General features: G+C 31.9%; 3 protein-coding genes across 4 annotated transcripts; 2 read left to right on the plus strand and 1 right to left on the minus strand.

The window, feature by feature from the left end:
• Positions 1–6,497: 6,497 nt before the first annotated feature.
• LOC121125284 (ATP synthase subunit g, mitochondrial) lies at positions 6,498–9,305 on the minus strand. Its single transcript, XM_040720448.2, has 3 exons — positions 9,148–9,305; positions 8,941–9,089; positions 6,498–6,831 (listed from the first exon to the last, which is right to left on the minus strand). Exons 1-3 carry the CDS (start codon positions 9,179–9,181, stop codon positions 6,733–6,735), a joined length of 282 nt encoding a protein of 93 aa, XP_040576382.1. The 5' UTR covers positions 9,182–9,305; the 3' UTR covers positions 6,498–6,732.
• Positions 9,306–14,563: 5,258 nt separating this feature from the next.
• LOC121125346 (torsin-1A) lies at positions 14,564–16,312 on the plus strand. 2 transcript variants are annotated; one of them, XM_040720496.2, is made up of 2 exons: positions 14,769–15,895; positions 15,954–16,312. In XM_040720496.2, exons 1-2 carry the CDS (start codon positions 15,181–15,183, stop codon positions 16,022–16,024), a joined length of 786 nt encoding a protein of 261 aa, XP_040576430.1. In that variant the 5' UTR covers positions 14,769–15,180; the 3' UTR covers positions 16,025–16,312. The 2 variants fall into 2 exon arrangements, with proteins under 2 accessions (XP_071747602.1, XP_040576430.1); XM_071891501.1 differs by having other exon boundaries at positions 14,564–16,312.
• A 2,092-nt stretch (positions 16,313–18,404) lies between these two features.
• Positions 18,405–34,897, plus strand: LOC121125720 (tyrosine-protein kinase Fer-like). Its single transcript, XM_071891360.1, is given in 10 exon segments — positions 18,405–18,835; positions 19,045–19,475; positions 19,550–19,752; positions 19,754–19,944; positions 20,008–20,619; positions 20,681–21,101; positions 21,165–21,337; positions 21,397–21,520; positions 22,086–22,257; positions 32,684–34,897. Coding segments are annotated over 10 exon segments (2,784 nt in total). The 5' UTR covers positions 18,405–18,511; the 3' UTR covers positions 32,817–34,897.
• Positions 34,898–72,089: the final 37,192 nt, after the last annotated feature.

Consider the following 72,089-nt stretch of genomic DNA (forward strand, 5'->3'; position numbering starts at 1 on the left):
CATTACATGACACACAGTTGGTCGATGATAATAATTAACTCCTTTAAAATGTGTATCCTTTTTTTTACTATTCTATAAATTTTGCACTCTTAAATATAAATTAAAATGCTGAAAACACTTGTATGAATATAAGACATCCAGAAAAAATAAATCCTTACATTAAAATAATTTTTAAAACATTAACTTTTGATTTCAACAAGACATAATATGTTATTTTTAATATAAAAAAAAATATATTTTTCATAAAAATGTCTATGAAATATTAATTACTTTATGCAAATTTGGGGATCAAATTAGTATCCATCAGTTCTCACATTGAGAAAATGAAGGATTCAAGAAATCAAAAAGAAAACCATAGAACGCAAAACAGTTATTTATATTCACTAAACCTCAATTTAATCCGGAACAAGACATTATTAAGATACATATAATAAGATTTAATGTTTGAGGGGCAATTTAAACAAGAAAAAAAGATCGTTTTTGAGACAAAGTTGACAAGTATTAATTATTAAGACATTTTGTACTGTTTCATATTTAAAACTATGGGTCAAATACTAATGTTCAATCACCCCCTTTGATTGACAATAAACAATTATGGTGCATATTTCCATTCAAATTTGATAAGCCTGAGATGTTTTTCATATTATGCACGTTGCTTCAAATGAGGCTAAAGATGAAATTTGATTTGTTATTTTTCTTTATCTAATATTTTTACAAAAATTATTTTACTTGAGTGAATAAAAAAGTGAGACAGATGCTTTAAGCAAGTATGACACATCTTAAAATGCACTGCTAATATTTTCAAAAGATATATTTAATAGTAATACAAATAGATATGATGATACATCCGAAGTACTGTTTAGCATGCGTGTTTTTTGTTGTTTGTGAGATGAATAGTATTTTTTCTCTATCTTTTAATGCTATTATATTATTTCTTTCATTCTTGAAGAGAGTAAATTTAAGTATAAAGTAATCACTTGTTTATGTTTTTAATTCTCATAAATAGAGATGGTTTTTTGTAAGAGTTGGAGGAAAAGATGGGAGTAAGACATTTGGCACACCTGAATTAGGATTTTTGTAAATATTTACTGCCCATTTTATGATTTTGGAGAGAGGAAAGGAATTACTACTAGAAAGAGGAGAACCTTCTAAATTTGAAATACCATTGTACTTGGAATAGAATTGAGGATCGTCATCTGAGTAATTCCAGTATACATGTTCTTGCCATAGATGAAAATAATATCATAATGGAAAAGGGACCGACTTTTTATTTTATTTTCAAAAGCTGTTCTCATTATTATTTAATATTCAGGAGATAACATATAATACTTCTAAATAGTAAAGTGTAACCATGAATTTGTTTGCTCATGAGTAATTAGACTCAAAGTATAATTGAGGATCGATATCTGAGTCATTCCTGCCTCGATCATGGGTAAACATGGAGTAGGGTATAGGTTTATTTTAGAGCTTTATCGATTGTAAAATTTCAGCCGATTCCGATACCATCTTTATGAACAATTCCGATACCGATTCCTTATGAATATTATGTATCTTGAATTACATATACGAGCAACAAAAGGATTTACTTTTTTAATGTTTAACTTTTTATTAGTATAGACTTGACGAAAAAAACATACAAACTAAATTCAATGTTTGACACAACAAATTCAAATACGCGAAGCACTGATAGGGCTTGTGTTCTTTTTATGAAAAAACTAGGAAAAAACATTTTATTTATCGCATGTAGAGAACCTATTCAGGCATTAATCATGAGCACAGAATTCGAGTCTTCTTTTGGATCTATATCTTCTCCTGATGTTCAAAAAATTTCATGGAAAATGGCCATCTGTTAATAGAGCCATGTAGGATACTGGACTTGAGTATCGTGAAATAGCTCTCACTTGATTATACGAAGAAATGTATGGAAACAAATCTTTCTCGACATGACTATAAAAAATTCCTTAACATTATATTCCTTGGTGGTGTGCAACCACGAGATATAAAATTTATGTCACCTGGTGCTCTACACCACACCCAATGGCTATTAAAAATTTGGATGTTTTGATCCCAATTCAAATAGATAGAGACATAGAGGGGAGAGGATTGTACAATATTTGTGTGTTTAAAGTGAAAGTGTATCTTCGAGACTGGACATCTGCTCCTCAAGCCTTAAGTGCACCTAATAATTACCTGTATTTAATAAATTCCGGGCTTAAATATTGCTTTATTAATTCAGAAATATGGAATCTCAACATCAAAAAAATTATTCAAGCTCTTATAGTACTTGTCCGAGAAGCTCCTTGGATTAGCTCTATTTGACAGTGCATTTAGTTTAGAATTAAAAATACGTATTGTAAAGGCCTTTCAAAATTTGGGTAATGAAACTCAAGAAAAGCCGTTATTTACTCTCAATGAAAATGTTATTTACTCTGAATGAGCTCAACATTTCTCAAATTTAAAATATAAGCCCCCCCCCCTGGGCATGTTTAAAAAACGAAAAGCGACATGGTAACCATTGCCATTTGAAGAATGTTTAAAGAATCATGCTCAAATTATATCAGCTACAATCAGCTGTACCATATGAACAAGGACATTTGCTAGTATTACTCTGATATAGATCCCCAATTCTACTTTGAGTCCAAAAATAACTTACAATTCTAACTCCCCAACAAATCCAAAAGGGTTATGCTCCGTCCTTTATGATCACACACGAATGTACAAATAGGTTTTGAATATAATTGAATCTATATAAGAATGGATGTTCACTACTTGGGAATTAAGTCATAATGACAACTGCTAAGGAAAAGAAAATTGATTCTTTATACGAGCAACTACAAATTAAGACAAGCTAAAAAAACAGATTTAGATCATTAATGGTATTAAAATTTAGTTTTTTTGTAAACAGCTATGAATTTTTGAAAGTTTTAAGAATGCCATAAGGTTTGAAATTTTTTTTAGAAAAAATTTAATTTTTTGTTAACAGTTGTGCGTTTTTGAAATATTAAATTGTATATTTGATTTTTTAATTTTTTTTTTTATTAACTATTTTAATTTTAATTTTTCAAATTTTTTTCAAAAATGTATGTAAATATAAAAGAAACTGAAAAATTAAATCAGCTGCAAACAACCGTGAGAGGAAGGAAAAAAGCACAAATCCCACTCCGTATATAGCAAGGTTAATATAAATACAAGGTTACCCCATAACGCGTGTACGACTGATGTTCGACTTACACGACGCTTTTTAATAGAGAATTCATAGAATATGATGGTTGTCTGTATTGTCAAAATATGTTTGTCTTGCCCAACAGTCGTTATGGTACATCAAATTGAAAATTCTAGTAAGCCCAGAGACACGATTGGCTAACTCTGGTTTTACCATCCACTGTAGTGATACTAGAAATTTGAAAAAAATTATTTTTACTCGAATTTTTCAAATTTGGATTATAATTCGAGTTCAACCAGTAATCGAATTTTCAAAAAAATATTTCTCGTGAGCTCACGTCATTCGCTTAAAATTGTGGGCCATAGTAAAGTCCAGCTTTTTGGTTCGAGTAATACTCAAATCCAATCTAACCTTACACATATAGAAAAAAAAATTGTTTTATCAAACAAAAGAAAGATACAATGTAAATAAAGGCACGGAAACAGTGGATAAAAAAATATTAAATCATGACAATGATGGTCACGATAGATGAAAAATATATGCATTTTTTTCAGTTACAATTCCAAAAAAAATCCCGAGGCCGATTCCGATTCTATTCTAGTAAAAATTGCCGATTTTAAATGATAGTAAGAAATACAAATTTGCTAATAAAATAAATTGCCTTCCCTTTTTTAATGTAAACAATCTGTTTTTGAAATAAATTTAGCCTCAAAAACAATTTTTGGGGATTTTTAAAATGCTAGCGTTTTTATCATTTTGTTTTTGTAAGCGGCACGTATATCACCTACGCACACATAAATTATTTTAATACTATGTAGGATAAGTATAGGTAATTTATTAAAAAGTTGTAGGGATATAATATGACAATGATAGTCTGGGACTGAGTCCTATAAGAAGAGTTACGTCACGAGATTTCAGCGCCCCTTGTGGCAGATATCAAATGGACCAAAAAGAACTTAATACAATAAATGAATACTAAAAAAATTATTTTATTGGGCTGAATTATTATGAAAAAATGGAATAATTACTTTAATAATAATTTTTTTAACTTACTTAATTTAGTAAACACATTTTGCGTCTTCCAAAAGTAGAAGAAACTATTCTATTTTCTTTGATAATATCAGTTTGCATTTGTTAATGCATGTGCATTCTTATACTAACATACTTAGACACAATAAAAAATAATGACATTTATAGACAACTTAATGAATGGAACCGCTACTTCAGTTATCGAGTTTACAATTTTTTTCATTTTTTTGAATTGATTTACACAAGATTTGAATAAAGCTTCTATTTTTGCAAATGATTCAAACAGTTCTTGCCGCAATAGATTAATTGGACAAGATATCAACATACTCAACGAATCGTACCTAAAGTGAATTCTAAATGGTTTTATTAGACCTAAGGAACAGACCAATAGACCAGGTATTTTTAAGGACTTTCTATATTATAATCTTTAAACCTCAACAATTCTGGTTATCAAAATTAAGAGGTTTTGTGATTTAACATGACCTTGTTTGGAGAAGAGAAAATGGCACACAAAAGAAAAAAAATTGGAAGTACTTAAATTACTCATATACTTCCAAAATTTATTTTTTGTGACATTTTTCTCCTCCATACATGGTGCATTGGTGGTAACCCGCCTTAAGATTTAAATTAACATTTAGTTAATTTTTATTGTTTGGGTAGTTGTATAATTTACTTATTTGGCTAACTACCACATAATTTTGAACCTTTCTCTGTTTCTTTTTGGATTAAAGTTTGCATTAACAAACAAAGTAACGACGAGTGATGTCATCATAGGGGTCTGGAAAATTGATTTGCTGGTGTTGTTTTTTTTTGACAACTAACTTTGTTTATAGAGACAAAAAAAATTTTTTTTAATTTATTTTAATATAGGGTACAATTGGCATAAAAAATACACACAAGTGTGTTTGGAGGGGGGGATTGCTTATTTCCTTCATCTCACAGTTGCTTTCAGCTAATCTAATAAAAAGTAATGGCAGCTAAAATGCCTTTCTCCAATACATTTTTCAAATTGTACCATGTTGATATCGGATTTGTTTTTAACTGGCGACAGATCATATTTTCTACAACTCTAATAGTAGCCTTATTTTGTTTATAAATTATCTAATATATTTTAGCATATTATTATAAAATTAAAAATGTAAGGAAACATGTGATTAAAAAATATCAAATTATGACGATGATTGGAAGTAATGAAAATCAAGTGCAATTTTTAGTCACTTGTTTTTCTTGGAGTAGACAGGTTGAAGAGTAAATTTTCTTTTCCTGAGCTGTTTTCATTATTACTTAATTTCTTAGGAATGAAGTTCCTTTTCTAGATCATAAAATTATAATCATAACTGAACCAAACATTTATATGTGATCATAAGAAACGTAGAGTAACCCTGAGGATTTGTTGTGGAGTTATAATTGTAAGTAGAGTTGCAAAGGAGTGGAAAGTTTCCGAAAATGTTCATGGAAAATTTCAAATGAGTAGGTTGTAACTTTGAAAGGTTCCGTATACAATTAAAGGACAATACTTCAGATTTTTTTTATTTCAAATTCAGGGTACACTAAAGATTCCTTCCCCTTCGACTCTCCCTAATTTTGTATAAATGTTGGACTTATTTCTTTAAAATATATATTTTATAGCTCATTTGATTTCTGAATTTAAATGAATGATTTTACAAAGTATATTTAATTTCGATTCAAATAATTTTCAAACAAATCAACCGGACACGTATTCAATGATATAAACTTTTGGTCCCATTTTTAATATTTTGTCGATTAATTTGTTTGTTTTATGTACTGGTCTATTGAAAAATATATTTTCGCCTTAAATATTGAAAAATTTCAGTTTAACACTCTTTTTAGTCGCCCATTCCCATTAATTCCCCAAAATTTCAATGGAAAGTTCCATGTTTGAAGATTCTCGGAATTTTGAAACCCTAATTATAGTTCTTTGTTGGACTCAGAGTAGAATTTAGGATCGACATTGGAGTAATTCTAGCCTATGTCCTTGTTTATTGCATTCTCGATCTACCGCTTCATCACAGATGCTTGTAACTGATCTAATGAAACGTCATGATAGCTAAGCTAAAACATTCTTCAAATTAAACCATTTTGATTGCCGCTTTCTTTTTTTAACATGCCCAAAATGCTCCCAGTTGATATAAATGGATGATGGCAGGGTAGGTGACAATATGAACTTTTTGTTTTGTTTTCTAAAAATTTACAAATTTAATCGTAAATCAAGATGAAGTACACCTCCATTAAAAAAACCATTATGACTTATGACGTACCTGACCTGAGAATAAGTCATACTCGGTTGTTTAGGTCAGAAAATTATTTCTTATTTATATTTCTTCCTTCTATGACTGAACTTATAATAATAAAATGCTCGTTTGGGAATCGAGACAGGCAATCAAATCCTGTAAATGATAATAGTATAAATAACAATTCCTTTAGCCATCTTTTTGATAAAGAACAAATACATTAACACTAAAAAAAACTGAAGAACTACATGGTTTGTTTGCTTTTATTTGTTGTTAAGATGTCCTTCTTTACACTTTATAACCAATAAGGGCTCTCTTTCCGATAACTTCTCCAACAAAGAACCAGCAGATCACTTCAACTGCAACAATCGTGTTTAAAAGGGCTTCCTGAAAAGAAAAAGAAAAAATGTGTTAAGACCTATTTAGTACATAGCGGGAATGAATCATTATGCAGTTTTTAATATGATGTGAAATTTTGATTTAATAGTTGAAAAGCATATGGGCGTGAAGTGAAGCCAGGTGCTTGTTGTAAACGTTTACTAAACTTTAATGTCCTCAAGGAACAAACAATAACTCACTGGAACGGACAAAGCTTGAGTCAGACTATATTAAAGGTCTGTTTGTCCCTTCCAGGCTGGTCAACCGTGTTATTGAGGCCAAAGGGCGTATTCATGTTGAATACAACGTGAGTTGTTTTGTTCTTTGTAGTACAATATGTGGGTCGTCTACATAAAAACAATTTTGAACAAAAATCCACTTCATTTTTTTACTTCAAATATATATATTGTTTACAAGTTGTAACTTGTATAAAAAAATTGTACAAGCTATAACCAAAAAAAAAAAAAAAAAAATGAGATGACTAATTTTAAATGATGGATTTACAGTACATGGAATTAGGATAATTCAACAATTGATATTCCATAGATAATATTAAATGGTCTAATTTTGACTATTTACATAAAAAACACCAAAATTTAAGTATATTGTGACACATAATAAATTTCAAATGCCCACAGTACATTATTCAAAATACATCATGACTATGCAACTTTACTGAGTGATCTATTAAAATCTGAATACTATGAATTTTAAACATAAACAAGGTTTAATTTATTTACTAACAATGGTATTTTAACAAAATTAATACTATAAATATATGCGTCTCTGAGCTCTCTTAATCATTAATGTAACCTCCCTTAGCGGCAATAATGGCTTCCAGGCGATTGCAGAACGCATGGTACCTGCTATGGATGTATTCCTCTGTCATAGCGTCTCAGTGCATTGAGGGACTTGGTGTTTGGATGACCGACACTGTAGCCTTCCCATCGACATGCACCCAAAAGGTATAGTTGGTATCAGAGCTGTAGCAAAAGTGTCAAAAAACAACTCAAAAGAGTTGCAACGAAGGAAATGGGTTAGTTTTATTGCTTATGTCAAAAGTGACCTCTTCACCCTCAGTAGGCTCTTTTCATCCACTTTTTTTGATAGCTCTCTGAACAGTCTGGAGTAAAACCCAGATATATCTTGCAAGGGCCCTCATGGACTTGAGGGATTGGCTTGGGTGGTTTTCTTTAACTCCTCCAGATCTAGCTGGGCCTTTCGACAGAGCCCTTCTTCCTCTTCAACATTTGGACTTGCTGACAGCGGTATGGAGACGCCTAACTCCTTGTAGTGCTCAAATGGAAATTCATCGATCACATTCAAGTGTCATTTGCTCGACTTATACGTGAGCAAGAGAGCTCAGGTTTTTTTGTAACTAATTGCTTATGCTTTAATAGATCGAAATATGAATTAATCACTCAAAGTTAATTAATTATTAAATTAGTAAGTGTTTAGATTTCAATGGATCACCCACTAATATATCAAAACGAAATGATAGTATCAATTAATATTTGCAAAAATACTTGTGAACTTTGGATCAGCATATATTTGTGAGGAGACTTTTCCAATACCCAAAATGAACAAATCAAAAAACAGGTCAATACTAATTCCAGACTCAAACGCTCTGTTTTAGGAATCATGTACAACTAACTTTGATTAATGATTGTGACCAAATGCACAAATCCCACTAATACTCGTACTTCAGAACCAGGATTTTTTCCACCTATAAATACTTGAAATACCTCTTTTATTCAATATTATTTTATGTAAAATATAAATATTGCGGCCCTCAGAGAGAATCTACTTCTGAATGTCTCCCTAAAGCTAAAAAGTTTCATCACCCCTGTGTTACTAGATTCCCACGAATGTATACCCATGGCGTTATCAGTGAGCCGAACATATGGGGAATTTTGTATGGTCATACACAAGAATCCTTCCCCCATTTTGGTACAGTATATGTAAATTGAGAAATATAATAAATTGATTAAATGATGAATAATAGGTGAACGAAAAGCATCATTTATGCGTCAATGTCATTGGAAATCCAACTGACACAACGACGGCGCTCTAAGGATCGAGGACAAAACAATACTACTACAATTAAACAAACATTACCTTGGTAGTAAGATTCATGAATTTAAATGTGGCAGCAGAGCCGACGACTCTAGTTGCTGCAGCAATGGCTTGAGGAATCTCAGCTGGGGATGGTGGAAGGAGTTCACTTTTGTAGTGACCAATGGTGGACATTCGCGTTTTTGCGAAAGCTGAAAAAGAAGTTTGTATAAAAAATCGGTAAATAATGCGACCAAAAATAATTATAACCTCCAATAACGGCTCCAGCCCTTGCAATAGACATCTTTCAAATCGGTGTGAGTGATAGCAACTTAGGAAGAAGTGAAGAATTAAAAAGAAATAGTAAAGATGGCGACTCTGGAGCTGGAAACTCTCTGCATTGCTGATGATTAAAAAGAAAAACAGCTGATATGGGGAAAAAAACATATATGGAAGGGTTTCAGGTGACGTCACAATATTGAAACAAACAAGTTGTATCGCATGAAATGAAACCCAATTTTGATTTTCATGAATACTAAGGAATTAGATGTCAAAATGGACCAACAAATAAAAAAACGTAAACCTTACTCTCTATTAAAACTTTTATGTTGTTAAATCGTTATACAATGTTATTTCCGTTAAGTAAATAAAAATTAACTATCAAAATGGAAAGAACTACATATTTTTCTCTAATTACCCCACTTTTTTCGGCTCTAATCTATCAAAGAAAATATTTATTTATACAAATTCAAATATTGTAATGGATTTTCAGTACATACACTTTGATTTATTTCAAATATCAATCTTTACCATGGGCATCTAGTAGTCTTCAATACAGTTGTTAAGTCTATTTTTATTCATAAAACCATTAGATGGAGTTTATAAAGTCTTATTATAATTTTTTCCATTTTATGTAGTAAAAATATTAACTTTGAGCCCCGAAAATACCATATCCTTCAAAAATGATGCAATTTATGACGTTAGTAAAAACACTCTATATCCACTAATTAATTTTAAACAAAAGGTGTGATTACCCATGGGTTACTTGTTACAAATTGCATGAACACGTCAATTAAACTCATATTTTATTAATATATTTAAATGATAATTAATAACTTATTTATAAAAATACGGAACTTTATTTGTTCTTTGAAACCTCTCCAAATTTATGCATTTTAAATAGTATTAAAATTTAACCAAATTGACCACTTACGTAATAAATATTGTTTTAAAACATTGAAGAGGAGAAACTCAAGCTAAAATTCACAGAACCTTTGGACGCGTTTAGAGAAAGACTTTGAATATGATTATATTAATCTGGGAATCCCATAATTACTTAGCAAATGAGAGAACTACATTAGTCTATTAGAGGAGTTGGAACTGCATGAAGATATATTTAATTCATATCTTACCGTAGTATCTGGCTATATGGATCTGCATCTGTCCAGCCTTCCCGTTCCTAGGAATTCTTATTTTTTCATTTGGATTTCCATTCTACAAGCCTTCTGATGCCCTCCCTAATGGCATTGTCTCTTCAAGTTATATCACTCTGTGGATCTCAACTCCTTTAATCGAAGGATCGTTCATTGTGCGGGGTTTCTTTCATATTAAGGTCTGTGATAGTGACTTCTGATCTCGTTAGTTATTGTCATTATATATAAGTTCCTCCAGATCTTCTTTGGAATAATCGTATATTTCTACATATAAGAACTAAGGAGTTCTATAAAACGACAGAAAGACCCATTGAGGAACAAAAAAAGTTATCCCTCCATCTACAGCTCCTAATTTGAAAATCTTGAAAGTCAACTCTGCTTCGTCTCCTATTTGAGGAGAAGGAAACAAAGTCTGGATTCAGCTCCTAATCTAGATAGGTGGGCAAAAACTAACAAAACTTTCAAACTCATAGGGAGAAGGGTTCCCAATTTCATTTATTTATAGTGGGTCGGGTTAAAACATTGGAAAAAAGCTTTGTACAATCACATCCTAATATTCTAATAGGACCTAACATAATTCTGTTTATATCCCCCCCCCCCATGTTTATTTTCGTTAAACAAGTAGAATCATATAATGACTAAATATATCATATTATAATTCACTTATAAATAGTGATAAAAATAATACCAGCACAAACACATCTATTGTAATAATATACACTAGCAAGAAAATAATTAGGTAAAATAAAAAAATTAGTTAAATAGAAAAAACATGAAGGCATTGATGAAATGTAATTTCATGTTGTTTAGAGTTCTATATCAATGTGTCATCACAATGCAATTAATTGTTTTCCTTCCAAGGTAAACCCCTATTGTTCATTTGCTTATGTAAATACGTCTCAATTGTCATAGAAGGTCACTATTCGCATTTTCATATAGCAACCTTATTGTACTCCGTATTAAGTTTAAAACTCTTAAATTTCAATGAGATACGTTGATTATTTAGTTGTCCACCTGAAAATGTTTAAATTACACAGATCAAAACTCTAGATCCGTATATTAAGTGTAAGATGATGCTCGCATGATGCGAATGTCCAACTCTTTATTACTTGTGAGTCTCACTTCAGAATAATTACCAATTACTCTGGCCAAGATCAAGGATTTCAGCATAAATAAATAAATTATGTGTTCTCTGTTATTTTATTTTTTTATCTGATTGATTCATTTGGATTTATTTTGAACATGTAAATACTATTTCTTCATTGTGATTACTAATTGTTGTCAAGCGAGTAGATTTCAAAATCCTTCCGATTATTAGTTGTAAAACTATTATTGGTATGTATTACAAACTATTCCAAGCAATATGAAAGTGAAGATGCTTTAAAAAGTTGATTTCCCCAGTGTTATTAAAATATACATATATACAAATATATCTCTCAAGAAAGAATAGTCAAAATCACAAGAAAAATAGACCTGTATTCAGGGCATCATATCAGTTTGCAGAATAATTATCATATTCAAGATAAATAAAAAATTAAGATTTTATTGTTTGTTAATGTCTCTCACATGGGCATTTCCTGTTTCGTACATAATATCCACTTATTCCTAATTTTTTTGTTATACTGATGGTTTTTTTTACTATTAAAACATATATAATATTAAGATAATAGTGCATATCCCCTATCTAAAGAAGATTGAAAAATACTCATGAATGACTTAAACGTTGTCGTACAAAATTACGGGGCAATTAATAGCATTCTACCCTATTAATAAACGTAGATAAATGTTCTTTTTTTTTTTATGTCATTTTCATACCTACAAGGTAAAAAAATATAAGATTGAAGTCTCAGACTCTATCCAAGGACAACTATAGAGTCCTTCCTATACATAACCGGTGTGTTTTGCCAAAAAAAAATTTGCTTTGATATAGGTTTATAATTTTGCAACAGCCAAATAGACAACTTACTTCTATGAATTTTACTTATTATAAGCCTCAAATGAGAAACTTTCGTATAGTGATCCTTCGACAAAAATTTGAAGTCTTTGAAGTCTAATTTCATCAGAGCAGTAGCCTGTGAGTGATGTTATCAGTCTTCTTTAAAAACCCTTTAACATATTATGTACTTTGATTTTCAGTTGTATATATTCAGTGAGTCCGTCAGTTTTTACTCAATAACAATTTTTGTGAATTTCAAATATTACAGTAAAATGGAATATTTGATTAAAATACCACGTGAAAGCAGTATAAAACTATGACAAATATGAAATATTATAGTTAAATATCAATACTAGGATCTAATAAAGAGTAATGAAGCATGCCTCACACTCTAAAATTGCTATTGGGAAAGAAGAAATTATCTTACTCATTATTTTTTACTTTTTTGAATATCCCTCCAAAGAGAAGAGGAGTTTTCAATTATACATTTATGATTTATTAATTGTTTATTATAGTAATAGATATATAATTTAAGATACAATTGTTAATTATTGCCAGAGGTTGGAACTAGGACTCGAGGCTTGCGACTCGAGTTGGACTTAGGTCCATATTTTGAAAAGTATCTCACAATCAAAGACTCGAGACTTCAGAATTGACTTAGACTCCATAGCTAAGTCTTGCGACTCAACTTGGACTCCAAAGCTAATATATTGCGGACTCAGGAAAAGCCTTAACACTATGGACTCTTGATTATAGTTATGGATTTTAAATGAGCTTGAATGACATCTGAGGACTCGGATGAAAATATTCAAGGACTTGGACATGACTTGAGATTCGACTTGGACGTTTTCTCTACTCAGATTAATGCTGTGTCGTAAGCTGCAGGAGTGGAATATACATTCCGAAATATTTGAAAGTTATGGATTTAAGATATCTATAGAAAGAATTATACATCTACTAGAATTTAATTGAAGACTAATTAAATTTTTGAATAAGGACTTTGAAGACGACCTACGGGCTAATAAATATTGCCGTTTTACATATCATGTCCCATTTAGAGGCAAACTAAACAAGATATAGTTCAATCAATCTTTGTACCCAAAACACGATCCTTAATCTTGTAAAAGGTAAAATACAAATTGGGCATCTTCTGAAGCAAGACGCAGTAAATAATTGGAATTATTAAATGAATAAATAGAAGGCGTTCGACTCCTCCAATCAACTCAACACTTTGTCAAACAATCAATTAATGTTGCTTTTAGAGCAAGAGCTTGGTTTTTATACTTATCAAAATCATAAGAAGCTTCCAGTGTCAGATTTTGTGTATATTGTGACTTCAAATAATGTTAAGATTGTTGATGCGATTCATAACGTCATAGTTTATTACAAAAGTTATTCTTTAGTAGGAAGACTATAATGTGGAACTAAGAGAGATGATTACGATAATTGCCAAATTGATTTCTTCTAATGTCTTTCATACTAAGTAATTAAAATTTGCAAATTTTGCTCTCTCTTCAACATCAATAATGATAAAAGAAGACTAATATATACAATGGGCCTTGTTTATAAGTGCTATATGCGAAATAAAATTATATGATAATTTTTAAATTGATTGAATTAATAGCTTAAAAAAATCTAATTTCATAGTTAAAAGCTATGGTCCCTCTGTTAATGTGCAAGAAAATAGGAAATGCAAGAAACATAGTGATTCCGGAGTAAATAATAGAGCGAATAAATTGTCAAATGTATCTTGAGTTCATTGTAGGTATCTAAACCCAAAAATTATTGTATTTAATATTATAATTGTATCTATGGTATTGTAGAAAGTAAATATGCATTTCATTTCTCTTTTTAGGGTATAATATTATTTATATTGCACTAATTTTTTTTATGTGAGGGCATTTCAAAAAATCGTATGAATATTTTTATATAAACTGGAGTCTTGAATATATTATTATTAGTTTATATAATTTTAATATATTATTTTTTTTTAAATTATAGTTGTTGTTTGATTGAAGTCCTATACTTGTTCTAAGAACATAATCTCTATGTATATCAAGAAACAACACTTTTTCCTTGGCGTGTCTTCAAATCATGAAGGTTTCCCCACAGCAAAAACGAGATTGTGTGATTTCAAATATTAGTGCTTCATTCCTTTTCATTATTTCTCAGTTCAGTGCAACAGTGTACCAACAGTAAAAAATATATTTTTTATTACAGCAGGTTGTATGATTAAGGCGTGTGCTCCTCTAGATAATATTGAACTCATTGATAATACGTCATAACGTCATCTATTTAAAAAAAACTTTATATGTATATATTTACAATCAGTTCGATAGTATTAGAATCAAAGAATATATAAAAAGAACTTATATATAATATATAATAAGAACTCATTGGTACGGTATATATTAATTTATATTATGAATATACCTCACTAATTTAATGAAAGGTTGTGTTGGAATACTACATAAATTGTATAATAGTAAAGTGACGTCATTTTTTGAGGAGGTTTCACTCTCAGGTGTGTAATAAAATGTCAAGTTTTGTCATAGAAATAGTACGCTAACTCAGTGGTAATCTAATAAAAAAAGTCATTTGAGTATCAAAAAAAATCAACTAGACTCATTCTACATAACAAGGACCTATTTAAATCCCTTAATTGCGTTATTTTTGATATTAGTAAGGATGCCTTTAGAACTTTTTAAAGATTTTGTGTTGGAAAAAGTGCGATAATTAGGGACTTACAAACAAAAATAAGTGATTTCATTGGATATCAACGAAATTCGACACTTAGTAATAAACATCGCAAGTGTTTATTTACAGCACTGGAATCAGTCTAAAAAGTGCATACTAATTCTGAACTGAGTTCAGCTACATTTGGGTTCAACTCCGTGAAATATGAAATAAGCAAATTCATAGGCATACTTCAAAATGAATTTCCTCATCTTTTGGACTTGGATGTCCTTGTTTTGTCAGATTTGTAATGCATGGTCATGGTGGTTTAGGCGTGATGCATACTGTGACACCTATGATTCTGATAGAGCTCGTAAAACGGCTGTTAATCTAACAAGTACTCTTAATAAATTTGTATTTGGGCAGCATGTGGTAAACGCAATTGTTCCAAATATTCTGAAAAAACATCTTCTTAAGGAAAACCCTAAGAAAGCCCTTGTTCTCAGCTTTCATGGTTATAGTGGGACGGGGAAGAATTATGTAAATAAATTTATTGCTAAGGCCATATTTCCCGACGCCGGATTGAAAAATCCCCACTTTCATATGATTATTTCTAGTATTCATTTCCCGATCCCTAGTCAAAACTACGAATATAAAGCTAAGCTGCAACAGTGGATTAAAGGAAACATAACCATTTGCTCGAGATCTGTGTTTGTATTCGATGAAATTGATAAAATGCCTCCACATGTAATTGATGGCATTAAGCCATTTCTGGATTTTCATGAGGATGTTGATAGTATTGATTGCCGAAAGGCTATATTTATATTCATAAGCAACACAGGTGGGAAAAAAATTAACGAAGAAGTGTATAAGTATCTTTCCGAAGGAAAAAAGCGAGAAGACATAACTTATGGAGACCTTGAGAGCTTGGTGTCTCGGGGTGCCTTCAATGAAGAAGGTGGATTAAAGAAAAGTAATATTATAGAATATCAATTAGTCGATTACTATATTCCATTTCTACCCTTGGAAAGGAAGCACGTACGCATGTGTATTGAAAAAGAACTCCGTGATAGAAATGAACATTTACCTGAAAGTAAAATAATAGAAATCTTAAATTCGTTAATCTACTGGCCAGATGAAACAAATGGCACTTTGTGTGTAAGTGGCTGTAAAACGTTTAATAAGCATATTGACATGCACGTGATCGATGAACTTTGAATAAATCTTCCTTATGGTTATTATATTGTTTGATATCACTCTCTTCGTTCTTATCTTTGAAGATATAAATCCAAAATTTTTTATAAATATTTGGAGTGACACTAGCTGTAACTGTGTATACTCATTGGTGGCTTAAATATTTTAATAAAAGAATTAAGTGCTTGATAATAAATCAATTTGTACAATTTTTTTTGTTAATACATCATTGTTCTTTTCTATTATATATAAATGATAAGTAGCGTGCCATTATGTGTATTTTCTTTTCAACAAATCATCAAAATTTTAATACCGAAATAAGAACTTTTTTCAATTAGAATAGATACTTAATTACCACATTTATTGTGCGTGTAGACGTCTAAGTGTATATATAGGTATAAATATATATACATAGGACATTTTTGTGAGAGCAACAAATGATAATTAATATGTTCAGGATAATGCAATAATTGATTATTTAGCATACGGTCCATATGTTAATGAATAATGTATTACTTTTTGATTGAATAGTTATTAATTGATAAGACGTGTTCCGTGGCACATTATATAGTTAAAATGCCCATAGTTATATTAGTCGTAAATACAAAATTTAAAAAAATCAAAATGTAGGGATAACATCAATAAATGGTTGGTAATTAAAATGTCACATATTGTAATTAAATAAAGCTACGGCTCCTCTAGTATGTTTTTCTTTTGTGCAGCCGTTATCCGTAAGTGACCTTGCCCTTCATGCATGAGGTTGAGGCACTACTACATGCCCCCTAAAACATTAATACGTGCGTAAATCTATATATAGTGATGAAAATCGTGGGTATTTTGTACATAAAAAAACGAATACCAACTTGGTAACCTTTATAATTTGAAGAATATTTTGGAAGGGAGGAGCTTAGCTGTTTCGACCTTTCATTAGATCAGCTACAAGCAGCTGTTACAAGAAAGGAGGGAGAGAAGGAAATAAACAAGGACTTTATCAATAATTATTCCGATGTCAACCCTTAATTTTACTCTGAGTCCAACAAGGGAACTCTACAACAAATCCTTGAGATTACTATCCGTCTTATTTGAGCACACACAAATGTTAAATCAGGTTTTAAATTTAATTAAATCTATTTACGAAAGGATGTTCACTACTCAGGAATTAAATAATAATGACAACACGTAAGGAATAGAAAATTTATGTTTTAGATTACCAATTCCCAAAAACAAACAAAACGGGTCAGCTAAAAAACTATCTATATATCCAGAAAATATTGAAGCAATATTTGAGAATAAACTGCTTATATTTTAATCATATTTTAGTATTTTATTTACTCAGTTTGGTTACCAGGAAGTTGTTCGATTTTTTTTAGGCAAAGAAAATACTAATAAGATAAAGAACAATAACGAATTCAAGGAGTTTTTTGTTTCCTGCAATATTGTCACAGATGCTTGTCATTAGGTTGGCATCTTTGGGATCTGGATTGATGGCAACATGGTGGCAATTGTGTGCTCTTACTAACTCAAACAACTTATCGTAACTTTCATCACTGATTTATTATCTTTTTGTTGCTCATTTTCACTTAAACTCGATTGAACAACTGAGTTATGCTTAAAAACGTGTTAAGCGATATTTAGAGGAACCAAGAAAGATGCGGTAAAAAACAATGCGAAAGCCCGCATTTTTACGCCATTCTAGGAATGTGGTATCTGTATAGCATCCGTAAGCGTGGCTGAATCTCTCTTGGACGATTGCTTGCGTTTTTGACTCCACAGATACGCACTAGAGAACATTCACATAGGGCTGTGGTACTAGGTACTAAATGAATTGTAACTTGTACAAAAATCGCAACGAATATATATATCACATAACATTCATTTAACAATTGCTTGACAAATTACTTAAACAATTTCAAAGTACCCCTTGATAATATAGATTTTACATACTTATACTATTTAAAAAATACAAAATTATATTATTAATAGCCTCATAGGCGTGAACGTCTAGTTTTACGTTGTAACAAAAAGGTAAAACGTCACGCATTTAAATCAAAAAAGTTCTCGTCAATGTATATACTTATATTTTTGTTTACTATTTTTTTCCTTCTTCTTTTTCCTTCTGTTGAGTCATTTATTTTATACCTATAATGTCACCTAGCGAAGATATTTATTGTATCTCAAAACCTATTTTTCTATAAGAAAAGAGAAAGAAAAAAGGGACGTCGTTGCTGCTCATAGCTACCTAGAGAAAGACAAACATCTGACAGAGTAGCTGCACCCTGTGTAAGTTTTCGTGTTACTAATAATCATATCGATAGTCCTTACTTTCTACATCATTTACTTTAACATTATTTTCCGTTTTCTTTTAGGCTAGTGTTTAGCTTAAAGGTTATGATCCATGGGGTTTTCGTCTTCACTTCAGGGAGCTAATGATGTTATCCTTAGCCGCCAGGATGCGGAAATCCGTCTTGTGGAAAATATTCGGCGTTGTATGGCAATACGAATTAAGGCTGATCGTGAATACGCCATTCATTTAAATGCTTTCCTTGTTCAAGCCACTCCTTTCATTAAGGGTTCGGATCAAGGCGCCTTCCTAGGGTCCCTCACATATAATGCCTGGAGTGCATTCGTGTCTGAAACGGAAAAACTTGTACGGCACATCAAGGAAAATGCGGACTACCTTGCTACTTCCACCATTGATAAAGTCAATGTTCTTGTCAATGTACGCTCCATTCTTCTAATAATCCTATCCTCACTTTGATCTTCGGACTAACCTTAAAACCCTCGTCTAATCTATTAATTATATTTATATTCCTAAATCAATCCATATTATTCGTTTCAATTATACCTTGGATGTCCATGATTTTCCATCACAAATCCCACATTAATTATAGTTGCAATGACTAATATCCTTTTTTATAAATATTATAGGAGAAAAAGACAAATCGCAAATATCACGCCGACGAACATGGTAGAATCCTTTCTGAATTACAGAGGCTTCAAGAATCCGTGGAAAAAACACGCTCTGAATATGAAAAGGGTCTTGAGAGCTATCAGATCATCAAAAATAAATATAATGATTTACTAGTCGTTAAAGGGAAGTCCTCGAGTAAACGCCTGGATGAAATCAAGGATAAATTTTTAAAGACTACAAAAAAACTTCAATCCACTCATAATGAGTATGTTTTATTGTTATCAGAGGCATCTGAATTCGAACGAGACATGCGAACAATTCTCCTGCCGGGTCTATTAGATCATCAACAATCCATACAAGAAGGATTTGTGGAAAAAATGAAAATTATTTTAACGGACTTGCAGCGGTTCACAAATAATACGAATAAAAAAATGCTCGGAAATGCAATATAGGTATTTAAATTTAATAAGCTCATTTTGTGATGTATTTAATGGTTCATTTTTTAATATTACTATTACCTAGAATTGAGAAAGCAATAGGTTCCATCAAGTCTAGTGATGAATACGTTAAATTTATAGAAAGCAATAAAACAACCCCACTTCCAGCGACTCATTTCAAGTTTGATGAAAATATTCTTGGTCAAATAGAAGACATACCAGACTTAAAGAGTAATGGTGTATGCCTTAACGAATATACAATAGACTATTTAAAAACTAGGCTAAGGGGAAAATGAAATCAAACTTGTGGATTTACGCACTAATTTAAAAGACAGGCAGACTCAGATCATTCAACTTGAGGCTGAAATCAATGTATTACAGTCCAAGACCGACTATATGAGTAGAAACAAAGTGTTTTCATTGAAGAAGAAATGCGATATTCTCAAGAAGGAAATTCAAGAAATACTATGTATTGAACAAGTTAGTTTTCAGAATCCGTTTTACTTCAATATATGTTATGAATTTTGTTTCCCTTACTTTTAGAAATTATCAAGACAAAATGAAATAATAAGTTCTCCTCTTTTGGAAATGGAGTCGGTTCATTCTTCATTTGATAGTTGCAGCAAGAGTAACGTATCCGTCAACAATATAACGCAGCCCAACTGTACTTCATTTCTTGAGAGTAGTAATGATTCTAAAAAAATGATCAATATGTTTATGAAATCATTTGCTCCTAAAAAATCTACTTTTGTTACTAATGAGAATAACTCTGCTTCAAAAGAGGACATCCTTAGTACTTCATCTCAAAATACACATTTTTCATTTGTCAATCCAACCTTCCCAGAAGTTTCGCAGCTAGCTAGTACTTCAACACCTATCCTCATAAACGAGCCGCCGGTTATTTCATTGACGTCAAGTATTATGACCAATGTAATTGGCCGACCTTTAGAAGAGGAGCTCTGGTTTCATGGAGTCTTGCCTAGAGGTGAAGTTGTGAGATTACTTCAATGTGATGGTGACTTTTTAGTTCGAGAAACTGTTCGTAATGATGAGAAACAAATTGTACTTAGCGTTATGTGGAGCTCTCCCAAACATTTCATTGTGCAAACTTCCCCAGAGGGTTTATTTCGTTTTGAGGGACCACCATATGAAACTGTACATACGTATATAATGTGTTTGATAACATTCAATTAAATTTAAATGTATTTGAAATTAGGTCCAAGAGCTTATAATTCATCAATTTCATTCAGGAACTTCAGTCACATCTCGTAGTGGTGCCATTCTTAAGACACCGGTTCTCCGGGAGGACTGGGAATTAAATAACGATGATGTTGAACTGTTGGAAAAAATAGGTAGAGGGAATTTTGGAGATGTTTATAGAGCTCAGCTTTCTCGTGGGAAAAACATGAGTGTTGCTGTTAAAACATGTAAGATAACTTTGCCAGAAGAGCAGAAAAAGAAATTTTTACAGGAAGGTAGAATACTCAAACAATATGATCACCCTAACATCGTTAAGTTCATTGGTATTTGTGTACAAAAACAGCCCATTATGATTGTAATGGAATTAGTACCTGGTGGCTCACTTCTGAACTTTCTTAGAGAAAAAGGAAGTAATTTGGCTACAAAAAGTCTTATAGGTTACATACATCAATCTAATTTAATAGTAGTTCTGGAAGTGTAAAGATAATTGTTTTTACTAGGAATGTGTTTGGATGCTGCAGCTGGAATGAAATATTTAGAATCAAAAAATTGTATTCATCGCGATTTGGCTGCTCGAAATTGCCTTGTTGGCGAAAACAATAGTGTTAAAATATCGGACTTTGGAATGTCCAGGGAAGAGGAAGAGTATACTGTTTCGGATGGATTAAAACAAGTGCATAATTCCACTACCTTTTATTATAAAATTTTTCTTTTAATTGATTTTGCATCTAGATCCCTATTAAATGGACGGCTCCTGAAGCTTTAAACTATGGCAAGTATACTTCCTTGTGCGATGTTTGGAGTTTTGGTGTTTTGTGCTGGGAGGTCTTTTCAAAAGGAGGAACACCTTATCAAGGTAAATTTCAATGTGCATGCCATATAGTGTATATTCATAAACAAGGCTCCGGGATCTGGTATGAGTAGCCTAATTTGAGTGCATTTAATATAGTTGGAAAGAACATATACCTCTAATTTAAAAAAAAATCAAAATGGTTATTTAAAATTATGGTTCAACTTATTTTCATGAAGTGATTATTGCCTTTCTGATAATTCTCTCTTATCTGTGGTCGGTGGTGCAGATAGATACTAAATTCAGGAGACACTCCAACGCCTAAGCACTCAAGGACAAGATTAACATCCTCTGGGGATTCATCTTGGAAGCTTTTAAGATTCTTGAGAAGTCAGCAGAAAATTCAATGATGGATTAAACATGATTCTCGCCACAGAAGGCAATCACTTCGATGTAAAAAGTTGTCAAATTATCAAATTATAAAGGAAACAAAAACATTTTCGTTAATGGTGGAATCTGTTCTTTTCAATGTTGCTAAAATTGGACTACTCATTTCCTTAATTACTGATCCATATTTTTGCCAGATCCTGTACAATATTCAATTTTATTTCAATTACAATGTTGTTTGAAGGTATGACAAATACCCGTGCCAGAGAAAAACTTGATTCAGGTTACCGCTTACCGAATCCGGAGAATTCACCGGAAGAAATTTATCAATTAATGCTTAGTTGTTGGAAATACAATCCTGAAGAACGTCCACATTTTCCAGAAATACACGCTGGGATAGATTTACTTTATTCGCGGTAAGTTTATAAATGTTTATTAGTACAGAAGTATATAATATTATTTTCGAGTCGGCGTAAAAGCTTATCTTTAAATTTAACCGTGTTATCGTCAAATGTTTGCTTTTTATTGGAAATGACTAGATTTGCAGTAGCCTACTAATTCTTTGTTTTTTTAGTATTTTTTTCTCCCTCATAATTGAACTAAGTGTAATAAGTTAAGTTATTCACAGAGACACATCATTTTACATCAAAATGAATACAGATTTCATGATTTCTGTGCAAATCTAATTTGCAGTAAAAAATATTCTGGATGATTTACATGTCGTGAATCTGGAGCAAAAGTTAATTTTTATTTAGCTGATATATTATGTACTAGGTTTACTCGTTTCTTAGCAAATTGTCCTTCAACGAGATCCAGTGTTTATTTTGTCCGCTTTGACTATACGAAATTTATTGGTCAACGATTTTTTTAAATTTTTTTATGACGAGACGAAGAATAAATGTCAATTAATATTTTTTAATGCTTCCTTTGACTCAAACAAATCTTTTCCAATCTTAAAAAGAAATAAAGACAATACTTTGGATGAAAAAAAAATCCGAAATGATGTATTCGGTATTACTAGAGTTGATGTGTTTGTTATTAAAAAAACTACGTTTACAAATTAGAAAATGAATAATGGTTGATTCATGAGCTCTTTTTTTCTGTTTTTTTTTTCATTATTTAATGGGCTAATTTATCTGTATGAGTTAAGCATTATCCAATCTCTCTTTGATGTAAATTGTTTTAAAATGCATAATATAATAGAATACATATATAGGAATTTCAATATAGAAACAATATTTTCCATGCAATAATGCTAATTAAAATGTAGAAGGTTCTCCTCTTTGTAGTAGTTATTTATTTTCTTCGCCAAAATCATATTATAGGCAGCTAATATTAACAATGGTCTTAATTTAGTAGACCATATACCTCGCTTTCGCCTTTTTGCGCTCTTTCTTTTCTTACAAACGTATCAACTCTATGTATCACTTACTGCATCTGTAATATTTTTATGATTAAAAAAAAATGAAATGTACATCTGTATTAATAACACAAAGTTTGTGTGTGCGCGTATTATCTTGAATTGAGTGACTATTTTGTCTTAGAAATAACAATGTAGCAACGAGCGCGTGTAGCTAAGGCGCAGCGTGTCATATTAAAAAGTAAAATAAAAGGGAGTACAAATATTTAGCGTTGTAAGTCCTAACCATTTTTTAGCGGGTGAGTTTTGTTGTTGGCAACTGGAACAATCTTTTTTATTTTCTAAAACTCATTATAATCATTATTCTTTCCTTCTTGAGAAGAGAACATCCTAGTATGAAGTACGTAACATAACGTGAGTGTGCTCATGAACAACGGAGAGTAATACCAAGGAATTGAAGGGCAAGTTGTAAGTGTAAGTTTTTGTTGGACTCAGAGAATAATTGAGGATAAATATCGAAGTCATTTCTAAATAAGGACCAATATCCCTTATCCTATGCTAGGGCTCGACGGTCGTTAAAATTAAACAATAGCTAACAGGGTTAGGCCATTATTTTTTTACTAGTCCTCTGAAAATATACCAGCCCAGAATACCAAAGAATATAAACTACTTACGTAGATATTTGATTGACTTAGATTCGAAGACAAACCCCTATACAATACAATTTTGCCTAATCAGAAACAAGGACACCGAGCGCTTTACAGTATATGATTAATAGATATTTTGGTTCTGGAATTGAAATATTGCAAAATTTGTCTTTTAAAAATATATTTTACTTAAAAATCACCCTGAACATTTGTTTTCAATGTCTATTCGACGTATGAGACGTTGATACATGGTATTACTTATGATTTGAACACAAAAATGACTGTGTATATGCGTACGGTTTTACGTTGTCAAACGGAATAGATACAGTCCACCCTACACTAGCTCGACTGGTTCTTTACTAATGAAGGGCTCGCGTGTCCATCGAGCCCTGCATATATACTATTTTGGAGAGGTGTAGGAGAGTTAACTTCTAAATCGGACTAGTATTTTTATGACGTAATGGTGTTGTTAATACCGGTTTCAATAGGCGCCAACTTAATCTTGTACTGTTTTAAATGTATCAGTATCCCTGTATCAATATAAAATCGACTATACATGGAACGTGCACTCTTTTTTCTACTTTCTTTTTTTGACCAACTAAAGGCTATTTTTTGAGTAGAATAGTATTATGAATGTCTTAAAGCATGGGTTAGGTAACTTTTTTTGTGTTACCCCAAAAGAACTTGTTGTAAAATTAATTTACCTCAAGGTATTGGCACAATGTTTATTAGTTTATTTCATTTAACACCGCCATGGAAACTTCTATTACACTAAATTTTTTCAAAATTAATCCTGTTTCCCGACCACTGTCTTAAGGAATTAAAGAACTTTTTTATTAGTTATTATTTTTATGACATAAAATAAATACAGGGGCTAATAATAAAACATTAATTGCTACACTTCTAATAAAACATACTAATCCTACTAAAGTCCGTCTTGAACGAGTTCTAAGGATGGTGCATTGTTCAGCAAGCCACTGATATCAGAATTCATTAAAAAACTGGAGAGGTTGGAGACGGCATGTCCTTGAAAAGGTTGAATATTGTCTAAAAGCTGTGCCCTCTCAATCATAAATTAAGGGCATTCATAAACAAGATGAAGTGGTTCTTTATCTCTTAAACCATACCCACGACATAGTGGGGTAACTTCATGGTGCATGAGATGATAGTGTCGGTGTAAGAAACAATGCCCAGTGATGAACTGAACCAAGAAGTTCAGTTTTTCTTTCGAAAAATCCAAGAGATGCTTCCATCTAACTCTTGGGAGCATCGCAATGCTTTACAGCAATAATCAAAGTTCGACCAAAGTGTCTGCCATTTTTCAATGTTATGAGCAGAAACCGTCTCCCTAAGATATGGCTGTGGGATTCCAACAATTCGGGTAGGAGGTTGATCCAGAACTCCATCTTTGGCTAGCATATCAGCAACCTAATTTCCAGTGACATTACTGTGACCTCTTACACAGCTGAGGGAGTGAAGGATCTACCCAACCCACCATGACATGGGCTGGAAATTTCATCTATATGACCTTTAGAGGCCTCAAATTCCCTTCAAACCTTGCGAACGAACGTCTCACTGAGTTCCAGAGTTCGAGCAAATGTTAGTTGTCGTTCTTGTTGCGGATTCTTATGAGAGTTCCGTGGACCAAAGTAGTTGCATAGGTAACTTGCAAACTCTTTAGATCAACAAAAACAAAAAAATAATAAAAATAATTCCTTGAGACATGCCTTAAACGATTGATTTAATCCAATTCCATTCTTTTTTCATAACCTTTCTTCTCTGAAAAATGACCCTTAGTTGCCCTAAAAAAGAAAGGGAAAGAAGAGAGTATATGAGTTTAGGTATCCTTATTTTCTTTAAATGATTATTTTTTGTGAGCCACGGAGTTATGTTAGATATTTGAACAAAGATTGTGTAAATATTTTTTTTCTTTTCCAAAAATCTTCTGCAGAACCTCTTAACTATTAATATCAAATTTTCAATAATTTGTAGCAGAGGTTGCGTAATTTTAGTTTTCTAATACTTAATTCAGACTTTTGGCATTCAAAAATTAATGAGATATTATCTACATAACTGGTTGTTTAATCCTCGCGTGGTCTTTACATTTTATGCAACCGCGTTGTTTTAAGGCTAAACATAACCCACTTTCAAAAATATATCATAAAAATAGTTGTATATTCCAAGTTTGAGATAAATTATATGATACATAATTAATTAACAAACTAAAAACTAATTTTATATTTCTATTTTAATAATTATAAAAAGTGGAATGGGCACTCGATAGAGCGCAAAGCCTCTGTCAAAAATCAAATTGAGTTATATATTTCAATCTGTTCCAAAGTTATGGTTAGTTATGCATTTTTTACATTTTGTGCTACTTTGACCTCTCAAAATGTAACGGCCTTTGACTGTCACCATATACATAATCTTCGTATTAAGTTTGATATAAATTGATCTGGACGCCTGCCGTAATCCTGGTGACTTACTAACAAACAAACAGAGGCAAAATATACCCTCCATTCAACTTTGTTGCTGGCACACGTAGCTACTAACTCAATACCTAGAAATTCTCTCCTCAAGAATAAAAAATAAAAATAACAGATTGAGAAAAGTAATAATAATATGATTTAATGAGCCAGGAAGTACTTTAGTTTGTTGCTACACCTCATTTAAGGTCACATTTATTAACAAAATACATATATAGAGTACTTTCCTTTTTTAATTACTGTATAGAACTGTGAACCAGGGATAACAACTATCTAAATACAATGCACCTGGTGACGTGTTTTCAAAACATTTCTACATTTTTTATTAGTCGCTAGATGGCTCTTAGGTCTAATCAAGATTATTTTTTAAGTACTAAATTCAGTCAGATTGTATCAATTCACTGAATACACAAATTGAATCTCAAGGTAAAATGAAATAACCTAATTTCCTTAATGGAACATCCTTTTAGATTGAAGGAAGCTAGAGTTGATGTTATTATAAGTACTCAGGAGTGTAATTTTTGTTTTATTAATAGAGATTATTGTTGCAAATCGTTCCCAGCTGAACAAAAGTCCATTCAAGTTTATAAATTCTGCCCTCTTATGACCATGAAGAAGAAAATAGTTAGAAACGGATTTTGACAAAACATACATTATTTGAAAGGACTGCATTCATAAATAAAATTTGGCAGTCCTTATCGGTCTTTTATGGTAGCTGCAACATCCGAAATGACGTTGTTACTAACTACGTCATTTCAGCTGTCCAACACAACCCCTTTCAAAGAAGTTTGAAGGAGGAGGTGCGAGACTAGAACGTATAATACTTCGTTTTTGTATTCTTCAATCCTAAGTAGAAGTAAAGAAAATAAAAAGATAGCTATAGGACCATAGAAGATCAAACCGACAAAAAAAGGACTTAAAGGGGGGGGGGCTGATTAAGAAAGCATTCGTAGGACCGATCCAACACTAATTGCCAGCATTAAAATTTACTCTCAAATTGATCTAGTTTACATTGTTATTTGGAATATTTTAGGGGCTAAATTTATGTTTAGTCTAGATTTTTTTTTTCTTAAAATGTTTAATATTTTACAACACATCTTTCAATATTCAAAATACATTTATTCTTTATACTTAAATATGAAAAAGTGTTGTCAAATTTTAGTTCAGTTTTGACAAAAAAACATTTGAAGGGAAACACATCCAAAAAAATTACAAGTCATTATTATTCCATGTGTCTATAATTCCATGATTTTTTAGTGTTCCTTCTACTAATTCTAAATAACATTTTCTATCGTTAATTGTAAAAAATATCACTGTGTATCCAAATTAATATGTTCATGATTTAACCTTTACTTTCAGCTTTTCCGTTGGGCCTGAAACCCGGGTTTAATGGGCACTCATCACCTTTACATACTACCTTATTTCTTTCATATAGCTAACTACTATAGTATGTTTTTTCTTTTTCTTTTTTAGATCTGTTGAAATATAATATGTGTTTATTTTTTTGTTTTTGTAACCAAGTGAATCAAGTGTAAGTTACAAGACACACTACAATGCACTGTTTGTGCACAAATTATGAAGTGATACATTAATTAATTTAATATCATTAGTATAATCAGTATTTCTTTGTTGACAATTCACACACTCACACACAAATTTAGTTTATTCATTTATCAATGATTGTTAAATAATATAATGGCAAGACATGAAAGCAAATATATTATTTGAATTATTATTTATAAAAACAAAATGTATATCTAATATTATAGGGGTTATTATTACACTATTTTACAAGTCAACCCAATTTCATTTTTTATGTTTATGCCCTTGGATTAAAGTGATGTACACCTCATTGTTTGCACCTTGAGAGACATGAAAATGACCTTTATAACAAATCATTTTTGCTTTTGTGACATACAGAGGACTACTGCTATAAAAAATATATTGCCCTTTATTAATAATAAAATTGATGATATTTATCAAATAACTTATTTTTATAAAGAAAATACTGTTTTTTGAATGACTTTTTAAAAAAAAGGTCAAGCCCTCATTTACTTTCATCAAATGAATTATTTTTTTTAGAAAATAATTTTGTTTTTTTTCGGATGACCTTTTCTTAGAAAATGTCAAGCCTAATTGGTCTTTTTAATAAATTTTTTGATAATATTTATTATATAACTTATTTTTTTATAAAATAATGTGTTGTTTTTTTTTAGAACTTTTTTTAATTAAAGGTAAAGCCTTTTTAAATACATTTTTTCATAATATGTATTAAATGAATTATTTTTTGTTGCAAATAATGCTGTATTTTTTGGATGATTATTTATAGAAAAGGTCTACTTTCGGTCTTTGTCATACATATTTCCTTTGTTGATTTTTTTTAGAAAGCAGCAATATTTACTACTTTTCTATAATGACCTTTTCTAGAAAAAAGGTCAACTTTTGTCCTGTCATTACTGAAATAATAATCCAAATTTTCCTACCAATATACCATTTATCCCGACTCTTAATAATTCATAAGGGCAACGGCCCTGGCCCTACAGAGTGTTTTTGGACTTTTTTTTTTTACATCATCTACAGGAGGGGTCGAAAGCCCATGGCTTGTGAGCTAGATGTAGCTCTTTTGATGACTTCATCCGGCTTGTAGAGAAATCTTTAATAAAAAAAATGACAAATGTTAAAAATATAGTAGCAATCCTGCTCATAGTTGGTATTTTCAGCGTGGCACAGATTTATGAAGAAATTTCACGCGAAAATGGGGGGGAAAAATTTCTTTTACCGAAATATGTGTAGTATACATGTTATGCACTTAATTAAAAAGAATTCAGAGACTTATTCTACTTTAACGTTTTACATTAGATACAAATTTACTTGCATTTAGTGTTAAATATATTGTATGGTTCTCACGTAATAACATTTTAAATAAAGGGCCTTAATGGCTCCTTCAGTAAAAAAGTTCACGACCCCTGATCTACAGTGTTATTTTCTTATTGAATAATCTAAATAATTTGTAGATAAATATTTTCCTAATTCAAAAAATATATTTCTGTACCTTGTTCTGAACCAGAGAAAAATGTCTCAAGTAATACAAAAAATAAAAGTTTAATAATTTCAACCTTTCGGATCACAATTATGAAATTGTTAAGTTTAGGTTATATAATTGAACGGTTCGTGGAAAATTATCATGACAAAATCGGTCAATTGAGAAAATTGCCTGTCATTCATTAAATGTTAGATAATACTTCAATAATATTGATTAATTAGAAGGAGCACTCGGTAGAGCGCAATCCTCCCCCTAAAATATTTCCCCCTTAAATTTAACATTATTTGAGTGATGTATCTCAATTTGTTCAAAAGTTATGGTCTATTATGTGTTATTAACGTTTTGTGTTACTTTGACTCCTCAAGATTTCATTTATGTTTTGTATCTACGTTCAAAAGTTATGGTTGATTATTTGTTTTTAACATTTTGGGTGACCTTGACCTTTAAAAACTGACTGGCCTCTTAATGTTAACATATATGTATAACTAGACTTATGATTTTTGAGCTATTTTTTTGTCCAAAATTAGTATAAAAAGAATGCGAAATTTTTTGGAAAATTAGCGCCGAAAATATCAAAATTGAGCAATTTGTAATGAAAGAAAAATAGTAATTAGTTCTGTTTTATATTTATAGTAACTTATTAATATATTTGGCTATATATTATATCAACAAATTAAGATTTTAGAAAGATTTTCTTCCTTTAATTTGTGCATTCGATCTATATTGGTAGTTTTAAACATACCTGAAGACAGTTCAACTCCACATTAGTAGTTGAAGCAAATTTGAAGTTTGCGTGGTCTTCAAGAGTCTTGTTGGATGGAGGCATCTAATCATCACCACCACTGATTATACGTCCAAAATTTTACATCAACAGAAGATCAGGGTTTTGCAATTATATGCATAAGTATTTCTCCTTTGTTGGAGGATTAAAGGAGGATTATTCGACAGTCAATTCTATTGGTTGTTGTCAGAATCTGGTTCCCTCACAAATCCGATCATGTAATCATAGCCCAGATTGCATCATATACATAATTTTGCTTAATGAAGGAAGATTTTTGCAAATGGATTTTCCCTCGGGGAAAAATACAATTAAAGAATCAAAAGCTGTTGCGTAATCTAACTCGAATCCTAATTTTCAATACTTATTTCATACCAGTTTAGAAAAATGAGCAATTTTTTGAGCGATCGCTCATAAATGCTGAGTCAATATAAAACCTTCCTAAAAGTTTTCACTAAAGTCGATCTGTAACTGTTTTTGTCATGATGCTGATAAACAGACGAGCAAACTAACAAACAAACCGAGGTGAAATACAAACTCCGTTCTACTTTGTTGACGGAGATAGTTAAATTAATTAAATTCAATAATATCAAATTATATTCAAATTGGACACAAAATTTGCAATTTAAGGATATTTCCTTTGAGTATTAAGTACTTTACAAAGAAAAAAACATATTGTTGCTTACTCAAATACACCAAAAAAGCATTTGTGATTTTGGATTCTTTTGAAGTGAATTAATAAAAGTATATACTTGAATATATTTGAAGTATGATGGGCAATTTTCCATATCGACAATTTTTCTCACAGTTAATTTTTCCAGGTCAATTTTCTGTGCACGGTCATTTTAATATTTCTCTAGGCATGACAGATGCAAGTATGTTTCTCGGGTGATGATGGTCTTTGTAGAATTTTTACTTTTTCAATTTTTCAACTGATACCCAATTTTTTTAAACTCTCGTCTCATTTTTTCCAACTCTAATATGAGATGACTTTATTCTTGGAAAATAAATTATGGACCCACGTATTTTGATCCTAAATGAATAAAATACCTATCTTAATAAATAAGTTGGTTCAATTCTGTTAATCAAAAACCTTTTTTTAGAAAAAAATAGTTTTTTCGGCCCCCGTTTTGCTAAACTATTTCAATATTTGTTGAATGGTTTAATTAATAAAACTCGAGTAATACTAATAGAGCATTTTGTTTTTTTTGTAATTAGTAATCTCAAGAATGAATGTTCTATTCTTCAGCTGTTGTCATTATTATAGAATTCTTGAGTTGTGAACTTCCTTTCCAAAATATATTAACAACCTTATTGAGCATTTGTTTGTGCTCATTAAAGACGGAAAGTAACCTTCAGGATTTGTTGCGGATTATACGAGGGTGGTCTGAAAAGTTTCTGATCTAACAAAAATACAATACATTTTGCTTTATTTTTATTTTTCAAAATAGTCTCATTATAACTCTATACAATTCTCCCAGCGATGCTCTAACCCGTCCAAATAGTAGAATCACTTTCCCAGCCAAAATAAAAACAGTTTTTACTGTTTTTGGAGCTGGTTCCCCCATTGCAGTCCACTGTTGGGACTGTATTTTTGTTCCGAGCCTATTATGTTGTATCCAAGTTTCATTTATAGTAATTAATCAGCGCGAAAAATCGAATTTATTACTCCTAAACTGCGCCAACAGCTCCATTCTTGATTTGGTCCATTTTCATAGAAAAGCTCACATCAACTCCCTCAAAGAACTGTTACATAACAACTGCGGACCTTCAATTCCTGACACTTTGTGGAGTGACTTTCAACAGAGGCTAAATTGATGTGACTAGCTTTTATTTACGTGTCCTCCCATGTTTACGTTGAGGTCGGAAACTTTTCAGAGAACCCTCGTAATTATTAAGTTTGTTAGAATCAAAGTAGAATTGGGATTGACATCGAAGTCATTCTTGTATTTGTCCTTGATTATTTTCTTTTTCCCCGTCCTCCCTTGTCATAGCTGATTGTAGGAGAAATCGCATAAAAAGTCTCGAAATTGTCAGGGTTACCATGTTGATTTCTTTTTTTTTTAACATGCCCAATCTACACAGGATTTGCATCACAAAATATAGGTGTATATATCTTACAAAGAGGGTGCTGGGAAAATTATTCTCAGCATGTAGGACTTTTTTAAACAAACTATAGACTGTCACACCAACTTACGATGAATATATATATATTTTTTTTAGTTTTCTCATGTTCTATTGATGAGTGTTACTCGTAGTACATTACTAAAAAAAATATAGTATTATTTTTCCAAAAAGCCTTTTAATTTTGTGTACAAATTGGGGTTCTATTCGTTTTATAGCTAATCTAAAAATATACAATTTTTTACTACTCTAATAACCCCTGTAACGACACTTTCTCTAACTAAAATCAATCAAAAACATTCCATCGTAATCCAAGGGTAAGAATGGGTTGACTAGTGTTACTTAATATGCATTTTTCTTGAATTATTTATATCCTGTACTTAAACTCTATGTAATTTGGGTAGTTATGGAAAGACTTATTCATTGGTAAAAAAACTTCGTGGTATTAAGGAGGAAGTGCTGACCAAGTTAGATAATATCTCATGCCCTGAGATACTACTCAATAACAAATTAATTATGGAAGTTATGAAGAAGTGATTATTATTATTATTATAAAATCATTGTTATAAAATATTTTATACTTTTATCTGTTATTTTTTTATATCTATGTACCTTTATACATAATACTCAAATGTTGGACTCTAATACTTATTTTATCATCTTTCAATAGTCATGAGAATACTAACACTACAATATAGACAGGGATGGGCAAAGCGTAGAGAAAATATAAATATTTTAAGATTCAAATAGAGGAAAAAAAGATTGGTGCTATTGTTTTTTTGTTCTGAAATAGAGCGTCGTTGTATTCCCACCATGGTCATTACTAGAATGTATCTTATCTTGGGAGGAAACGTGGAAAGTTTGGACATTTTTTTTTTAAAGCCATATTTTCATAAAATACTTTTTAGAAAAGACAAATTATAAAAAAACAAAACCCACTGGTTTTCCTTAAAATATTTTGCTCCAGAACATTTTGCCTCAAGGATATTTCGCCTTAACATGAGGTTTATAAGTAGTTGTTTATTTTTGGTTCAAATTGATGTTAAATTTGAATTTTAAATTAAAATATGCTATATTTAGTAGAATGAAATGCATTAAATGTTCGTTTATTGTTGGAATAATGATAGAATTATCCTCTTGCCTCATATTATGCTTGTTTGTCAATCCATGAGTCTTTTCTAGTATGAATAACCCATCATGGCTAATGATAATTTATTGATTGTGGAAAAGTGATTAGCTTTTCAGCTATCCGAATTCTTTCTTCTTATAATAACTTGATTTCTTATTTTGTCTCTGGTTCGAATTCATTACATCACACAGTGAGAATTCGATAGACTGTATGCATTGAAATTTTGGGTGATAATTCCATCATTTTTCCAGCAGAAAAGAATCATTTAATGTTTTTTTCTAGAAATAATATTAACATATCTTGATTTATTCATTCAAGGAGAACATCATTTGCATCCAAAAATATACGATCAGGGGTGTACGTGGGGGTAGACTGGAGAAGCTTTAGCCCACCCCTAAATTAATGAATTTTTGCTTTAGTATACTATAATTTTTTTCGGTCAGGATGAAAAAATTTAATATTATAATTTTTTTTCCAAAAACCAATAACGACGTATTATGCTCATTTATTTACATAGTAAGGCAAAATATCTTTGAGGCAAAAGAGTTTTTTGTGCAAAAGTACCTAGCGCCAAACTCGCTGTATTTTCTACAAATTTAACAAAATTTTAGGGACGAACCTGATTCTGCCCTACTTTTGGTGATGAAAAGTAGACTATTTCTGTGATTTTTCTTGTACCCAAATTATAATAAAAATCACAATTTGGGATACTTATGTAAATAAGTAATTTTGGAAATCCCCACTTCGAGGTAATCTTTGTTTGATAAGGTCTTGTTTTTGACAGATCATCGAGGATTTTTAGCTAATCTGTCACAAAAGTATTATTATTATTTTTTTTTTTTTGGTGGGGGGGGTTACTCATGATTTGGGAAGTGGAAAATTCTCCAAATCCTCTTGAGCATACATTTAAATTGTTAATCTGCACAAAAAAAAAAAAAAAAATAATAATAATTATACTCCATTTGAATATTTCTCCCTTTTTTAAAATTCAAACGTATTAGCGAGTTAGCACTATAGTTTATTTAGTGATATTTTTCTTTTTGTGAAATATTTTATATAGTAAAAAAATCGTATCTGAGGGAACGTTGACTATAAGCATATTTTTATTATGTTCGAATTTCTTATATACGGATTTGACTGCTCATGTTTAAATGTAATTTACAATATCTTCCCTGCACTAATGATATTTTAAATGTTGAAGGTTCTCGTCTCTTTAGCAGCAATATATTTTCTCCCTCCAAAATATTAAAACAGTCAGCAGATGTTAATAAGGATCTTAATTTCACAAGTGTCGCTCCCGCCTTCTCTTCGCCCTCTACGAAATGTCCATCCCTAAATATAGATTATTATAAAATATGTAAGATATATTATGAATTAATTATATGGTTGCACACGGAAACATAATATTTTAAGTAAGTGATGTTTTCTGTGGTGCTATATTTGCATCCTATAATCAACTATAATAAATATTATAATTTGTATGCTTCTATGTGACTTGTATCATTTATTTTTGGTCTCAACTCAAGTTAGTTACAGCATTACGACGTCTTACAATATGAGAGTAAGGTGAAAAGTTCTTGGCCTGACAATGAAAGACTCAGACTTTTAGTTAAAAACATCCTTGACTTCCCATACTATCCCAGGCCTCTCCTACATCAGTATTCCTTGTCGGAAGTGAGAGTATGGAAGGGTGGGAAAATAATAATCTACGGGTATCTTAACTTCCTAGAAACAAATTTCTTTAGGTTTATTAACAGATGAAAGTCTGATAGTGACAAATCAGGAGAATAAGGGGTATGTCTGAGCAAGTTATACCTCAAATCGTGTAGTATTTCCATCGCCGATGTACTCGAATTTTTGGTACCCAGCTGGCCAAAAGGTTAGAGTAATATTCGTGCGTAAAGGTTCTGCCTTTTTCAAGATAATTTTCGTTGTGGTTGCAGTTTTTTGTGTTCCTTCACGTGGATCATATTTAAAGGATGTGCAACCACGTTTCAATTCATCTGCACACTTTTTAATACTTGGTATGGAAGAAGAAAAGTCCTTGTAAAATTTTCACTAACTTCGGATGAATTTTCTTAAGGGTTAATCCATCCAAAATGAAGAATTTTATAACCGTACAAAATTCTATTTCATCCTTTTTACGGAAACTGTTCGTGTAAACAAACAACTTGAGAAACCCAGTCATAACATAGCTTTTGACCGATTGCAGAAACATCTCTATGTCAGGCATATAACTTGTCATCTTACTTATTAGTTGCGCTTCGATGATTATTATAAGCACAACTCGTTTTTATGACATAAATACAGGATCCCATGAATTCTCCCTCAATTATACTCACAGTCGACTATAGTATGATTAAAAGGAGCTAACACTATTATACACTACGTTGTGTCAGCTGCCGATTTTTCTTCTTCTTTTCAGCTTATCACTATTATGAACGTGGTTTGACCCGTTATCAGCCACCATGGAGTGTCAGATCTTCACCTGATTCTACGAAAACAAACTGTAATGGCCTAGTACTACGTAACGAAGATCCTCAGCAAGTCTCTGATGTCAGCTTTGTCTCGTACTGAAGAAACTGGACCTCCTTTGAAGACTTAAGGTAGTCACTAGCCTTTACAGTAGCAAGGTCGTTCCCTGCGTCAGCGAGTTCGACAATTGTTGACCTTCTTTGCTGCTGCATAGTTACTTATTCTCTGACACTCTAAAAACGGACTGAATCAAACGATAATGACATAACCTCTCAAATTGTTTATTGATACTATCAAGGAACCTCTAGAATTTCTATACAACTTGTTTGACATTGACCTTTTCTTCTTTCCTCTATATACTTACGCATATACCATTGTATGATTGAATATTGATATTAACAAATTCTCTGAATTATAATCATCCTTATTCAAGGAACTGCTTCCACACCTATGTGGGTATATATGAATATGCATATATAGAGGTTTTCATTTCCAGGGAAATTGTCTTTGAGCGGTATATCGGGGAAAAACATTTTTAAACTGCAAGATTCCTGAGAAATATTATAATCCCGTAAGTATATAATAAATACAGTCAAACCAGAAATTTCATAACATAAACAACTGTCTAGAGAGGGGACTCAAAACATTCAATAGCATTACTAAATTACGGAAAACGTGATTTCCATGAAATCAAGAAAAAAGACTACTCAAAACCAATTTGTGAATTGTTTAAAAATTATATTTAGCTATTTTTTTATTCAATATGTTATTCAAAGACGAAGGCCATGCCCATGGCGTACTATGCTGTCATGATAGAAGCTCAGAGTGAATCCATATCTTGATGAGATTTGTGTCATAGTTTTTCTCCAAGACAACCCAAATTTCAAAGTATAGGGGTCAGTGCTGGAGGAGGATCACATGAATGCAACCCAGAAATCAGCCATATTATTGAGGCATAAGTTTGTTTTTTCTTGGTTATATGGGCCTGTAATATACATTTGGGCACTGGTGCAGAGAAGATCGTGTTGCCTTTTTTGTTATTGCTCCGACATTTGTATACTTAGAGACACGAGATAGAAATAAAATTTGTTTATTTCTATGGTCCATGAAGTCTATTTTGACCATTCCGAGTTCCTTGAGTTCTAAACACATGGAATAATTAGGCAGGCTGCTTATATTGTTTTTACTTTTTATTCCCCCTCTTAAAGAAATGTAGTGAAAGGGAGTTTATTTTTCCCTTTTTTTCAATCAATTAGTCCTTTTATATATTTCTTTATTATGGGAATAAAAATTATGTATGATTCTTCCAGGTCTATAGAATTCCCCATGACTGGCCTAGGCAATAAATCATTTCTCTTTTAAATGTAATTACACTATCATCTATATAAAATTCTTGTTCTTCTAGATTATTCAATTTTTAAAAGTCTAAAATAGTTTTTAGTGCAGTGCAACACTTTTCTTTGTCATTAAGATTACCGACTTGTTAGACAATACTCTGAGAAACCCGGGTTTCCACCAGAAATCGCAAGAAAATTCAAAAATTTGTTTGTACCTTAACATCGATCATAAAACCGTTCTAAACCTTTTCCAAAAGGCTGGATACTAAAAGAAACTCGAATAACAGAGGAATAGTCTTTCATCAAGACAACACCCGGCATTCTACATCTTTAATGACGTGCCAGACATCAATGGGAAGCTCTATGTATTATAATTTAATCTAGATTTTTGATTTAAAGATAGGAACATCGTTGATTTAGTCAACTCTCACAGAGTCACAATAAAAGATTCGAAAATTCCCGGTTATGTGTAGATCTACAACATTCGTTGTAGGGGAACCCGGGGCATATGCTACACTTTTTGATTTTGGCTCAATTGCTCAATGTTTTGTTTGACTGTAACTCCCAATATTTAATCAAACATATACAAATGTATCTGCTATTGTTTTAATCTATTTCATGGCTATTCCAATGAATAGTTTTCTCACTTATTTTATTTGAATGCGACTCAAACAGTCAAAACATTGATTTTGAGTTGGAAATTAACAATTTTTTTTAATGAATAAGTAACTGGATTAAATTTCAATCCACAGTCAAACCTGGTAGAAAATACATCTCATTTAAGCGTGCCGCTTTATTGAACCGTCATATTCAGTTCCCACGAGGAGTTGTACGAGTGTGGTCTGAAGAGTTTTCGACCTAACAAAGAATTTATACATTTTTTCTAAATTTTTATTTTTCAACATTGTCTCCCTGTAAGTCTACAGACTTCTCCCAGCGATACTCTCATCTCTCTAACCCGTCCAAGTAGTACTCGGCGTTTTTCTCTGCAAAATAATTGTTCATGAAACTCTTTTTGTTTTTTGGCAGAATGAATTCAAGCTGGATTGACTCAGAAGTCTAAAATTTTAACATGCTATTGTTTGAATCTATTTAAAGGTTACACTTTCAAAAACTAATATTTAATGAAAGTTCGAACCTCAATTTTGTCCATCTTCACAAAAATACTCACATCAACTCTCTCAAACGACTGCTACAACATAAGAACCATTGTGTGTCCAAAATGACTGAAACTTTGATGAGTAACTCTCAACGGATTCTTGATTGATGTGATTATCTTTAGTTCACGAGTGCTCCCATCTTCACGTTGAGGTCGGATTCTTTTAAGATGACTCTCGTATATCATAAAAAAAAATTATATTAAGAGTCTCCATGTAATCAAAGGTTAAAAAATTCTGTGTTTTTCTTTTTTTTGTAGTTGCTACATGAAAATATTTTTTATTTTTCAAAGCTCTCATCATAATTCTTTTATGACTGAAGAGAGTATAAGTATAAAATAATCACTAATAGTACGTAAAAGACATAGTTTAACCCTGAGTATTTATTGTAGAGTTATTAATGTAAGTTTTTGTTGGACTTGGAGTAGGATTGATGAAAGATATCCCTACTCCATATATCATTGCGCCTTCTTATATAATTGCAATATATAGTGGGGTCCGTGTTTAATTCCTTGATTTCATTGCTGCTCTTATATAATTTAATGATACGTTATGACAGCTAAGCTGCTCTTTTCACAAACATTTCTCAAATTCTGAGGATGACTATGTTCATGTTTGGTTATTTGATACATATCAGCGTTTCATATTATTTGAACCCTTCAATCAACGGCCAGCCTTTACACAAATTATTACAAAGATACAAAATGAACTTCCTTTTAACGCTTTTTTTTAAAATTTACTCAAAATTTCACGCAAATTCTTTGATAAACGTTTTTCAGTAGCAAAAAATCGTGATAACACACAAAATACTACTAAAATATTATGCCTCGCACAAACAAACTAAAAACAATATCTAACAAAAATCTAGCATACCAAATATTCGGGGTGCGGACTTCAAATATTCTGACGGAAACGCTCATAACTCCAAGACGACAGATATCCGTCTTTTCAATATATCAATAGAAAAGATCTGGAAATCAGCTGCTCGTTAGTGTCAAGCTAGCCGCTGTGGAAGCAACATAAAATAATCTGTGTGTCATTGAATTCAATGATCAAGAAAAATGGTGGGCCGTCATCACAACAATGGTGAACAACAGTGGCAAAGCAAGTAATCCTGAGATTACTGATATCATTGGAATCAACTTAAGAATTGTGCAGATCCTGAGGAACAGGCTGTATCAGAAGAAGGATCCAAGATCTATCATTCAGAGGGCCCCAAGGCCTTGGAGAAAGTCCATGGATCCCCCCTTCCTTGCCAAGTTGGAATAGATGATCTAAGGTGACCAGGGCATGTCAATGAGGGCGATTTCTAGGGAGCAAGATATGGATGTGAAGACTAAGAGGTGGTCTGTGGAGGAGAATTTGTGCTGCAGGTCCTACAGACTTCAGACTGGACATCTATTAACTGAAGCGTCCAAAGATAGACACCTTGCAAAGTCTGGACTAATTCTTCTGGGGTGTGTTGGAGGGAAGGACCTACCGATGTCCTCACTCTTTATAAAGGCCTCCCCGATCACTTCCAACAAGGATCAGACGGTCAGCATGGAGAAGACCCTGTTGAAGAGGGCCTGCAGCAGGTTCAGGAGTAGGATGGAGATGCAGAGGGCTCTTACATCCAATAAATGGATTCCTGTCATGGAAATGTAATCATTTGTTGTTTATTTCAATAAAATTATTTAAAAATTGATGAAGTTATACATTTATTCTTTAAAAAATATAAGTATATCGAATATTTAAAGTCTGTACCCTATACGTTACCTACGTATTTTGAAAAGTAACCTTACTGTTTAAACATATAATATGTTTCTCGTATAAGTACTCTCTTTTTCTTTTTCTTTTACTGAGCTACGACTAAACAGGCTCGTTAATAAACCTCATTCAGAGCGTTATGTTTATTTTATGAAATGTGTTCCCATTTTCTTTTCAATATGACACATTGAGCTATAGCTACAAAGGTTCGTTGCTAAACCTTATTTAATGCCATACTTTAGTTTTATACGATATACTAAAAAAAAAAAAAAAAAATATGTATATGTGTGTAGGATATTTCAACTTCCCATTGTCGTACTACATTTTAAAAGCCACCATATTTTATAAATACTCCTAGATGTGTAAATACATTGTCAAATTATGAGATTTGATTACATGAAATGATTTTGTGTGTATGCATTTTAGTAGGATCACAATGCAAGTACAGTACCATATACAGGGTGCACAAGCTATTTGTACCTCAAAAAGGATTTTCTTTCAAACATAAATTTCTCTCGAGCCTGTTATCAAATTAAAAAAATAAAACCAGATTCTGAAAGCTTGAATGATTATGATTTATTTCATTTAATAATATCACCTCTAGGCTTAATTACAGTCTCTATAGTAGACCGAAAGCGCAAGAGGACCTTTGCCACTCGGTTTCTTGGCAAATCCTGGAACTTCTTCTTGATCCGACTGATAAGTTCGTCTTTGGTATTGCTGGGGGTTCGGTTGGTTTGTCGTTCTATCGCACAACACACACACACATAAAAAACCAGCGGATTAAGATCCGGTTAGTTTAGATGTCAAAAGTACGGCGAAAGAAGTCGTGAAAATGTCTTTCACCTCAGCCCGCATTGTTGTTGCCTTAAAATCACCTTTAGAGGCCTCAAATTCACTCCTCGCCTTCCTTATGAACGTCTCATTGAGTTCCAGGGTTCGAACAAATGCTATGTTGTCGCTCCCGGCGTGAATTCCAAAGAGTAATCCGTCCCTTTTCCAAATATTTCGGACAACAAATTCGTTAGTTGATTACATTTCTTTTTAAATGGTCTAGGTTTGAACAAGCTATCTATCAAACAAAATCAGCTACTTAAGTTCCTGCGTTTGCCCAAGAGAGGGGGACAAAGTAGTCCGTAATGTTTTTTTTCTCTTAAATGTTTATAAATTATAGTATGAAGTACTATTAATTTATGAAACTAATTTATAAATTTACTTCACAAACTTCAAGCGTATTCTATACAATCACAATTCCCCAACATCTCAAAAATCTAAATTATTATGTTACTTAAATTGTATTGACTAGCCATGCTAGTTAATTACCTCAAGGTCTTGTGAATATTCAATGTCATCAGTGACAAATGTAATGTTGCAGTGAGAGGTTGTGTCAATTATTTTTTTCGTTAAGAGTGATAAATATTGTTCAAAAACTTATGAATGAACTAGTAATAGATATGGTTTAACTTTTGATCTTTTTTATTTGTAATTCATCATGTTAAATTGATTATATTTCAAATATTTGCTGGAACAATTATTTACTATATGTATAAAACTAATAACTACCTAAAACTAAAAAAATAAGTTGTGGTATAATTGTGTGTTGGAGTGGGAGTCGGGCATTTTATGTATCCCCATTTGGTGTGTAGTCGAGAAGACAGCCTCTGCTACACCTCAACAAAATTTGGATGGTTTGAAGCAGCAGTGGGCGTCCATGTCCAAGGACTTCATAAGTGGTGGGGCGTCTTTAGTCTCAGGTTGGAGGCCATGTTCAGAGTTAAAGGAAATCATTTAAAAAAATAGAAGGATATATCAATAAAGAAGTATTTGAATAAAGAAATTTACTCGATTTGTTCCTCACCAAAAAAACAATCCATGATTTTAGCTTGCACACACTACACAACGGTAAACTAGAAGGATTTTTCTCAAAATTGAGCCTGCATTAGATATTTTGTATTCTTTAATGAATCACTTGTCAATTTCCATTGACAAATGATTCGGATGAATCCTTTGGAGGCCCCGCAAACTTACTCTATAGGTAGCAAAATTTATCATCACAATAAAAAAATTAGCAAAAGTTAGATTAATGAATTTAAAGGGCCTCTAGATCTTTTGCTTTAAACCATTTCGTCATGGTACATTTTGCCTTAAACCATTTCGCCATGGTTCATTTTGCCTCAAATATATTTAGCCTTAATATGTAAATAAATAAGATTTATGCGTCGTTTTTGTTACTTTTGAATATATTGGATGTTCCTTGGAATTTTTCAATCAAAATATATATTGAGTATTACTATGAAACGCATTAAATGGTTGTTTTCTCTTGGAAAAAGGATGGAATCATGCCCCATAATTTCAATGCATACACCAACAAAATCTCACAATATAGATAATAAAATTACTATAATAATAATTAAAAAAACAAAAAACAGGACAACGATTCGAAGAGATGAAATGGTAATTATTTCTCTGTTAGTAATTATCATTCGACATGATGGATAATTCAAACTAGAAAGTACTCATGGATTAACAAACAATCATAATATGAGGCAAGAACATAATTCCATCATTATTCCAAAGAAAAAAAATGTATTTTAAAGTAATAAATATTGCATATTTTGATATGCAATCTAAAATAAATAATAACGACTTATAAACTTCATTTATTTATATTGTAGGGTGAAATAATTCCTTGAGGATAAATGGTTGAAGGCAAAATAGTTTAAGTCGAATTAAAGGGGCTCTATTTAAAAGGGGCAAATCGGGACCAAAATAATCTTCTCATAAATCAAATGACGGTTCATATATAAACTATAGTTGACATTCACCATGTGTATCCCAGCTCATCCCAGAAACTTGGATACAAATCCTATAATTGACCAAATTTTTTGACTGTATTTATTAGGTTTTCTTATTTCCGGGGGACATATAGAATCCCTCTTATAAATAATAAATACTCTAAACTTGAAGTATTTCGAATTACATTTGAAGAAGAAATAATCAATTTTATACAAGTCTAACACATTTATTTTTAATTCTCCTTTTCTTATAACTAGTCTTGTGTTCGTCCTTATCAAGGTTTTGCTCGGCTCAGTTTTAGCGGTTCTATCTATCCTGGTCTCGGTATAGTTCAGCTTTATAGCTGTCGATCCTTTTTTATATAGGCCCGTTTTGGTAACAGGCACTTAAAAGAAGGACATTGCTGGAAAATTAAAACAGGAAATTATATAAGATACAAACGGGGGTGCAGCGACCTTGTATGTAGAGTGCGTAGTGCTTCAAGGTCCAACAGAGCCCCCGAAAACTAAGGTTGCTTAAGACTTGGGTTTCAAAGTGGGGACTGTTAGGGAAAGCTTGGCTGGGAGGCGCAGTAAGATAGATAATTGAAGATTGCTTACATACATAGTACACATGTTTCGCATAAAAGGGACATCAGTTAAACATTCATTAGTGTAAGGGGGCCTTGGTATATAAATATTATGGTCATCATATTATAAGGCCCAAACAAGCCTAGTTGTAGACTTGGATTCATAATATACCTTACCCCTTCCCTCTTTTATTTACACTGTCTGGTGCCTAAAACCACTTTTCCATATCCATAATAAGCTCTTGGCTATTTAAAACTAAGATACAGCTGTATCACCCTGGCGACGTAAAATTTTTTTATAGGAAAACGCTGCAATTGTACAAAAAGAAACAACTCAGAAAATTGACTTATTGATAAAACTGATAAATTTTTTATAATATATATCGTATTTTCTGTATCTATTCTAAATAGGAACATAAACACAAGAACCGAAACCGATAAGCAATATATATCTGCCTTGGTCTCGGTTCGACTTTGTCCGTTCTTGTTCTAGAATAGATCATATTAAGCAAGAACATATAAAGTTGAGTGACGTCATCAAATAGTCCTAAATAAGGATTAACACAATAATAATTATCAGTAATATTGCTCAGGTTGTTTTCTAAAGCCCAAAGCAGTAGCGCTTGCTTGTTTTACCTTTGGGGAATTTTATAGTTATCACACTTAAAAATATAAATTTTTCTAAAATATTTTAAATACCATAATTTCCAAAATCGATTAAGGTAACGAAATTTAAAAAAGAAGGACCTTTGGGAACCAGTACAAGAATGTATTTGCAATTTGGGGGGGGTCAAATTATATAATGCGACGTCTAAATATATTTTGAAATAATTAAAACAGGAAATATATTTTTGGGATTTTCCCAATGACCCATTAAAATCTGAACACTTTGAATTTTAAACTTTAACAAGATATAATCTACTAATTAACAATATAATTTCAAAAAAATGAATACTATAAATAGATGTGTGTCTGTGCTCTCTCAATCATTAATGTAGCCACCCTTAGGGGCAATAATAGCTTCCAGGCGGCGGTGGAAGCCTGATACCCCTGCAGTTGTTGTTCTTTGTCATGACGTCCTGCTGGCTTCCCCTGGACATTCATCCAAAAGGTGTACTTCAGGGAATTGGCCTGACCTGTTTTCTTTAGTTCCTACGGGTCCATTTTGCCATTTTTTTTACAGAACCTTCTTCCTCTCCAACGTTTTGGTCTTGCTGACGGCGTAAACGGTGGTATTGGAGACTCTCAACTGCTTGGAGAGAGCCAATTGAAATTCACCAATCACGTTCAAGTCTACGTTGTACGTAAGCTAAAGATCTCAGGTTTGTTTTGTTTTGTAACTAATTGTGTCTGATTTAATGTATCGGATTAATTACTCAAACTTCATTAATTATTAAATTAGTTTGTGTTCAGATTTCAATCGATCACCCTGTACAAGAGTAGACACTAGGGTGCCTTTATCCCATCCAAACCTAACAGGATCTTTAATTGTAAACACTAAGAGAAAGAAAGTCTTCTTTCTACGTTAAGAAAATCATAATTAATATGTGGCATCATTTTCTTGTAATATAAATTTTGGATTTTTCACATTTCACTATTTATCGATTAAAACCCTATTGAATTTTGCTGCAATATTAGCGAATTCCAAAACCAGTCAAGTGATGTCGAACGTTAAATAGTCCTTATCAAATATATATTTCTATTTAGAAGGCCCCACCTTGTTTAGTATTTGTTTGGCAGCCATTAATAGTAAACGTTGTCAATTAATTTTTGGAAATTGAGAAAATTGGTCACTATTTTGTGATATAATACTTTTACTTTGAAAGGTCCGAGTCCAACCAATATAAAAGCTAAACTGGATTTTACTCTGAGTTAGTCTACTCATACGCTTATAAAACTAAAACTTTGGCTAGTTGAGTTTAAAAAAAAGACTACGAGCTTCAAGACGAGCATCGCAGTGTCCATCAATTTAGATAATGACTCCAGAAATTGTTAGGAATATCTTCCAAGCGTTACAGGTGAATCTCCAACAATCTCCTCTTTTATGAGCACCCACGAATGCTGAATCAGGTTTTAAATATAATTTCCTCGAATAAAAATGCACGAGGTGGCACATATTGTAGGCATTTCATTAGGTGCAACGCATTCCTAATTACTTGAAAATTTTGACATGAGAAGGCATTGTGCAATATTTTTGTCACATTTGCTCAAACCCGAGAAAAATAAGTTTCAATTGAGTATTTTGCACAGTTTCACAGCAACAAAGCATAATTATTTTATTGAAAACTCTGGTAGAGCTGAAATGATTTTTTTTCCCTCAAAAGTTTGTATTTCTTTTTTTGTTTGGTTGGGTACTTCTGGGAGCATCCTATAATTGTTTAGCTCTCAGGATCCCATTTTATCAGGATTTATTGTGATTTTATACCGGGTGGTCCATTAAAATCTGTACACTTACTAATTCAATAATTAATGAAAAGATCTCCGGGTTTCATACCAGACTGTCCAGATAAGTATTAAAAAGTGAACGGAAAGAGTCTTGTGATGTTGGAGAGGCCACTTTTGACACCAATAATAAAAGAAACCTCAGTTGCAAGACTTTTTTTGAATTTTTCTTTTGAGCTCTTTTTTGACACTTTTATCCCCCCCCCATAACCCTGATGCCAACCCATCAACTACAGCTTTAGGCTACATTTGAGAGAAAGGCCGTCATCCAAAGCCACTCTCAGCTAGCTCTGGGACACAATGACAGAAAAATACTCTGCAGTAGGTAACATGCCTTCTGCCGACTGGAAGCTATCATTGCCACTAAGGGTGTCTACATTAATGATTAAGAGAGCTCGGACACACATCTATTTATAGTATTAATTTGGTTAAAATTTTATCGTTAATTAATAAATTAATCTTATTGAAGTCTAAAATTCAAAGTCTTTAGATTTTAATGGACCACTCCTCAAACAGTCCCCACAGATTGTGTACTTTCTAATACAGTGATTTTTTATACAATTACCACGATCTCTCCTAGTTAGGACAGTACTCCTCGGACTGCCCTCGTATATAGGATATAAAAATATTAATTCGGCAATTCTCTATTTTGAGTGATTTTTGACCAAGATTGTTTTTCTATTAACTCTCAGTATATTTTTAAACATACAAATCAGTTTCGACTGAATCTTTCATTCATATAATTATTATGTTTTATAATTGTTCATTGTATAGGAGTATACGAAGAAAAAAACAAATTGATACTTTTTAAAGCAAATAAACTCTAATTTGATCTGACAGATTTGATGATTGTTGACGTGTGGACCACTTCAATCCTTTTGCACGATTTGCCATTATACTTATTTCCAATGCAGCAAAGAAGTTGGAGGAAAAAAAAAGGCATTATTCTTACAAAAAAAATTCCGTTTACATATATTATTCTATACATCAAAGTTGTTCTAATTTATCAAAATATAATTTCTTCGCATTTCCTTTACCTAACTGAAAGGAATAATTAAAAAATGGCTAACCAACTGTTGAACTATTATCTATGTATATCATATGAAACATCTCTGAAGAACTTGGAGACAAATTTTGGACCAGATAACAGACACTCTGTGTACATGGTACAGTCATATTCTATTAATTCAAAACAGAATGACTTGACACAAATTTAATTCACGAATTTGAAGAATTTTATTGAAATTTGATATTTTTTTGGAGCTCAATTCAACTGAGATCTAACAAGACTTGTTGTTACTCCTCGCATTAATAATAAACACATCTCCCATTATTTTCAGCTGTATGCATTATTATAACTAAATTATTTTCATATACTTCTGAAGACCTCCGCCACGTGTCCAAGAAGGGTGGGCAGGCGCCCCATCCTGCTGAAATACATAAGACGCCTTTCCCGACTACTTGAAGATCTTGAAGACCAAGGTACTCCCGTAACAGACAGAAAAATCTCCCTACTCCCGTAGGTTCTCAAAATCACCAAAAAGTCGGGCAAGGTGTCCTCCGTCTTCTAGCAGGATAGGGTACCCGTTCACAGAGCCAATGTTGTGCAAACTTGGATAGAAGAGATCATGGAGTTTTGGTCCAAGAACTTCTGGCCTCTCAAGAGCCCCGATCTGAATACTTTAGATCATTCTATCTGGTGGCAAGTACAGTCTAAGGGCTGCAGTTCACGCCATAGCAATGTCACCGACCTGAAATCCTCCGGGGAGAAGTAGTTGAAGCTTATGAGAAGGGATTACATTACCAGAGTGTGCTCCACCTTCCATGGCCGCTTGAAGGCCGTCATTGAGATCAATGGAAGTCAAATTCATAAATAATATCTGTCATTTTGTGTTTAATAAATGTCTTTAAGTAATCTGTCTCTTATGAGCACATGCAAATTGGATTGCTTGTTGGCTGAGAGTAGAATTGGTGATAGACATTTTTGGTTTCTATTTTTAACAAGCCCAAAATGTTACCAATTTTACCAAAAAATTTAATTTTATGTGAAAAGTTGCGGATTAAAAAAAAAAAAATTAAATATCAAAATGTATATTTGAAATTTTATTTCCAAAAAATTTAATTTTTCAATTTTTTTCACATACAGTCCAATCTCTGACATTGAGACCCTTGGCATACTGCCTCATCGAATTGGGCAGAGTTCTGGTGATCTTAGTGTCCACGTCCTCCATGATTGCGATTTTTCAGCGTCCACCAATGCTAGTGGATCTTTCAAGGCTCTGACCAGAAATGTCCATGCTTTTAGTATTTTTAAACAAGACTCCAGAAGTACCGTACAAACTTCATGAACTCCTCGACACTCACTTGTGCGTAGAGAAAATAAGACAATTTGCCACTTCACCTCCGTGTAGACAACTGTTAATTTTTGAGTTTTTTATTTATTGTTTGTTTACCAGGAATGCCCCTACTTTTAATCAGGCTTCAAGTTTTTATAAAATATTCACCCTAAAGTAATACAGATTGATTTAAAGTCAAGTCTACGATTTGACTGCGCAGATCTTATGACTGTATGTTGAGAAAACTCATTTGCTCCTACTTTTGTGTTGATGTTTTGCTTTGTATTTATTTAATTATCAGATGTTCAACAGTGCATACAAATACCTTCTACATCGATGTATTGTACACTTATACAGAGACATTTTATATGAATTTATTGTACATGGGTTTAAATACATGCATCGCTACATACAAATACATTCAAACTCTTAAATGGAACATCAATCTTTCAGTGAATATATAAATAGATACGACATTCTACTCCCACACAATCAATTTTATTTGTATTTTTCTTCATTTATACGTATGTAATATGTATGGACATTTTAGGGGAATCACTCTTTGAATCTCCCACAAAAATTTATGTCCTTTAATGTCTATAAAGAAACTGGTAACTATCATTAACCAAAATAGAAATTATTAGATCAAAGTCATAAAAATTGTCACGCATCAACTACTTTAAAAATTATATATAATATATGTAGTAAAAATAAATCCTTAACTTTTACTTTTATAATTATTTTCATTAATCTTCATCTCCTTGACAAATAAAACAGCCTTTTCATGACGGTCGGACTTGACAATTTCCATTACTTTAATCATATTTTCGACAATTGGTCTTCCAGTGCGTCATGCATCTTTGACATCCAAATTATCGGAACGGAATCCATAAAACCAAAATTACACGTGATCGGTTGCTACAGTATCAGGACCATAAACAACATTCAAATTTTCTGCCGTTTGGCCTGTGTTTTCGATTTCTTTGATGGAAAACTATAAAATATGACGTATTTTCTCTTTACTATTGTCCAATTTTGTCGCTCGCCCAAACAAATCTGAATCAAACAATAATAAAACTGTCTAATTAGTTGTTTTTTAGTACGAAATATTATCTCTCTAGCACCAGCTACTGATAATCGATTGCACTTATATAATGCAAGATACTCATAACAAAAGTCCTCTATTTGAAAATAATAGATTAATGTATATCTATGTTGTAATGCATATGTTTTTATATTTTTGGGCTCTGACAAAGAAGTATATGTTATAATTTGGTATTTTAATAAATAAAATTTTAACTTGTACTAATATTGGTGTAGTCCCTATTCCCGTTCGCCACATGTCCTTAAAAATAGTCACACATTTTAAATTTTTGTCATGAAGCTAAAGCATTTTTGTCAAGCTTAACTGAAACTCAATGTAAAACAGCACTGTACATTTAGTAAGGATAAATGGATAAAATTGGTAGTCTGCTCAGTCTGTTACATAATTTTTTTTCAATATGTGGGTCGGGAACATAGATAAATAATTGTATAAAGGTGACAAGAGATGCAAAAGGCTGTTCCATTGTCTTCTGCTTTTAACTTTTCAATGGTATACAGATTTATTCGATATCTTATTGAAACTAAGGGACTTGTTTTTTTTTATTCCGCTGATTATTTTTGAATATATTAATAACACAGAAAAAGCCATGAACTTAATAAGCTTCCTGTAAATAAAAGTAAGATGATATTCAAGTAATTACATATAAACTCTTTTCGATCAAGTCAAATCAAGGTATTTTTTTTTGATTGGGTTATCCCATATCTAGAATTATAAGTTCATTTCGTAAATCCAAAACTATATACAGATTTTAATATCGAAATTATTTTGATATATATATTTTACGAAATCCTGTATTCAAAAAACAAAAATTTTGATTGAGAGGTATCTCACTCGATTTAGTTTCAATTCGGGTCCTTGCACAGGCTTGGAAAACTAGAGCTTTATCTAAATTATTTCATTCCAGGAGGATATAGTCGATCAGGGACTTCTTGTTGGTCTAAAGATCCCTTAGTGTAAATGCCCTAATATTGCAAATTAGTAATAACCAATCAGATTAGTCATAATTTGTAATTTATGTTTCATTTATATATCTTAATTTATAACGTGTGAACAATATTTGATTACAAAATGTAAAGGAACTTTATTTTACGAGATCTCAAGAAGACCCATGTGTTTACTTTCCTTGATAAATCGATTTTATCAGTCAAATCTTTCTCGCGGGACAAAAGGGTTAGGAATTGACGACTTCTATCAGTTATTATAGTTCTTAGATGAGTTTTTATAAGCTCCAATCTACTAAATGTTCTTTTTTCCTTTCCAACTGTTACTAATAATGTTAAGAGGAGATGATAACACAATATAATTAATGGAAATATAGATTTCCTCTCGTGAGAAAAGTTGGGCACATCTTTCAAACGTGCATGTTCTTTCTTCAGCTACAAAAGCTACATTGGAAACAAAGTTGTGAAATTCTGATTGAAGAGAATATGAATCTATATTAACCTCATTTGGAAAGAGTTTAAGAAGGTTGTCGATACCTTCAACTGATGGAATTGCATGAGGTGGCTTTAGAATTTAGAAAAATTCAACAAATTATTTCTTGCAAAATTGTGCCATTGATAAATTTAATGTGGTATCCTTATTTTATCAAATCGTGAAGGTTGTTTTCTGTTTAATTTCAGTTTCAGGATCATCAACACCGATTTTCTTAAAAAAAACATTAAACTTGCTACAATTTTCTCATTCATAGTGTTGGTGTCATCTCTTATTATTCAAAAGTTTTTGTCAATTTTATTACATCAGTTGCATCAATGATGTTAAGTTCCTTCTTTTGTAAAATTTGAGTCATCTGATGTATCCTTTGTATAATGTTTTTCATGAAAATCTGGTAAACAACGAAGTCAACGCTCAGCAAATTACAAAGCAAAGACGTTGCAAGGTTTGTAGTTTTTGTATCCAAAGGATTTGAACAAGAAAATAATCTTAATGCTTCAATTAAAGGGTCAAAACTAATCCATACAACACGAATGAATTCAGAGAATGGTTAATCCATCTTGTCTTTGACAAGTTACGAAGTTTTAACAAAATTTCGATGTCCTTAGTTGCTTTTTCAAACGCTTTTGTCCTAAAAAAAGTAAATTGAGTGTTGTTTGATCATGATGTGTGGAATCAATAATTAGTATAGTAATAATATTGTATGCAAGATCAGAGTACATAAGTATGTAGTTTATTTAGGAAATCCATAAATAGAAAATGTTTCATAATCATTTACGAATCATATGCCTATCTTTTAGCGAAGAATGTGTATGTGTACTGGTCAAACATTGTAGGAACAAATTCTTATGACTGTGGAACTATATTGTTTGTATCCAGTTGGTTCTTCAATATTACTGAAATAATATCCTTGGCTGTATCTTCCCCAGTTTTACTTTTTCCATGTTTAAGAGACAAAAAGCGTTTATAAGGTGTCATATCTTTCACGTATCTTACAACAACAGTCATTTGATCATAACGAGATGGATTAGGTGTTGTATCAGCAGATATTCCAAACATTCCTGCAGCATTCATCTTATTTATAATCATCCTTCGTACCTCAGTACCCAAGATGTCTATCACTTCGTTGAGGGCTTGACTTAACATATAGGAAACAAAATGCGCTCGCCTGTTTCTGTTTTCTAACCAGCATTTCATCGTTGCACAATATCAAAATAAATGATTTACAATTTGCTTGAAGTTTCCATTAGATTCATTAGAGTCATCTCCACAAAAGGGGATTTTCTGTCTAGCTAACGTTTTTACAACATCCATCAAAATTTCAACAACTTTAATATTCTCAAGTTGATCTACTTCTTCTTGAATCTGTCTGTAGGTTACGACGAGAATTATCAACAAGTACATCAACACGGCATGATATATCTGAAAATTGTAGGAGATTAGCTATGTCTTCTCAATGATCGTTGGAGAAGAAGTGCCAATTTAATTTGCCCTTTTTTTGCTTCGTGACACTTTTAATCTTACTCCAGGATGATACACTATTTCTCACCCATGTATTTTCTCTATTATGCGGCTGAAAGAGAGAGAGTAAGCAAAGCAAAATGTAGCATCTTTATCGATGCTATACTCTATCATCGGAAAATCGTTGTACCATAGAACATAAGCTTTTTGTTGTTTTTTGTGTCGAAATTGTTTTCTTCTTGGGGAATATCTTGAGTTTTGGGCGATATGGCCCTTTACCTATCAAATATGGGCACTGGGCATCGCTTAACTTTTGTGAGCGTTAACCAGGATCCAAAATGTAAACACCAAAAAATTAAGAGTAAGTTTGGATTACCTATGTAATCATTATGGAGTGATTTATTGTGCTTTAGTCTCCAATCCTTGCTCAACTCTATGTCACACAATATGCACCAAACTTTTACACGATAAATATATGCGTCCTTCTGCTTCTTTAATGATGGTCTTCGTTTTATCTCTGAATAACTCATATTTTATACTTATTTTCCTTACGTCTTACGTACGTCGAGTTCTCAATCAATAATTATAAGAAGCAATAAATAATTATTCAAATTTTTTTTTGCCCTTCTTTCTCCATTTTTCTCTTTGTAACAGTTCATCAAAAAAAAAAAAAAGTTGAAAGATGTGTTGATTCATTGCTTATTTTTGGGCAGTTAGAGCCTAGTAGTACAACTAACATGGAAATGAGTTATTGCGTTTCTTTTACCAGGAATATTTTGTATCAAAAATTTATAAAGTTGTAATTTTACCAAATTTCCTCATTGTTAACTTATTTTCTCCGAGTGGCACACTTGAAAAACGCTTGTCCCCCCTCCCCCCCCCGTGTCAATGCCCCTTGTTAGATTCATGGACGGCATACAGTGACTTCCTTTGTCCAGAAGAGTGCCACAGACTTAATCACCTCAACAAAATCATCACAATAGCGCACACACGTTCTGTCTCTGAAAATTGAAAAAGCTTGAAATCTTCTGTTGTTGACTCCAAGGCGGTTTGTTGGCTTCTAATTGAAACCAACAAAAAGCTTTCCATCATTGCCTCATCATATAAGCCGAAAAATTTGGAAATTTAGAGCGTCAGATTTTGTTATTACATTATAAATATGATATGTGCAGGGTACAATCGCTATTTAACAAACATGTACACGATTATTTACTTTTAAATAGATTGTTTCCCAAATCAATCCCCCAATTTTAATAAAAACTAATGCCAAATGAAATCTGAATCAATTTTTATCATTATTATCCAATATAATCCCCTTTAGCGTCAACAACGGCCTCGAACTCAACTTCGAACACGGGAGCCGGTCTTGATGACAGTCTCCTTTGGCTTATTCCTGAATTCCTCAAGATCCTGGACATCATCTAAGATTTTGTGTTGCAGAAAGATCTGTTGGTGTGTCGCTCAACTGCACCCCATACAAATAAGTCCATGGGATTGATGCCCGGTGAGCTTTGAGGGCAAACACTGGGTTCAACAAATAATTATGACAACCAGCTCAACGTTTTCTTTGCAGTGGAACATGGAACAGAGTCATAATCACCTCCGGACTCTTTTAGTTCCTTCATGAATCACCATACAAAAGACCTGTCCAGGCTTAAGAGGTCTTCAATCTCAACATTGTCTCGTCTGGCGCGGATCGCAACAAGGACACTGATGTTTCACGTTTGTAGAATAAATACTTCGTTGATCGATGCTATTTTTTAAAATTCACGCCAAGACTTTTAGGTAGCCGTTAAAACAATATCGTACCTGCACGTGTGCCACTGACGCAGGCACCCAAACTTTGTTGTTAAATAACGGCCAGACGCTGTATATAATTTAATGACATAAATTTGAAATTTTTTTATGCGTGATGTTTTTTGCTTATTTTACTTTTAAACTTACAGTTTATTCAAATGTTAAAGAACATGCAGTCAAAAAAAATTCAGGCATATGAGATAGTAAAAGACTAGTTACCCTAATGAACATACATAATTTACATTGGTCCATCTATGAATGTAGTTACTTACGTCTACTCGTGTGTACATACTCGTATATCTGATTAAGCTAGTATGATTGCAAATAATTTACTTTATCATTTTTGTTATTTCTCATAATTTATACTTGGATTTCTTAATGTACTAGCATATTCAAGTGAAAAGTTTTAATATTTATTTGCATACAGATTGATTAAAAAAATTATCAAAATATTTTAGCATGGAACCCGCTTATTACAAATTTGTAGATGTAATTTTTCATACAAGAACCTTTGACTCACTAGGTAATCGATTTAGTTGTCCACAAAAGTCATCCCATAGAATAATCTCTACGAAATGACATTGGGTTGTTTATTGTTTTAGGAATCCGTAAACTGTTAAAATTATATCATAATCCGGTTCCTATTTTATTAAAGTCGAAAATTCTGTTAAAATACTCATAAAGAATTATGGAAAACTAACTGTTTAACCTTTAACTTTTCCGAGGTTTTGTGATTTAAAACCAATCTCCAACACTCCACAACATTTTTTCACCTCAACAGACCCCCAGCAAAACTATTGAACTAAACAAAGAAATAAACGCAATTTAAACACAAAGTACTCTCTTGAATGGCCTTGAAAGGATAAACGGTCAATAAACTGGTTGAAAACAGTATAGAATCACTCTCAAATGTATTAAAAAAAATGACCACCCACAAAAACTTATAGAAAAAAAATAAGATTGTAGTATATAAAGTGGGAACAAAAAGGAGGTTGCGTGTGTAGGTGGATTCGGTGGAACCCGAAACCCTGCCATCTAAACCTAATTTTGCCACTCTCGGAAAGCCTGTGGCCTGACATTTATTTCTAATGTAAAGTAATTATTTTACAACTAATCGATGACGTCATCTTCGATGGGAAACCTTATGAAAATAAGCTTACGATGATTATTCTTGATTTCTCTGTTTCTGTTTGTCACTTTCCTCACAGCACTTATTTTACAATAAATAATATAAAATCTCTCATCGAACTCTTTAGCGTTGTCCTTTATTATTATTATTATATTTAACTACGTTACTATCTAATATTTGGAAAAACCGACAAATTTTTTGATTTCTGAGAAATCAAATAAATCTTATTAGGTGTTGAAAAAACAAACAAAAAACATTTTCTGCCAAGTTGGAAAATATTTTAAAATAAGTTTAAATAAGTTCCTGAAAAATTACTAAGTTTTATTAGAGGATTTACAAAAAAGTGCTTCTAATGTTATAATAATAAATTTTCATTTATTTTTACGGCATTAAAAAGAATCTTGTTACATTCGGTATTATATATAATTACCAGTAACTGTTTAAACTGAAATATTAAACTTATACATATGACTTATTGCAGACGGAAAGACTAAAATGACATTTTGAATTACACTTAACTTTCTTTTTTACGCAAAGGCACATATTATTTTGGCATTTTGTATTGAACCTACATTTGGCAAATCCTTGTAGATTGAGAAATAGGTGCTGATCGAAGAGGGATTTCAAGGTGAGGGACATCTTCAATTCTTACCAAATTCTTTTTGTATACTATAAATTATAATTACCACATAGATGTTTTAAGATTCCTCCTGTAGTTCCAAGCTTGTAAAATCCATCTTCCATCACGTTCATAACAACAAGTAGGAGCGCCCATTGTTCACGTTGAGCATTTGAAATCTTACCGTTGCATTCAAAGGGCCAGGATGATTTTTTTTGTCAGACTCTCTTTTCATTTTTTGGGCCTGCATCTCGAGGTTCTTTTTCGATTCCATTTGATTATTGATAGACTTCTCAATATTGGAGCAAACATTGTATAAAATATTAACCCAACCAACTTTGACTTCTTCACTAGCATTGCTTCGAGGATATTGTCCGTACATGGTGTGCATGTTTCGGTCGTACTAATTGTATGTGTTGGTATCCTTGGTTTTCTTTTAAACATCAGCAGCAAAATTAGGAGAAATTAGATTTTTAGTATCCAGAGAAATAGAAGGCTTTTTGATACTAAAAGAATCAAAACTGATTTGGTTTCCTCCGTCTCTAGGTTTAACCATTCTCTTCTATGAATTCTATTGGGGACTGTAGGTCTCACATCGGCTTATCTGCATTTTCTTTTTTTCTCGCCTGTCATTTGAATGCTGGTTATTAGTTTTTCCTACTCTTTACATCATGAAAAATGTTACCTGGTAGAAATAAAGTCGAAATGCCAACTCTTGGCTTGCAGCCGAATAGAGCTTCGTATGGAGACCTCTTAATCCCAGAATGAAACTCCTTTAGACTATTTACCACTCTGTTTACAAATTCTTGGCCATTATTGGACTGAAGAATAGCTGGAGTACCAAGCAATGTAAATATGTCGATGAGCTGATAGGCTACTTCTTCCGCCCTCTTTGAGTTCAATGCATTGAGAACCATAAACTTAGTAAGATAGTCTATCAATTATAAATTTGTATTATCGGTCAGGATGGGCTTGAAAATCGATTTGACAGCGAGAGTTGAACTCGGGAGATACCATTGGTTTAACCACAATACCTCTTTTGGCACCTTTTGTCTTTTTTGGCAGGGCTCACTTAGTTGAAGAAATAGTTCAACATCATAATCTGTAATGTTCTTGTATTTTTGAGCAAGTTCTTTCAAAATTATGTCTCTTCCACACATGACTGATAGCCGAATGGGTCTTATCCAGAATAACAAATAACTCAGAGTCTGTGATATAAAATAGAATATTACTCGATTTTCTTTCAAAGGATGTATTAGTTTGGTGTTATTTCCAACTATAATTACGTCATAATGTTTAAGAAGCCAATATACTCTTGGTGTCTTCCTAATGATTGCCTTCACTTTTTTCACTTCATCAATTAACCTTTTGTATCTAATTTCAGAAAGATAAACTCTATTTCTAGGAATGTTGGCTCTTACTGGAGACAATTCGTGGTAGAAGCGTTGTCGCATGTCTGCCTGGTGTGGCTCAAGCTCTTCCGACATACGGGCACTAGAAACCTCTGTGGAGGGGGGATGCTGAGAAAATGCTTTTTCAATAAATAACGAGAATAAATATATTGCGTCAGTTCCAGATAAATAAGTCTGGATGAGTTGTGTTAAACACAATCATACTATTTCAATTATCTGGTTCCTTTGTCTTATTTTTCTGATAAACCAAACAAAAGAAACCTATACTTGATGCGTAATTTCTAGTGATTGAAAATGTCACAAGGATCACCAGGATACTTATCAAATATTACTTCATTATTATGACGTCATAAAAAGTTATCCTAAGAATGCAAAGCAGTTTCAAGCCCGAATTACTTAGACTCGCCATATAAAAACTTCCATTTGTGTGGTAAAATTCCCTTCTTGCAATTTTAGAATACATTTAGATCTTAAGTGTTGGGACAATTATTATTATATTTGAAAGTAATCCCCCCTTTGTCCAATTCAAATGCTTTAGTTCATGCGAGCTCGATAAGTATGTAGTTAATTACAGGAAATAAGTTAACGCACACAACGCACAAGTATCTATGTACTATATTTGATTTTGTATTGTTATTTACAATATTATATACTTTGCCTATATGTGACCCCGGCATTATATATAATGCCTAGGTAATTTATAAAATGTTGTTTATTATATAGTTTGCCTGAGACCATCAGTCATTATATACATTACCTAGATATTATATATAATGCCGAATTTTCAAACTTTGCTGCTAACATATAGATATGGTATAAATCAATGAAAAACGGAATAAAATATTGATAGTAAGCTTTTAATTTTTAACATCTGTATCTATATCATTAATGAGTATTTTTAAAATAATTAATAATTAAATATGAGTACTCTTATGGGAAACATTTATCAATAATCTTATTAGTGTGAAGATCCTAAATCTTCATGGGGGTAATATTCCAATATGGTGATAAGCAATTGAGTTTTTTTTAGAAAATGATTAAGACTAACTAAGTTTTTAAATTGCAATTATATTAAGGTTTTCCTATAAAAGTCTACAGATGTTAAGGGGTCACTTATAATTTGTTATCACAGGATCACTTAGCACTCAGCAATTAACAAAATCTATTTATGCAGATTACAACAAAATATAACATGTATTGCAGACTAAAGTATCTAGAAAAAAGGGTGCATATTCATTGAGAGTCTAAGATTGACTTCTACTTTTTTCAAAGGGAACTTTTTTTATATGCATCAAGGAAACTGAAGGATTCTTAACAATGAAATATTTTTCTCAAAATAACAGACGAAAAAAAATCAACTTTGGAAGAACAGGCTTCAAAAGTTTCAACGAAGAAGCTGCAGATAAAAAATGATAACTCATTGTTCATCACTAGGTAATTCATTCGGGAATTATTTCTTTTTTTAGTTTTCTTAGAGTAGGAGACGAAGCAGAGTTGACTTTCAAGGATTTCAAAGAAGGAGCTGTGGATGGAGGATGAGAACTCTCTCTGTTCTTCACTGGGTCTTTCTATCGTTTTATTGAACTCTTTAGTTCTTATAGTAGAAGTATATGATGATTTCGTTCAAGATCTGGAGGAATTTATGTATAGGAACAATGATTAACGAGATCAGAAGTCACTATCGTCTATCACAGACCTTGACATAAAGATGAACTAGCAAAATCAACGATCCTTCCATTAAAGGAAACAAGATCCACCGAGGAAAGCACATGTCCAATAGATTTTGCCTCGCAAGGCGAGATCACTTGAAGAGGGTATCAGGAGGCGTGTGAATTGGATACTCCTAGGAACGGGAAGGATGCTAATCCAATCCCTATATCTGATTGCTTCGTAGGAGAGATCCATCCAAATGAGAATGAATGAAATGTATTTCCACGCAGTTCCAACACCTTACTTCTCTTACCTCCCTCCTTCTACTGACTGCTATATAATGGAATTTAAAGTCGTACCTACTAGGGTCTATGGGGTTTGTGAGTCAAAAAGAAGTTGTAAGAGTCTTTATTTTTAATGTCTTTAGTCCCAGTCAAGGAAGTCTATAGCAAAGATTTCCTTATCCCAATATATAGTCACTTAGCCTTTTTCCTTTTTAGTCTATTTAGTAATAATTAAACATAATTTCAAAAGAACACGTGACGTCACTTTTTGAGGAGGTAAGGGAATTTTTTTTCAATTTTCGGCTAAGAAAAAGTGATATAAATAACTAAGTGATTATCCAACAAATACTAGTTGTTTGATTCAGTTTTTTTGGATTTTTGTAACTTACCTACTTAATTAAATATCTTTGTTTTGTGCTCCTCGTTTCCCGTTTTTAGAGCAGTGTAATTAATTATTATAAATTCAAATGCGCTCCAGTTCTTTTACAAGTTCTGAAGACAAGAAGATTCATATTGAAAGTATTCTTGAAAATATTAAAAGATTCAATTGTAGTTACTGCTCTAGATCTTTAACACAATCTGGAAGCTTGAAGACGTATATTGAAACTGTTCATGTGAGGATAAAGAAATTCAAATGTATTTACTTCTCTAAATCTTTTTCACACTCTGGAAGCCTCAACAAGCATATTGAAGGTGTTCATGAGAAGATAAAAAAGTTCACATGTAGTTACTCCTCTAGTTCCTTTACACAATCTGGTAACTTGAAGACGCATATTGAAATTGTTCATGAGAAGATACAAAATTCCAATGTGGTTCCTGCTTTAGTACTTTTGCAAAATTATTGGACTTATAGATGCATTATAAGACTCATCATGAGTAGATAATGAAGGGATGTATAACATAATATACGTGCAACTTTTCCAAGATATTAAAATATATTGATGTATACGACTGAGTAGGAAAATATTATAAAAATATTTTTTCTTTTGTTTTAAATTTATATTTATTTAGTATTTAAAATGCATTTATAATTTCTTTTTCTTTTCAATGGAGGTGTGATTTGTCCCAAGTTCAAAGTGGACTTTCCCATTGTGCTTACAATTTTCGATTGTCTGAAAATATAAATACCATTAAAGCAGCTTTGAATATAGTCTGTTCATGAATTACTCCTTGACTGTAGTTATGGACGAATAATTTAAGGGGAGTTCGAAATATTGAGACTTAAGAGCCACAAGGCCCCCTATAAAAGAAACTGAGGCTCTAATATCTCATATCCCCCTTCTTCTATATGAAAATGATTTTTATTCCACTGAAAATAATTTTGAATCTTGAAAGTAATTACAATAATAAAATAAGTATTAAAGCATTCACACAGCATATACATATATATTAATAAATGGCTATGATAAATATTTTAATTTCAAACAACATTTTATTTTATATAGATGTTTTATTCTCCAAATTGATAACTATTAGACGTAATTAGTATCTCATACTGAAGAATGAAGATATATATGATTAAATATTTTGAATATTCAATAATAAATGAAGCAAAGTCGATTTCTCATACAAATTATTTAAAGCCATTCCAATCCAATTTTGTTTCTAGAGAAATACTCATCCTATACAATTCTTATCAAATCTAAGTAATTAATTTTGATGTATCTTAGATCATATGAAAGATCAATTCTACCTAATAGTGCCAAAAATGATTGCATTAAAGATTTATGTAATACCGTATTACGTAGATTCGCTTTAGACTTGTCTAAAAAATAAAATTCTGATATGTTCTACTGGTAATGAATCTATAGTCATTAAAGATTACTCTTACTATTTACATATCTTTGGGGCCAATTTGAGGATGATTTTTTTCCTTCAAGATAAATTTTTGAACAAAGTTGGCCCCCAAAGAGTTAGCGTTAAAAAAGGGTTAAAAAATGGGTCCATCTTGAATGAACCAATACTCCAATAGAACCCAATTTGGTTATGAAAATAGAAAATCGAGGTTGCGGGACAAATCAATTTTGATGGCGATTCCTAGATTTAAAATCCAAAATAATAATAAAAACTTTGAAAAAAAAAAAAAAAAAGAGAGAAGCCCAAATTACTCCCATAAGAGAAAATAAGTTAACTACTATAGGAGAGTAACCCGGGTCAACATATATTGAATTTTTTTTAAAGTTCTCCAAAGTTAAACAAAAGTGTTAAGTGACACTTAACATTTCTGGGACTTACTAAATAAAAGGCCCCCCTTTGTATTTGCCCAAAAATGCAAACATTTACAAAATAAGTGTTCTCAATGATTGTATCTATTTCATACCCAAGATGCTGACGTACCGTTCTGTCCACAAAAATCATCCCATAGGATAATCTTTGTAAAATTACATTCAGTTATTCATTTTTTCAGAATTTGTAATCAGTCAAAATGTAACCGTAATTCGGATCCTATATTATTAAGGTCCAAAATTCGAGTAAAATACTCATAAAATTCGAAACAATTATCCCCCTAATTTTAGTTTCAAATCTTGAGCCAAAAGTTGGGTACAGCAAAAATGAAAGGAACACTTTTACGAAATGAGTCTTATTATTTCGTTGCTACAGTCAATTTTATATTCAATATGGAAGTCAGATTGTAAAACGACTAGTATGAGCCTGTCTGTTCTACGGACGCATAGGGAGGGGACACATTTGTACATAAAATGTTGGTGGGGCATGTCATTGTTTTTGTCTGTCTAGTAATTTAAAAATTCAATCAAATAATATAATTTATAATTTATGTTTGTCTATTTAAATTGAATGTAAAAGTACAAAAAGAATTAGGCCTGAACAGGTACTGTGTACGGCGATATTCCTACAGTTACGCCTGCTTTGAAGATTACCAAACAAATTTGTACTCACACGTGAACCACTTTGAAAGTGAAAATCCCAAGATATAAATTGCTAAAGTTGGGTAAATCAAATTGTAAATAACAGTAAACAATCAACAGATTGCTACATAAAAATCCGCTTAGTATGTTGCTAAACCAAATTCATGATATTTTGGTTGATGTTTTTTAATTTTTTTATTAAAATATAAAAGTTTGTTTTATTACAATATATTACAATAACCTTTGTTTACTTATGTTATGTAAATTAAACCCTGTTCAATCCAATGTCACTATACTAACCTACTCCTAACTTGCATTATCACTAAGGTTGATAATTTTGGTAAGGATACAAAAGTGTGTGAGGAGAGGGGAATAAATAGTTATGACATCATTGATTAAATTATAAATATCTTCCTCTATCAAGAACGTTATCAATTCCCGCCTTATTATTCAATATTCCTATAATATTAGATACTGATGGTCGTCAAAGAATTAAATAAAATGCCTAAATTAACGTCTATTTTTGTCTGGATTTCTGGAAAGGGAGGCCCAGGAATGAGGAAATCCTTACCGGACGAGAAACAGATGGCTTGTCGGATTTGTTGATATAAATGTGCCTTTAGTCCCCTGCCTAGAATTAAACACCAGTCATTATCCTCTTCTCATATCAAGAGTATGGATATTCATCTATAAAATCAAGCCAATGATGAATACTTCAAGTCAGACTTTAACTTTGATCTCACAAAGATGTTTATTGCATGTAATATACCTTTATCTATTGCTAATCATCCTACTTTCAAAAAAATTATAGAGAAATACACACGTAAATTCTGCCCTTCCCGAAGAACCAACATTAAATTATTGGAGGATGTTGGTAATGATATCATTTATAGAAATACCCCCATTGGAAATTGTAAAGTTGAGACAATTTTTAGCATGTTTTGAGTCATCCACACCAAATTACGATCAAAGTTATCAGTAAAAAGTATAAAATATTTAATAATTTCGAAATGGAACTCGGAATTTTGTACCATCTAACAGTAAGTATTCATTTTTTTAAATCTAACCATAAAATATGATTCTATTTTAGCTAAACATATCAAGAGTTATGATACACAACTCATTAAATGGCAAAACAACTGCTTAAATGGTAACAACAATGGGGGTAGTTGCATTGGGTGTAGCATTATAATTAGTAATTGTGTGTATCCTTCATGATATGTTGTTATATAAGCATAAATAACGGAGAAAAAATCTTTTTTGATGCTCTTCATAAGAAAACATATCGCCGGACATAACTACATAATTAGCTTTTGCTCTAAATCTTTAAGATGGATTTATTTCTAACATTTTTTTTATTAGTATATTTATTGTCTAATTTTATGATTTTGACATTTACTTTATTATTAATAATTAGTTAGATCTCATCGGTAGAGAGATATCTATCCTGTGCACAATTGTATATAGCAACTTCCACATCAAGAAGAGGGGTGATTATCTTTTTGATTAAACTCCACGTCTCGCTTGTGTTTTGCAACTTAAAGTTATGACATATTTAACTGGATTCCGGTGTCAGCACAAGAAAATATTATATAGATCAAACTATTATTTCAATATTCTGTATATATAATTTATTGTTATTAGTTATATGATTCCAATTGTTTGATTTTGTATATTTAACATAAATGTATGATGGTATATTTTTTAGTATGTAGATTATATTTAATTTAAGCCTTCTTTTTAAACTTGGAACTTCAAATATATTTCGAAATACTCTACTTTGTCGTTTCATTAGTTATTATTCTGAGAATAAGGTTCATAATGAATTACAATTTCATGGAGTGTGACGTTATAAAATCTACTGTAACGGATAAAAACCGTCTAAGTCAATTATACGTATTATATCTTCATTAAACATTTTGCTAATAAATACTTTTGTTATACCCTCAAAAATCATAATAAAGCAGGCAGCTGATAATCACATCAGTATTTTAAACAATTATAACATAAGTCTTTCTCTCCCCCCCCTCCCCCACTTCTCCTTGCACGCGTTTTTCTCTACAGTATTATCAACTTTACTTATCACAAATAAACTAAAGTGTAGATTGCTTAATACATTCACCAACTACATCTTCTCTTGGCCCTCTTTGTACAACTATAAGTATTTGTCACCACCAAATAAAGTTACTTGACCTCCCAATAAATTAGTATTTAGTGTTCTACCACCTTTTTTAAGATTTGCAGCAATCCCAGACAAAACAACTGGTTAATACAATCTTCCCTTCCCTTCTAGTTTTAATAGTAGAGTGATGAACAAAAAAATTTCCGTTGGAGAAAAAACGGAGGAGGAGGAAGATTCAAAAGTTTATTTTTGTATATATAAGACTAGTATGAGCCTGTTCGGTCTACAGACACATGAGGGATGACAATGAAAATTGTGATGTGATGTCAATAACTACGAAACAACTTTAAAATTACTTTGTCTCCAAATAAATTAGTATTCTGCGTAATATCTAATACTCCAAGACAATGCTTATGGGCCATGAGTACTTCAAAATATTAGATATACAATGCCACTATTTTGCTTTATTGAACAAATTAAATTTTCATAAATGTTCGTTTGAATTGCAATAATGAGAGGTCGTTTGAATTGCAGCAATCCAAGACGAATTAACTTGATAATGCATCTCCCCATTATGTTTCTATCCGAAAAATTATTGAACAGATTCAATTCTCATAAGTATTCATTCAAGACAAATTAACTGACTATATATATCTCCCCTTCCCTTCTAATCTTTAATAGTAGAGTGAACCACAAAAAATAAATGTTGCTATGCATAAAAAACGGAGGAGGAGGAGGCAGATTCAAAAGTTCGTTTTTGTGAATATAAGATTTTATAACATATTTTGAAAATAATAAAGCTATTTTTTTTTTACAATAGATCACCATTTTTGTTAATATTTATAGAAAAATGATTTAATTGTTATAAACCTGGGGTTCTTTAGGATTAATATTTAGATTTATTGTATGTTAAAGTCGAACAAACAAATAAAAGGACCTAAGCCTTACTGTCTATAAACCTTTTATGCCTGACCATAAATGTATTTTAAAATATGTTATTAAATCATCATACAATGTAATTTCCATATTGCAGATAAAAAATTAACTGTTATTACATCATTATACAATCTAATTTCCATATTACAGATATAAATTAACTGTTATGACAGAAATAATTAGACATTTATATATAATTACCCTACTTTTCTCTTCCCTTATCGATAATTTTTTTTTTCACAAGTTTAGATATTTCATTTCGAGCAATGTAAATAGTGCTCCCTGGTGTGTATTATATATTTCATATACTTAATATAAGAAATAAAAATGTAGTCATATTAATGCACGTTGTATTGAGTGTGTAAACATTGCTCCCTGATGTATATCATATTCGTATTTTTGATCTAAAAAATAACTATGTAGTCATATTTATTAAATTAATTATTTTTTCCCCAAGTTATTATCATAATTCATTCATTCTTGAGGAGAGAACACCCATCATCCATGTATTGAGTAACTACGTGAAAGTGTGCTCTTGAAAAACGGTGAGTAAGACTCCTTATTTCAAGGGTGGTATGTTCGACGAGGCTTAATTATTCCAGGCAATGCTGGGTACTAATGCTATACCCCTAATAATAAAATAAGTGAATAAAATCCCCTGTAATGCTCAACTCTTTGTAGAATAGAAGGACCAGGAAATGAATCCAATGCAATCCATTCTGTACATAGAATGAAGGAGGGGAAAAAAGCAACAAATAATAATACGTTGTTGTTGTTCTTTCTTCAAATACTAAATTGAAGGGAAAAATAATAACAATAAAATATAAGAGTAATGAATACAAATATTGCCTTGAATGATTTTAATACGTAGGGAAGACTAGGACAGTTTCAATACAAAAAAACATTCTTGGTAACATGAATTAGTATTTAATTACTTTTAATTACCAGGTTTCGTTAGACAACCAAACGACGGCTGAAACAAAAATATACAAGATTTATTTTTATACCTGATGTCTCTAAATGTTAAAATGTCAAAGCAACAAAAGAAAAGATCTCCTCTACGCCTGTTTCAGTGTCGAAAAGGCTGCAGAGAGCATAAACATCTCCATCCAGACTGACTACTACGTTTGAAGTACATTGCAGTCTCATACAGGCAAACTTCTGAAACCACAATATGGCAGAACTATGCCCTGTCTCCATGTGGCCCTCCTTCACCCCTGGACTTTATAGTTTGAGGGGTCTTAAAGAAGAATATCTGCCGTACTTCTCATTCAAATTTGGATTCTGTTCAAGCTGCCATCATGACGGTGTAGTACGCCATGTTAACGGCCTTAATCGTCAAGAGCTTTCAATCTGTTCAACCGCGTTTCAAGGCTGTTATTACTTGTAAAAGAGGACATATTGAATAAAAAATATTGCTTCGATATTATTCTGCATGTTTTGGGGCAACACTTTGTATAAAACGCTGCTGTTTGTCTGTTACAAAACAGAAAATTTGAATTATGAATGCTATTTTCATTTTTCTCGAGGAAAAATAAATCAGTAATTTAGTAAATTGAAAATATTGCCTTCTTCATTCTTCATTGAATAAAACTTTAGTCTATTCGTCAATTTTTCATTTCAAAAAGGTTCAAAATCAAATATATATTGTTATTTGAAGAGTTTATTTCAAAAAGTATTCCAATTTTATTGTGTCAGGTAACCAAAGACACATTTAAGTACTTTGTTATCAAATTTTAGACTGTTTTGTATACGCATTTGCTAGTTTACCCGCAATAACAAAATTGTGATACATACATACATGGTTTTTTAATATACATAGAGCATGCCATTACCTCACTAATACAAAAATTTACGGTGTATTTTGTTTTCAGCTGTCAATGTTTCTGCTCCCCCTCTTAATCTGTGTCCTGAACGTTGATTGGTTGAATTTGAATTAGCTTTTGTTTAGTTGTGAACACTTCTTAAGTATGGAATTAATTAATTTCAAAGGCCTGTTTATATATATATATATATATCGGAATATATTTGGTTATTTCAATCTAATTAATACTTTTTTTCTTAAAAAAATATGACGAATGACCCTTTAAATGTATGTAATGTCATTGTTGTAATTTATCAGTTCTTCTACCCCAGGTTGAGCCTTCGCTAACAGGTGTATAATTTGATCATTTATATGGTTTATACAAGGAGTACTAGAGAAAAGGGTAGTGCACCTAAATAGGGACTTTATATAAAATCAGACTTATATTCTTATATTAAAACATGTACTATATATTGGTTAGATCATTTAATACTAGAAGCCTGTAAGCCAAGGCTCTAGCGCACCGCTGTAAAGGATGTAGAAAAACTGAGAAATTATTACAATAAAATAGCATAAATTCAAAAGGCCATTTGTCGACCATTTGTCATATTTTTATGAATAAAATGTATTTATTAGATTTAAATAGCCAAATTATATGAAAAATCAGGCCTGTGAGATGCAAAAGTCACTGTTTTTATGGAATTATTTAATTCCAATACGAAGCCTATGAAAGGCCCCTTTCTTTAGGTTTAGGTATCCATTCGACTATTTCAATAAAATGAATGTGCGCTTTTTCTATAAAAATATGACAAATGTCCTTTTGAACTTATGTTTTCTCATTGTAGTAATTTCGCAGTTCTTCGACCCCATTTATAGCGGACGCAGTTGATCCTTCGCTTACAGAATTCTTGTATAATATAGTTAAATGACCCACGTAATTTCAATTGAAGAAATATTTTTATCACAACTTGGAGCCAACAAAGAATTCAGACCCTGTATGAACTGAGTTTATGTCACTACTTATTACTATTACATTGTTACATTCCTTGTCTCTAAAAAGATGGACTAATTTCACTTTAATAATACGAAGTGTTATGATGCCATGCCCCTCCACGAACAAATATCTGACGCCGGGCTGAACAAGGACAAGGAGTAAAATTTAATATATTCAATCCTTTTTATGAGTGACGACTTCAACTAAGTTCCCCTCGGCCATTTGGATGAAGAATGTGTTCCTGGGTTCTTACACATAATCCCAATGTTGATCCTTAGAAATTGGTGAAATATAAGGGATTCAAATTCTTTCTTGATGTTCCAGAATGGGGGTATCTCCCAATTTTGCAACACATGGTAATTTTTAATGATTACCCTGTACTTCTCAACGCACTCAGTCAAGCATTATAATAAACAAAAACTACAATCGATAATAATGTACATCCCTTAGGGCTGAGTTCTTGAAATCAAAAGAAAAAAGGAAGAACTACACTGTCCTCCTTTTAAATGGCATTGGCCTATATTATTTAAGTAATTGTTTATGAATAAAATACTAAAACAATATTTAAATGATAAAAAAGTCAATATGTTATAGTTGAAAATGATTAAATATGAAAAAATGGGCCGTGGGTTGTAGGGTTTTTCCTTTCCCAAGAAATTGTGTTTGAGTGGGATCCAACTGTGAAATTTAAGTATTTATCTTTAAGAATCAATCATAGATTTTATTGTGGCCTTACCTAATGTTGTGTAGATCCAAATTTAGGACTGAAAACTACAGATAGTCCTGGTCTGTTCCAGATCAGCCCTACATATCATTCCCAAAAACATATAAAGCTCTATCTTTGATGACGGCACTCATCTTTAATCAGTTCTAGTACTTACAGTTCTAAGGACCGAAGGTATAAAAATGAGCGATTTGACTAATTGATACTTTAGAGTGCAAAATGAATGAAACATTTATGGAAATATTACAAATTTAAATAAGGTAACTTTGAGTCTATGTCCAATGTCCATTAAATTTTGGGGTTACGTTTTCCTCCGCTTACCTAACTATCTAAAAAAAAAGGATACTTACTATCAGCTATACATGATTAAGCCAGATTTTGCCGGTCCAGGCTCAGCAGTTCCATCGTTCCTGGTCTCAGTCCTTTAATTTCATCGGCTTCGGTTCACCTTTATCGGTCCCAGTTCCGGTCTTCTGTCTGGATTCTTTCTTATATTGGCTCAGTTTGGTATCAAACACTTAAAATAAGGAGCACCGCTCGGACCCAGGATATGATATTCGATACAAACTGGGCTGCAGCTACCTTATACTTATAGTAAGTAGTGGCCCAAGTTTCAGCTGGGCCCCTTAAATTAAGGTTGTAAGACAATGGGTTTCAAAGAGGGGATGGAGGAGGTTAGGGGGGAGGGGCACTGGAAGATGGAGGATTGGAGATCGCTTACATACATAGTAAACATGTTTAGTATAAAGGGGGCCTCTGTGTTGGGAGGGGGTAAAGTTAGGGAAGCCCTGGATTAAGAAATATTATTGTTATCATATAATAGGCCCCCAAAAAGCTTAGTAGTGGACCTGGATCCATAATCTACCCCACCCCTTCCCTCTTTTATAGTATTAACACCGTCTGGTGCCTAAAACCACTTTCCCAGATCCATAAGAAGCCCTTAGCTATTTGGAACTCAGTTACAACTGTATCACCCTGGGACAGGAACAAATCATTGGAAAACGCTGCAATTGCACGGAAAAACTATGAAAACCATTTAAAGCTCATTTATTTTTATAATATATATATTGTATTTTCTTTGTATATTTTATATTGCAACAAACCCATAAGAACCGAGACCGAAAAGCAATATATTGAAGTCTTGGTTCCGATCTCGGTTCGATTTTGTCGGTTCCAGTTCTAGCAATTCAAGAACAGGAACTCCTTAAACTGCTAGAACTGCAAGACTGATATAAGCACAAACTTGGTTTTAAGCAACTATAATATAGTCTGAATGGACTTAAGTCGTCATCACCCTTATATTAAATACTTAGTATGTTGGGCACATTCATGCAGATATTTAATAATAGATCATACATGCCTTGAGTGTCTCTTACTCACTTTCACTTTTTCTTAATTTGTTGTATTTACAGCAAAACACAAAACAGAAAAACAACAACTATTTTTTACAGAGTTTGCGAAAAAGTAAAAAAGAGTATTTACCTTCAATATATATTATATAAATATAAATGTTAGCCATTGTTTTCATGTCTAACCTTAATTTATGTGGGAAATACTTAAGAGGTATATAAATAAATACGGGCCTCAAAAATACCTGCATCATTGACCAATTAAGGACTTGATCAGATTTTTTTTTGAGGTATGATATTGTGTGTGTATATGTAATTAATCGTTACTTTTTTTTTTTTTTTTTTTTGCAGAAATGATAAGAGTTGATGTCTTGCAATGGGCACACATTACGGTGGTTATCTATTTATATTATATATGGAGGGCCAAATTCTTGCAACTCAAAAATCATAAATACTGGAGATGGTTTTCCCGGCGTTGCCTGGGACATTAAGAAACTAAAAATGAATTCTGAGCTCTTTTACTTTATGTAAAACAAAAACTAAAGGGCATAAAATTCTAAGAATTATTCTCACTGTATGTTGGTATGTATCTTTGCACATTATTTTTAAAGGAAATCATTATGTTTAGAGAAGAAAAAACTTTTTAAATTGAACTGAAATTTTCTCAATTCTTTCATATTATTGTCAAAAATCCTTTTTCTTCTTCCCCTCTTCTTCTTTTTCTTCTCTAAACCTTATAATCAGTGATGTAAATCCAGTGTGTTTTTTAGGTGAACTGTTAATTCGTAGTTGGTCGTATAAAGAAGGAATTTTTTTCCTTACCAGTTGACATTATTATTTAATTCCTGAGTAGTGAAGCTCCTTTCCTAAATAAATTCAATTATATTCAAAACCTGATTGAACATTTATGTGAACTAATTAAAGACGGAGAGTAGTAATCTTGAAGATTTGTTGTGGAGTTATAATTGTAATTCCTTGTTTGACTCAGAGTATAATTGAAGATCCACATCAGAAAAATTTCCTTTTTTTTTTCTCCTATCTCTTTTGTCACAACTGATGCTAGCTGATCTAATGAAAGTTCCTGAGCCCTATTCTTTCTCTTCTTAAAAACATTGCTCAAATTGTCAGGGTACCCATGCTTATTTTCGGTTTCTTTTTTAAACATACAATTTGTACACAGGATTTCCCTCACTACTTATAATTTCCCTTTAAAAAAGTGTCCAAACATTCATACCAACATACAACAAGAATAGTTTATAGAATTTTACAGGTTTTTATTTTTTGCTTTATATGAAGTAGTCGTTTATTAGTTAATCTTTTTTTTTTTTTTTTTTAGGAAGATGCTATTTTAAGATCATCATGGCCTGTAGTGACAAACAAATTGTTACCAGAACCATATCCTGGGCCTTAAGAACCTACATTACAAAAATTCCCAAACATACCCACAGAAATTGGCATTGAATATATATATTAGCTTTGTTGCCTTAATATCGTCATAAAGTCATAATTTTTAATGTGAATACTTATAAACAGAGAAATTCAGACTGTTGAAATGAGTTTCTTCTATCCATTTCATTGTATAAGTTCAAAAATGTCCAATCGGAGGGGGTATCAAGTTTTGGACAAACACATATAGGGGGAGGGGGCATGTTTCAAATTTGTACTTTTTCCCTTGCGTCCTAAATGTAAGACCCCAATGCATGTTCCATGTATAGATTATTTATTGACCAACCTCAAGAGACTTCATTGTTTCCTACTCAATAAAGTTGAATGAAAAGCCTATTTTTACCTCAGTTTGTTTTTTAGTCACCAGGATTACGACAAAATTTGATAATCAATTTTAATCAAACTTGGTACGAAGGTTATATTTTATAGCAGTAAAATGCCATTAAATTTTGAAAGGTCAAGGTAGCACCAAACGTATTATAAACATAATTTTAGGAGGAGTGTGAGTGCCCATTCTAGCTCATAATGAAAAAATGGAGTTTCAAGCTTGCTTCTGTAAAGTGAATATTTAAGTTACGACAATTTAGCTTTTACCTCCGAAATATAGATGCAGATGCTACAAATTGCAACTAAAAAAAATGAAGTAAATAGTTTTAAATAAAAAAATTGAGAGTACTAATTCAAAGGA

This window comes from Lepeophtheirus salmonis, chromosome 10 (genome assembly GCF_016086655.4).
Source record: "Lepeophtheirus salmonis chromosome 10, UVic_Lsal_1.4, whole genome shotgun sequence".
Classification (NCBI taxonomy): domain Eukaryota; kingdom Metazoa; phylum Arthropoda; class Copepoda; order Siphonostomatoida; family Caligidae; genus Lepeophtheirus; species Lepeophtheirus salmonis.

What these genes read in the sequence shown, in the direction of transcription:
- LOC121125284 (XM_040720448.2), bottom strand. Translation starts at nt 9,181, where the DNA reads ATGTCTATTGCAAGGGCTGGAGCCGTTATTGGAG. An exon ending in GGCTGGAGCCGTTATTGGAG is followed by an intron (nt 9,090 to 9,147) that starts GTTATAATTATT and finishes CTTCTTTTTCAG; the next exon opens with CTTTCGCAAAAACGCGAATG. An exon ending in TCATGAATCTTACTACCAAG is followed by an intron (nt 6,832 to 8,940) that starts GTAATGTTTGTT and finishes TTTTCTTTTCAG; the next exon opens with GAAGCCCTTTTAAACACGAT.
- LOC121125346 (XM_071891501.1), top strand. Translation starts at nt 15,181, where the DNA reads ATGAATTTCCTCATCTTTTGGACTTGGATGTCCTTGTTTTGTCAGATT.